Source organism: Oncorhynchus mykiss, chromosome 12 (genome assembly GCF_013265735.2).
Source record: "Oncorhynchus mykiss isolate Arlee chromosome 12, USDA_OmykA_1.1, whole genome shotgun sequence".
Lineage (NCBI taxonomy): Eukaryota > Metazoa > Chordata > Actinopteri > Salmoniformes > Salmonidae > Oncorhynchus > Oncorhynchus mykiss.
In genome coordinates this window covers 74,472,772-74,533,719 of record NC_048576.1, presented here as the reverse complement: position 1 = coordinate 74,533,719, position 60,948 = coordinate 74,472,772, and the positions used below count along the sequence as shown (strand labels likewise).

Below are 60,948 nucleotides of genomic sequence, written 5' to 3'. Positions count from 1 at the left end.
GAGAGTAGAAGGTTGGAGAGACAGAGTGAATAACCTAGTGAGGAGAGATAGGGGGATAGAGAGAGCAGAAGGTTGGAGAGACAGAGTGAATAACCTAGTGAGGAGAGATAGGGGGATAGAGAGAGCAGAAGGTTGGAGAGACAGAGTGAATAACCTAGTGAGGAGAGATAGGGGGATAGAGAGAGCAGAAGGTTGGAGAGACAGAGTGAATAACCTAGTGAGGAGAGATAGGGGGAAAGAGAGAGCTGAAGGTTGGTGAGACAGAGTGAATAACCTAGTGAGGAGAGATAGGGGGATAGAGAGAGCAGAAGGTTGGAGAGACAGAGTGAATAACCTAATGAGGAGAGATAGGGGGATAGAGAGAGCAGAAGGCGTGAGTCATTGAGTGACTCCAGTCTGCAGTGGACAAGCCCCCTTCTCTTCTCTGCTAGTCATTCCCAGTCATGGGCAGCAGAGAACTGGAAGGAAAGACGACCAAAGGAGGAATTGGCTTTGGGGGTGACCAGTGAGATGTACCTGCTGGAGCGCGTGCTACGAGTGGGTGCTGCTATGGTGACCAGTGAACTGAGATAAGGCTGGGCTTTACCTAGCGAAGACTTGTAGATAACCTGTAGCCAGTGGGTTTGGCGACGAGTATGAAGTGAGGGCCAACCAACGAGAGCGTACAGGTCGCAATGGTGGGTAGTGTATGGGGCTTTGGTGACAAAACGGATGGCACTGTGATAGACTGCATACAGTTTGTTGAGTAGAGTGTTGGGGGCTATTTTATAGATGACATCACCGAAGTCGAGGATTGGTAGGATGATCAGTTTTACGAGGGTATGTTTGGCAGCATGAGTGAAGGATGCTTTGTTGCGATATAGGAAGCCGATTCTAGATTGAATTTTGGATTGGAGATGCTTAATGTGAGTCTGGAAGGAGAGTTTACAGTCTAACCAGACACCCAGGTATTTGTAGTTGTCCACGTATTCTAAGTCAGAGCCGTCCAGAGTAGTGATGCTGGACGGGCGAGCAGGTGCGGGCAGTGATCGGTTGAATAGCATGCATTTAGTTTTACTTGCGTTTAAGAGCAGTTGGTGGCCACGGAAGGAGAGTTGTTTGGCATTGAAGCTCGTCTGGAGGTTAGTTAACACAGTGTCCAAGGAGGGGCCAGAAGTATACAGAATGGTGTCGTCTGCGTAGAGGTGGATCAGAGAATCACCAGCCGCAAGAGCAACATCATTGATATATACAGAGAAGAGAGTGTTTGTGTATAGACACAACAAAAGAGTACTGTTGAGACCTTCCTGATAAATCCTTAGTAAAAGACCCACGCCTCAGACCAGAAACCTTCCTTATGAACATTCATAACCACTTCTTAAACTATCAATGACTGTGCTCAACAAAGATGAGACTGAGATGAGACAAGTTAAGGACTGATGTTTGTGGGCCTCTAATCAAACCCGGTAACCTAGCCGTACGAACTAAGGGCTCAGTGTGTCTCAGACCAATCGGGACTCCTGCAACTGTTCCTCCAGCTTTTAGAGGATATTAGTGTGTTACTACTGTATTTTAACAGTGTAATGAAGGTTTACGGTAAGACTGGCAACACTTCAATAAAACGAGACAAAGCTTTTTTCCCTTCAATTTATTAGCTTTAAAATGTTTAAACTTCAGTGGCTTTCCAAATATTTTCATAACTTGAAAGGTAATATTTGAATGCAAAGTGTGAGAGGTTCTGAACTTATACCACAGGCCTTATCTTAATTTCAATGGCGTTTAAAGAGTATTTATAACCTTTCCAATACATCCAGTTGATACCAATACCATAGATTGAGTCGCCCCACAGATATACCCCGTTGGGATTGACACTGTGGCATTCTCCATATCACCATCCTCCTAGATGTGATTTAGCACCGTTTGAAGCGTGAGTGCCCTGGTCTTTGTCGAAGATGGAGAACTTCTGCCCATTGTGTTCATCCCATAGATTTTCCTGAAATGCAAGGGATTGTTCCACATTTCCATTTACAGTATAACTTTCTTCAGACTGTATCGACCAAGTAGTCCTTTCAGATTTGTAATACTGTTGTTTCACGGGAAAGGAGGAGAAATGTAAATGTTCTTTAGGCTCCATCTTTGAAGCCACTTAAATGCAGCTTGTATCCTTCATGCTCAGAGTGGACAGAGAAGGAGGAGTACTGCACGTGGGCTTTAGCCCCTTCAAAGTCCTCCGGATCCACCTTCAACTCATACTTCTTCCTCTGAGTGAGGAGATGGGTGTTTTCTAGGCCTGAGGGAGAGCACAAGGTGTTGGTGGAGAACATAACACAAGGTGAGTACTAAAGATAGTAATAATAGACATGAATAGACATTTAATGCATTTCGTATCTCAGCATAGACATTTCAAATGTGTCAAGTGAGTCATGCTCTTACCTAACCAGTACTCTCCAGATGACTGCCCAAACCCACTCCTGTATTGGTCCCATCCATGGTAAAAGTTCACTGTCCCATCCTTTCTCTCCTGGAACACCTGGAATAGATGGGCATTTTGAGATTTTCCACAGAAATATGAGATGTTCCACAGAAGGGGAATGTTTATCCATCTCTCCAGGTTGATAACATTCTCTACTTCAAAGGATAATTGAGCAAACAACAACATGGATTGAGCCCTGAGGTAGTGGTAGTGAAACACACTGTGATGAAGCTCAAAAGGCTATAAACAAAAGGTCTAGTCACTGTACACACTGTCTATTTCCCCCCCCTCAGGTTGGTCCTCACAGCTTGTTCCTGCAGGGTAGATGGTGTACACACTGTCTATTTCCCCCCCCTCAGGTTGGTCCTCACAGCTTGTTCCTGCAGGGTAGATGGTGTACACACTGTCCATTTCCCCCCCCCCCTCAGGTTGGTCCTCACAGCTTGTTCCTGCAGGGTAGATGGTGTACACACTGTCCATTTCCCCCCCCTCAGGTTGGTCCTCACAGCTTGTTCCTGCAGGGTAGATGGTGTACACACTGTCCATTTCCCCCCTCAGGTTGGTCCTCACAGCTTGTTCCTGCAGGGTAGATGGTGTACACACTGTCCATTTCCCCCCCTCAGGTTGGTCCTCACAGCTTGTTCCTGCAGGGTAGATGGTGTACACACCACTGTGTCCAAAGCCCCTTCTATACACATCAACACAATACACTGGCATGATATCATATGGTAGAGTATTGATTGCCACTGGGAGTAGTAGAATGAGCACATCCAAAGCCTGCAATAAATGTCAACTTTAACTTAAAGACATTATTATAGAATAATAAATCCCCACCCCCTATTCAAGGTAACCAATCTCACCTTCATTATTTCTCTGATAGGATAAAATGACCTTAGGGAAGTTGTCCAAAGTTGTGATCCTTCCTCGCTTCGAGATTAACGTTGAAATGGAGGATAATTATGAATAGCAAGGTCTTTGGAAGTTCAGGTTTATACCATTTAAAGAACAGGCCTGTCCCTCCTTGTAGACTCATTTACTTTTGTGCAATTGTGACAGAGTGGAAATTCCACCCGGCATGGGCACGAACTCACAACTCTCAGCGCCGTAACAACGTACTCAAGAGGTACTGTCAATACTACTGACCCAGAAATGCTAAGGCATTTCTAAACCCAGGGAGACAGTACTTCTAGGTCTCAGGAAGGCTGTAAAGGCGATGCCTTTAACCATCCACTAAAACGGCAATCAACATCATATTCTACATTTGAAACGATTTGCTCTATTCCCATGCGATACTTAATAATTAGTACATTATTATAAGTCAAATATAAATGTGTGAAAATACGATGAATGCAAAAAGATACACAGAAATGTAGTTCCCTACAGTTTTTATTAGAAGTGACTTATTTTACAACTTTTGTCTGTAGAAAGAAACATTGTGGAACAGTTTTTATGTACAATGATTTTTAAACTACTTTTAAACAAGTATAGGAATTAATAATAATGATAGAAAATATCTATGACTTCTAATAATACAAGACCAATAAAATATCAGTCACATCCTCAATTTTCACAATAATCCTAAAAGGAAGTACATTTTCTTTTTGTCCTTTTTAGTACATAATAATTTTTTAGAAACACAAGATGCATCTTAAACAAGTAGATCTACCCAGGACAAACATTATTTACAGACAGAAGTTGGGATATCTGAAATGTACAGACAGAGCATAGTAGTGTCGCCAGGAAAGGAAATCAAAGGACAACAAATAAACACTTCACTAAATGAACCCTGAACTGGAATCTGAACCTAGTATCAGTCCAACCCAGAAACCTCCCAGGTCTGACTGTACTGTAGTAGCTGGTTATAGTGAACAGGCTTGGACCAGTGAAGGAAACATAGTAATGAAATCGAACAGGGGAGGAGGATCTGATTGGCTTTCCCAGTAGTGAGTATCCTATCCAGGGAGCAGCAGTGGTCTTGTGAGGGTTAGTTGGATCCCTGGGGAGTGACATCCATAGTAAAGAGCTACAGTAGGGGGGTGCAGCACTACATAGTAGTGTTCTCTCTCCTTCCACGTCTTCTAACAAGTCATATGTAAATGTCCTCTCCGTGGCTAGTGGGGTGCAAGCTGCTAAAGATGCAGGGGAACGCTCCTCTGCATGCTGTAGTATAGCACCACCCTAAGGAGTGACAGAGCACTAACAGTCCCAACCCACCAGCCAGGCCCTCACACTGACCGACTGACTGACTACGACTGGAGCGCACCAGAGTTAGAATCAGTCCACAGACTTATTCGTAACTGAACCGCAGGAAAACATACCAACACCTCAATTACCAATGGAACCGCAAGAGAATGTGCTTCTATTGGCCAACGCGACAGCTAGCCTGAGTCCCAGATCTATGTGTGCGGTCTTACACGCATAACAATGACAGCAACGGAGTCGGCAAGAGAGCACACATAGATGTGGGACTCAGGCTACACAAAAACAGGACCAGTGGTCAAAGAACTAGAATAGAAGCAGTCAAAAACATGCGATCACACTGACAGGCAACATGCAGGAATGTTTGCAGGGGAGTGGTAAAGGAATAGCAGCTGATAAACATAGCTTAGTACACCGAGGAGATGTTCAAAAAAGTAACCATGGTGTCAACACATATACAGTATATAAAAAAACAAACACATAACTGAGTTAAAACCAAAACTAAAGGGCAGTGACAGGCTGATTTTAGAATTGACATAATAATGCCCTCATCTGAATGAATGTTCAGAATGAGTGAAAACAAGCTGCATGACTGAAGTAGTAATGGCAGACTGGGGGGGCAAGCCCTTTAGACCAGGACCAATGAGACTAATGACTAGGATGACTCGAGCCATGCCTGGGACTGACACGCAGACGACCTGGGACTGACACGCAGACGGCCTGGGACTGACACGCAGACGGCCTGGGACTGACACGCAGACGGCCTGGGACTGACACGCAGACGGCCTGGGACTGACACGCAGACGGCCTGGGGGAGAATGTGGCTTAAGTCAATGGGAAGTTGAAACTTGAACACGTCACTGTTTCTGTTTAGTTGTCTGTCTGACTGAACACTGGCCAATGTACGTACTGTAATGAATGTTTAAATGCCTTCCTGGCTGTTGTGTGTGGATAAGCAGAGTGCCTCATTGCAGTGTCAGAACCCCACCTCACGATCACCCTCCCTCCCAACACTTTGTCCCGTCAAGTGCTTCAGAGACGCCCATCATTCTACATTCTTACACATAATACTTCTACGGAATGTAGTCAGTCCTTTTTTTCTAGTTCATCAAATCAGAACATAATATCCCTAATGACAGCCAACTTAAAAGAGTACATATTTGTTCCCAAGCCAATCTGATCGTTTTACCTGTTGGCCTAAATAAATAACATCAGTCAAGAGAGGTGAGACCTCTTCCTCTTTCTATCTGAACCCCATGTTGATCTGCCTACAGAGTGTTAGACACCGGTGGTGGTGGTGGGCTGGGTGGAGAGAGACTGAATCACTAGTCGTTTTCCTTGTAACACCACTGGACCCAGGTGAGCCCAAGACATGTAACAGGTGAGTGTGAAACACTGTGTGAGAGGACAGGACAGAATGAGGCTGAGAAAACACCTGAAAAGGCAGTTCTGAGAAACACAAAAAAACAATAAATAAAAATAAAGGAATTCCCTTCAACATTGTTGCTTTTTTTCTTTCTTTTATCTACTTTTTAAGAGTTTGTTAGTTTTTCAGGAGAGCATCCCTAAGTCTTTGAAATGAAAGACTTCGTTTTCTTCATATACTTTTTATAATAATAAAAAAACAAGTCCATCTGTGACAGAATAAGTCTTACTTCATTAAATTGTCTGATCTTTTATATCCAGACAACACATTTCCCTTTACTCTTTCTCTGCAAACAACACTAGCAGACGGTCCTCGTGATAAAACACAGTCAATCCAAATCCAATGGAAATCTTGGAACCAGGCTGACGCATAAACTCCAGACACACAGGCCTTTACAGCCAGTCGTCTCCTCTCTCCTCTCCCCCAGGCAGGTCTCTGTTAACCAGGTGCCTTGGGGGTTCATGCAAACACCTGCATCTTGCCGTTGGACTCCTGGACATGTGGGATCTGGGTTTGGGCAGGACCGGCCACCGCCGGGCTGGGGGTGGAGTCTGACCAATCAGACACACAGTGGGGGGAGGGGCTGGACCAGGGCTCGGGCGACTCTGGGGAGGGGGTCAGGTAGGGATGCTCGCTGGACAGGCGGAGGTAATGCTTGGGAGTGGCATCCAGGGTGGAGGAGTAGCTGTGCTGGGAGGGCGGGGTGGGGTAGTCCTCCAAGCCTGCAGTGCTGCCACTGGCCTGGGGAGGAGGGGCCTGGGAGGCCTGTGGAGAGGTGGGCTGAGGGGCTGGCTGGGACTGAGGAGGCTGCTGCTGCTGCTGCTGGAAGAAGGCTGGAGGGGGCTGTGTCGTCTGGGGGGTGGATGGGGAGGAGGTGCCCATGCGGAGGCTCTGCTGGCTGGCCATGGAGTGGTTGTGGAGCTGCTGCTCTGCGATGGATGGCAGCTTGACGGGGCTGAGGGAGATGGGCGTGCTGGCAATGACAGGCGTGGGCTGCAGCATGGCCTGCTGGGCACTGCGGTACAGGTGCTGCTGATGCTGCTGGTGCTGCTGCATCATGAGGCTGTTCTGCTGCTGCTGCATGGGGCTCTGAGGGTGCATGCCCGCCTGGCTGCTGTGGACCAGATTCACCACCTGTCCCCCGCACTGGGAGGAGGAGGGCATGCGGCTGTGCCAGTCGAAGGGCACGCTGACAGGGCTCACCAGGCCCATGTTGAGCCCCAGCTGGCCGGCGTTGAGCACGTAGCCGTGGGGGCCCTGGTTGACCTGGCTGGCCATGGACACGCGGCCCTGCATGGACATGCCTCCATCTCCCAGGTCGTTGAGCTGGGCCAGAGACACAGCGAATGGACCAGAGCCGTCCATCATGCTGTTGTGCACCATGGGAGTGCTGGGCACCGACATGGAGGAGTGGAAGAGCCCCGAGGAGGGCATGGCGACCGGGGAGCAGGGGTTGGTGATGTAGCCGGCGTTGTTGGCCCCTCCGCGGGGGGAGTCCAGGGAGTCGACAGGGGACAGTGTGACAGAGCTCTCCAGCAGGGCGCTCTGCATGTCCAGGGTCAGCTTCTTGTTGCGGGCCTTAGCTGAATCCTTCAGGTTCTGGGCATGCTGCCCTCCCAGACCTGAACCCTTTGCCCCGGGGCGGCGACTCTTCTTCCCCTGGGGGGTGTTCTTCAGGCCGGGCATGAAGGCGCTGGGGGGGCACATGAGGGGGGACAGGGTGTGTCCCCCAGCCAGGTGGTGTGGGGCCCCTCCGTGGCCCTGGGGGCTCCTCACTGTGTTGTACTCATCCAGCAGCTGAACGATGTCATGGTGCATTCTCTCCTGGGCGATGTCCCGAGGCAGACGGTCCATATGGTCGGTTATCTCCCTGTTGGCGAAGTGGGCCAGGAGGACCTTGACCGCCTCACAACTACCCTCACGCGCCGCCAGGAAGAGAGGCGTCTCCTCCTAATATACAGAGAGAGAGAGAGAGATAGACATGTTGGCTCCTCAATATCTCTAAATATTCCAGACTGTATGACTGTGGGGAGCTGACAGTTGTAGATATAGGTGGAGGGCTGTGTGTACCTTGAGGTCCTGCATGTCTTTGTTGGCTCCGTTCTTCAGCAGGGCCATGGTGGCCTCCACGTTGTTGACAGCAGCTGCCCAGTGCAGAGCAGATTTACCTGGGATGGGAGGAACACACACGGTTGTTACTCATCCTACCGCTACCACGAAACACAGCATCACCATTCAACTGCATCAACTCTCTCTTCAACACACACACACTCACACACTAGTTTAGCCAATCACGTACCCAGTTCGTCGACAGCGTTGATGTCTGCGTGGCAGGTGATGAGTTCCTCCACCATGCCCTCTACGGCCAGGCGGGCAGCCAGGATCAGGGCGGTGGAGCCGTCGTACATACGAGAGTCCAGGTCTGTAGCCCGGGTTCGGATCAGAATCTAACCAGGACAGACAGGGAGAAATACCATGTCAGTCTGGCAGATGACACAACAGTCTACTCAGCAAGTGGGAAACCGTAAGCAGTAGCCAAGTCAAGTCTTACATGTGTAATGCTGCGTATAGAAAGACAGAGGAATACATTGAGTAAGTGTGAAGATATAACTTAAACATTAAGCATCTGAACAGTGTGTGTTTACCTGGAAGACCCCCTGGGCATCGGCGGCCACGGCGGCGTGTAGCGGCGTGCGCCCTGTGTTGTCCTGCGCGTTGGCGTCGGCCCCGGCGTCCAACAGCCGCTTAGCGGCGTCAGCGCGGGCATAGCGGGCAGCCAGGTGAAGGGCGGTCTCTCCAGTGCGGTCCGTCTGGGCGGCCAATGTGGCGCCCTGGTAGATGAGGTCAGAGATGATGTTGGCGGAACACTCCTCTGACTCCTCCTCCTCGGGGAGCTCGGGCTCCAGACCGCCTCCGCAGAACGACGCCAGCATCAGAGGGGTGAAACCGTCTGGAGGGGAGAAGGACGGGAGAGGTGAAGGGTCAGTCAATGTGTCAATCAAAACACAACGGACAGGAACAGATCAGAGATCAAACGTAGCAACTAACAATAAACACCGGGAATACGAATCAGGAGGAGCGTTTTTGAAAGGATATACTACAGCCTCAAGGATTCCAGTCCAGACACATACAACACTCCACATGACACAACAACGCTCCATGTGGTTCATTTCAATACTGACCAGGTCCTCGGACGTTGACGTCCATGCAGTCCTGGTCGAACTCTCCCTGGGGCGGGGTGAGGGCCATGGAGGGGGGCATGCGGATGTCTGCAGCCGCTAGGTGGTGCTGGGTCCACTGTCTACAGTCTACAGTGTCTTCACTGTCTGACAGGATACTGGGCTCCTCAACCTTCAGTCTCTTGGCCTCGGGGCAGTCTGTGTCGATCCACGAGTCACTGTGGTCGCCAAGCAGAGACTCCTCCACCGTCTTGGGCATGTATCTGGAGAGAGACCGGTAACACACAGTCACAATACCATAGTGGAGCAGATACATTGATTTGGAATCACCATAGGAGTTCTGTAAGTCAGGACACAACAGTGTGGTTACTCACTTCATGCCCAGTGCGTCCTGGCCTAAGGGTTCCCTGCGGTTCTTGTTGCTGCTGGGTTCCTTCTTGGGGAAGAAGCCCTCGGGGAACCACAGGGTGCTGTGTTCTCTCTTTCTGCGGCCGATCAGCACGCCCACCACCAGGATGACCAATAGGAACAGGGCTGCCACGCCCACCAGCATCAGCTTGCCCCACTCTGGCATGTCTACAGGGTCTGGGATCTTCTCACCTACATGTTATTACAAGGACTTTAGTGTACGAGCTGTGGTTACAGTATTTGATGGAGAAATGACATATATATATATATATATATATATATAAATGTTTGTAACGTTATTCTGTATCCTGGTATAGTGTCCGTGGGTTTCTACTCACCGCGGACTTCTTTGATGGGGTAGGGGAAGCGGAGCATCTCCACGGCTGACAGAGCTCCCAGGTAGTCTGCTGCACTGTCTGCCGATGGGAAACAGTCGTCAGACCGCTGGGAACACAGACGGTTGTCTATCTCCAGGTACACTATGGACCCAATGACCTCCTGGTGGGGCTGCAGCTCTCGTTTGAGGCGCGCCTCTCGGCGGGTGTAGGGTCGGATCATGGGCTCTCCGTTGTGGTCCAGGCGGAAGCGCAGGGTGGTTCTCAGGATGGCGCTGAGCTTCTGCAGGAAGGCAGGGGCCGTATTCACGAGTTCGTTCGGGGGTAGCAGGACCACCAGGACCAGCACCCCGTCAGCCAGGTTCTCTGGAACCTTCCCTGCACAGTCCAGACCGTCCCAGCCACACTCCTCTGAGTTACAGCCCTGGTCACAGCGGCCGTCAGCGTAGTGGTCGATGCAGTACGCCTCGTAGATGGGACTGGTGGAGACAGAGAGTTACAGAGATCAGCTTAGAGGGTCTCATATAGAGGGTAAAGTGAAAGAATGAGAGTCCAGAACAGAATGCTGGCGGTGGAGTACTTACTTGCAGATTTTCTCTTTGCTTTTGCAGTCAAAGTTGTCGTAGAGGCAGTCGGCGTTGTTGCACGACTCGTCACACTGGCTGTTGTTGAAAACACGCCAGCAGCGCGGGTCGGTGCAGCGAGCCCACGGGTTCACCGCCAGCGAGCAGTCGCCCCCGTCCCAGCGGCAGTGGAATGTGTTGCACTCCTTGTCACAGACACCGTCGTTGGCCTTGCCGTGGCAGTCGGCCAGGGGGCAGGCGGGCGGCAGAAGGGTCTCTATCAGCCTGGTGCTGCCCTGCTCGCAGCGCTTGCCCGTCCAGCCTTGGGCACACTGGCAGAGGAAGAAGGGGAAGCTGGTCTCCTCAGTGCAGATGCCTCCGTTGCGGCACGGCTGGGAGGAGCAGCCCTCGTTACTACGGTGCTGGCACTGGGGCCCGGCATAGCCTGTCAGGCAGGTACAGCGGGCGCCCCGCGTGGTCAGAGCACAACTACCTCCATTATAGCAAGACAACTCCCGACACGACATGCTCCTCTCACAGTTGTTCCCAGCATAGCCCTGAGGAGGGAGAACAATCACATACAACGTCAGTGTGGGTAAGAAACAGATGTGGTCAACTACAGGACGTTAGCATTGTAATAAATCCAGGGGGCTTTGACATATGGTTCTAGGTTATGCTCTGTGAGCAGGGAAGTTCAGGGAGACAGAGATGGTTGTAGAAATATCAGCTGTTTCCACAGGCGGACTAGACACGGGGTAAAAGTGTGCCACAGTGACATGTTGATACTTACCAGCTGACAGGTACAGGTGTATCCAAGTGCTGAGGTGCTGGAGACAGAACAGGCCCCTCCGTTCTGACAGGGCTGAGACTCACACACACTGAACCTGCTCTGGCACCGCCGACCTGCACACAATAACACACACACACGTTAGAGTGGCGCAAACAGATACAAACACACACATTTATTACACAGCAATACGACTATACACACACGCGCACCCTCCTTACCTGTGAAGCTGGATTTGCAGACACACTGGTAGTCGTTGGGGAGCTGGATGCAGTCCAGACTGTTGGCGGGGCTGCAGGGGTTGGAGTGACACTCGTTGATGTCCCCCTCACACCTTTCTCCAGTGAAGCCAGGGGGACAGTTACAGCGGTAGCCCCCCACTCTGTCCACACAGGTACCGTTGTTCAGACACTTAGGAGGAGTTCCGCGCAGCCGCAGAGGAGGAGCACAGTCATCCTCGTTGATCTCACACAGAACACCTGTAGGAGAGATGGACAGGTATCAACATTGTGTATGTTTACATGCACACTAGTAATGAAATATCAAACTGAGTATGGCATTAGTCATGTAAACACCTTACTCTTCTTATCTTAATCAGCGTAAGGTTATAATGGTAGTAAGCATACGCCGATTAAAACACCTGGTTGTCTGAGCAATCTTCTCAAATTATTAGGACATGTTAACGGCTTAATCTGACTTCCAGCAGTGTATTTGATCTGTACATGTACCAGGCAGCACCAGCAGTGTAATTGATCTGTACATGTACCAGGCAGCACCAGCAGTGTATTTGATCTGTACATGTACCAGGCAGCGCCAGCAGTGTATTTGATCTGTACATGTACCAGGCAGCACCAGCCGTGTATTTGATCTGTACATGTACCAGGCATCGCCAACAGTGTATTTGATCTGTACATGTACCAGGCAGCACCAGCCGTGTATTTGATCTCTACATGTACCAGGCAGCACCAGCAGTGCAATTGATCTGTACATGTACCAGGCAGCACCAGCAGTGTATTTGAATTGGAACATGTACCAGGCAGCACCAGCAGTGTAATTGATCTGTACATGTACCAGGCAGCACCAGCAGTGTAATTTATCTGTACATGTACCAGGCAGCACCAGCAGTGTATTTTATTTGTACATGTACCAGGCAGCACCAGCAGTGTAATTTATCTGTACATGTACCAGGCAGCACCAGCAGTGTATTTTATTTGTACATGTACCAGGCAGCACCAGCAGTATATTTGATCTCTACATGTACCAGGCAGCACCAGCAGTGTAATTGATCTGTACATGTACCAGGCAGCACCAGCAGTGTATTTGATCTGTACATGTACCAGGCAGCACCAGCAGTGTAATTGATCTGTACATGTACCAGGCAGCACCAGCAGTGTAATTTATCTGTACATGTACCAGGTAGCACCAGCAGTGTATTTTATTTGTACATGTACCAGGCAGCACCAGCAGTGTATTTGATCTGTACATGTACCAGGCAGCACCAGCCGTGTATTTGATCTGTACATGTACCAGGCAGCACCAGCAGTATATTTGATCTGTACATGTACCAGGCAGCACCAGCAGTATATTTGATCTGTACATGTACCAGGCAGCACCAGCCGTGTATTTGATCTGTACATGTACCAGGCCTCCCAAAATCAAATAGGCCTCTCAAAAATAACAGAAGAGGACATGGGTGAGTATTGAAGAGGACATGTTGTGAGTATGGAAGAGGACATGTTGTGAGTATGGAGGAGGACATGGGTGAGTACAGAGGACATACCCAAGGTGCCAGGTGGGCAGGAGCAGATGTAGTGTCCCACCAGGTCAATGCAGGTGCCACCGTTCTGACACGGGTGAGACTGGCACTCGTTGACCTCCATCTCACAGTTCTCTCCGGTGTAGCCTGGCATACACTGCAGGGCCATAGACACATAATATTAACATCATATCTAGAACCATATTACAACAACATTAAGACAATCACTTCAGAGTTATTAGACAAACTGTAGTTTATACAGAATTCTGACTTGACTAATCCGACTCACGTCACACTGGTATCCTCCCACGTAGCCCCTGCAGGTGGCGCCGTTGCGACAGTGTTTGTCCTCACAGTGGTCCACCTGGCTCTCACAGTAGCTGTCTGTGTAGTCTGTGGGACACTTACAGTAGTGGGTGTTGCCTGTGTTGACACAGTGACCTCCGTGATGACACAGCTCGTCTGTCTGGAGGCCTGGGAGCAGACAAGAGACCATGGTATAAATACAAACACATACTGCATACATGCCCTAAACCAGGGGTGTCAAACATAGGGCCTGTGGGTGGTTGAGTAAAACAAAATATATGTGTGATAGGTGAGAATTGAATGATTAGAATATTCCGCCCTGAAACATATAATTGTATGGAATTGATTAGTATGTCTAAAATCATAATCAATAAATGTGTAGTCCTAGTCAGAATTAGGGTAAAGACAATATGTCTTTATGGTATTATAAACACAGACTGTCTGAGCTTGGTGCCGACCTGACTAGAGATTTGGGAGAGAATGGGGAGTACGTCTCAAGGACAAGGTCGCTATCTCTGTCGGCTGGGTAGAGAGACAGACAGTGTGTGCGTAGCAGGACGTGTGTGTGTGTATGTTTGTGTGTATGCGCGTGCGTATGTTTGTGTGTATGTGTCTGTATGTCTGGGTTTGAGAAGTCAGTATAAAATGAATTGTTTTGTATTCTTGGCTTTAGAACGTTCTCTGAATAAACTGTACTAACCTTTTGTATAAGCTGAGTCTTTGACTAATTATTATTAAACCCATGGTCTTACAGATCTCGGGGATTGGTCAGAGCTATTGATTGATTGTTAATATCATTGGGATTGGAAATTCTCTTATCAATATGTACGAACTCAATATACTTTAAAATGACTAAAACCAAATGGAAACAGTGTAGTAATGATAATGGACCTACATTCATACAGTTTGTTGACTGTTTCCAGCTCTCTAATAATCACCAAAATGAAGCTAGACCGTCAGGGAGCATCAGAAAATCCCACAACTATGGATAGAGGACAATTCTTTGCTAACTGATGGAGAGGAAATATAAAGATTTTTGTGTGCGGCCCTCTGGACCTGGTTGAAGACCGAATGCGGCCCCCGGGGTAAAATGAGTTTAACACTGCTGCGCTAAACACTTACAGTAAGCACACACACACACACACACAAATAACAAGAACAGAGCATGCCTCCGTACCTCTCTTGAGTGCGGCAACCTCACAGGAAACCCCAGGGATGTCACAGTAGCGTCCAGACCAGCCTCCCAGACACTCACAGGAGAAGGAGGCGTCCTTCTGACGACAGCGCCCTCCGTTCTGACAGGGAGACGAGCGTCTGCACCAGTCCACTGGCATCTGGAGAGACAGAACCAGCTTAACACCACAGTATCTGAACATATCTTTGTGTTAATGCTTTCTGGATTGGTATAGAATAGAATAGTATAGAATATAATAGTATAGCATAAAAAATTATAGAATAGTATAGAATATAAAAGTATAGAATGTAATAGTATAGAATATAATAGAATAGAAAAGAATAGTATGAAATATAATAGTATTGTGTAGCAAAAAATAGTATAGAATATAATACTATTGTGTAGCAAAAAATAGTATAGAATCGTACAGAATATAATAGTATAGTATAGAACAGAATAGTATAAAATAGTATAGAAAATATTGTATAGAATATAATTGTATAGCCTATAATAGTATAGTGTTGTATATGATGTGTGTGTACCTGGCAGCGGTTGCCTGTGTATCCCTTGGGACAAGAACAGCGGAAGGACTCCAGAGCGTCCTGGCAGACCCCTCCGTTGAGGCAGGGCTGGGAGTCACACTCATTCACCTCATACTGGCAGTGGGAGCCTGTGAAGCCTGAGCGACAGGTACAGGAGTAGCCGTTGATCTTGTCTGTACAGGTACCTCCGTTGAAGCATGAGCTGTGGGTGTAGGGTAAAAGATAGTTCAATCATCACTGCTGATCCATTCTGCACACATCCGAACACGCACCGTTTCAAAGGTCACAAAAGGCACATGTGCACGCACACAAACACAGCGGACTATGAGACTCACCTTTCAGTGCAGTCTGGGATGTTGGTCTCACAGTTAATGCCAGTGAAGCCAGGTCTGCAGGTGCAGGTGTAGCTGTTGACGTAGTCTGTGCAGGTGCCTCCGTTCTTACAGGGGGCGCTCTGACACTCGTTGACCTCCACGGCACAGCGAGGCCCCGTGAAGCCTGGCAGACAGCTGCAGTGGAACGAGTTCACACCGTCCGTACAGGAACCCCCACTCAGACACGGGTCTGCAGGAAGACAGAGATAGAGCGAGAGAGAGAGAGAGAGGGGTTCTATGGATAGTTCTATGGATAATGTGATAAACTGGAGTTGGAGGAAGTAGAAGCAGATATGGAGGCCAGTATTGTACAGCAGCAGCAGAGACTGTGGTTCTATGGATAATGAAGTACAGTAATATAATATTGCTAGTCTCTCATTGGTCACTCACTAGGGGCACAGTCATTGATGTCCGTCTCACAGTTGGGCCCGGTGAAGCCGCCGCGGCAGGAGCACACGAACCCTCCCAGTGTGTTGGTGCAGGTACCACGGTTCTTACACGGGTTGGCGATGCACTCGTTCACGTCAATGTTGCACAGCTGACCTTGCCATCCTTGCTGGCAGTTGCACTGGTAGCTCAGGTAGTCAGGTGTGTTGGTGCACAGGGCATGGTTGGCGCAGGGGTTGGGGGAGCAGGGGGTGAGCACGTCGGCACAGGTGGGCCCGCTGTAGGGCAGCTCACACAGACAGGTGAAACTGGCCACGCCGTCCACACACGTGCCCTGGTTCAGACACGGACTGGACGAACACTCGTTGATGTTGACCTGGCACAGGTTACCTAGGCAATGCAGGACAGAGCGAACACAAGGGAGATGTGTTAGATTACGATACAGAGTAGAGTCATTGAGTAGGTTAATTTAACATGGGGACAAACCTTGTCTGTCAACCGCTGCAGTTATTTTAGATATACACTAGGGGGCGTTATGAGCCAATATATTAGATGGGACCCTTTATGGAGGATCTGGAAACCAAACAAGGCCTCTTGAGTTGTGTGAAGCATCAGTTGGCACTAGAACAACGTACAGAAGTTTACACGGTCTGTAGATGGTCAAGTGTTTTGGTGCATACATGCATCTCCAGGTTGGTGTTTATCTACCATGTGTTTGTTTGTATACTGTGAGAGCGTATACATCACAGGTGCCTGGTGTATGTTTGTGGTGCCTCTGTGTGTCTAGAGTCAGGGTTCGGGATAGAGATAGGGTTTGGGGTAGAGTCAGGGTTCAGGATAGAGATAGGTTTTGGGGTAGAGTCAGGGTTCTGGATAGAGATAGGGTTTGGGGTAGAGTCAGGCTTCGGGATAGAGATAGGTTTTGGGGTAGAGTCAGGGTTCAGGATAGAGATAGGGTTTGGGGTAGAGTCAGGGTTCTGGATAGAGATAGGGTTTGGGGTAGAGTCAGGCTTCGGGATAGAGATAGGGTTTGGGGTAGAGTCAGGCTTCGGGATAGAGATAGGGTTTGGGGTAGAGTCAGGGTTCGGGATAAAGATAGGGTTTGGGGTAGAGTCAGGGTTAGGGATAGAGATAGGGTTTGGGGTAGAGTCAGGGTTAGGGATAGAGATAGGGTTAGGGATAGACATAGGGTTGGAATAGAGATAGGGTTAGGGATAGGGTTAGGGATAGAGATAGGGTTAGGGATAGAGATAGGGTTAGGGATAGAGATAGGGTCAGGGTTGGGATAGAGATAGGGTTAGGGATACAGATAGAGATAGGGTTAGGGATAGAGATAGGGTCAGGGTTAGGGTTGGGATAGAGATAGGGTTAGGGATAGAGATAGGGTCAGGGTTAGGATAGAGATAGGGTTAGGGATAGGGTTAGAGATAGGGTCAGGGTTGGGATAGAGATAGGGTTAGGGATAGAGATAGGGTTAGGGTCAGGGTTAGGGTTGGGATAGAGATAGGGTTGGGATAGAGATAGGGTTAGGGATAGGGCCAGGGTTGGGATAGAGATAGGGTTAGGGTTGGGATAGAGATAGGGTTAGGGTTGGGATAGAGATAGGGTTAGGGATAGGGCCAGGGTTAGGGTTGGGATAGAGATAGGGTTAGGGTTGGGATAGAGATAGGGTTAGGGATAGAGATAGGGTTTGGGGTAGAGTCAGGGTCTGGGATAGAGATAGGGTTAGGGATAGGGCCAGAGTTAGGGTTGGGATAGAGATAGGGTTAGGGATAGAGATAGGGTTAGGGTCAGGGTTAGGGTTGGGATAGAGATAGGGTTAGGGTTGGGATAGAGATAGGGTTAGGGATAGGGTTAGGGTTGGGATAGAGATAGGGTTAGGGATAGAGATAGGGTTAGGGTCAGGGTTGGGATAGAGATAGGGTTAGGGATAGAGATAGGGTTAGGGTTAGGGTTGGGATAGAGATAGGGTTAGGGTTGGGATAGAGATAGGGTTAGGGATAGAGATAGGGTTCGGGGTAGAGTCAGGGTTAGGGATCTGGTCAGGGTTAGGGATAGAGATAGGGTTAGGGTTGGGATAGAGATAGGGTTAGGGTTGGGATTGAGATAGGGTTAGGGATAGAGATAGGGTTAGGGTTGGGATAGAGATAGGGTTAGGGATAGAGATAGGGTTAGGGATAGGGTTAGGGTTGGGATAGAGATAGGGTTAGGGTTGGGATAGAGATAGGGTTAGGGTTGGGATTGAGATAGGGTTAGGGATAGAGATAGGGTCAGGGTTAGGGATAGAGATAGGGTTGGGATAGAGATAGGGTTAGGGTTGGGATAGAGATAGGGTTAGGGTTGGGATAGGGTTAGGGTTAGGGTTGGGATAGAGATAGGGTTAGGGTTGGGATAGAGATAGGGTTAGGGTTAGGGTTGGGATAGAGATAGGGTTAGGGTTGGGATAGAGATAGGGTTAGGGTTAGGGTTGGGATAGAGATAGGGTTAGGGTTGGGATAGAGATAGGGTTAGGGTTAGGGTTGGGATAGAGATAGGGTTAGGGTTGGGATAGAGATAGGGTTAGGGTTGGGATAGAGATAGGGTTAGGGATAGGACAGCAGGCTCACCTCTGAAGCCCTGGCGACACTTGCAGGTGAATCCGTTCAGCTGATCGATGCAGGTGCCAGCGTTCTGACAGGGGCTGGGCAGACAGTCATTACGGTCTAGGTCACAGTTCTTCCCCACCCAGCCGGGCTCACAGTCACAGCGGTAGCCGTTGATGTCGTCTCTGCAGGCGCCGTGCACACAGGGGTTGCTGCCACACTCGTCCACCTGGGAGTAACAGTAGGGAGGCTGGAAGCCCTCGGGACACTGGCAGTGGAAGCCGTTCTCCTCGTCCACACACGTCCCCCCGTTCCTGCAGGGTCCGGACGAGCACTCGTCCATCTCCACGTTGCACAGAGGGCCGGTGAAGCCCGGTTTGCACACGCAGTCGTAGCGGTTGATGCCGTCCTTGCAGATGCCATAGTCACATGGTTTGCTGGCGCAGTCATCAAAGTTAATCTCACAGTTGGTACCTGTGTGTACAAGAGAGAGACCACCAATCAAACAGCAGTACTAAGACAGAGACCCCAGCAGACACTCTGTGTCCATAATCAGAATAAAGTAGAAGATATTTAGTGTTATGAATCTCTGTTGGTACTGCTCTCTCACCTGAGGTACCGTGCTGACACTGGCAGATGTACTTGTTGACCAGGTCCACACACTTGCCCCCATTCTGGCAGGGGTTACTGTGGCACTCGTTCAGCTGGTTCTCGCAGCGGTAACCCGTGTAGCCCGCCTCACAGTTACACGTGTAGCTGGCGATGCCGTCCACGCAGGTGCCGTGGTGGCACGGGTCGGGCTGGCAGTTGTTGGTGTTGCTCTCGCACAGTGTGCCCTCGTACCCTTGGGGAAGAGACAACAGGAATTAGAACAGGCCTCCTGGGGTTTCTTTGCGTCTCACTCTTCATCTTTTAGATAGTTATTTCTCTTTAAATCTGCCTGCCACCCAGCCACCTCTCCTCATCCAAACCCCTCCTACCATTTCCCCTCTCCCATTCACTTCTCTCCATCTCCACTTCCCTCTTTATCCCTCTCTATTTCCTCCCCCTATTTCCCACTCTTTCTCTCTCTATGAAAGCTTCTACAGTTTGGAGTTCTGGGCCCCATGGTTTCCATGCCGACGGTGGTGTGTGTGAGACTGAGCAGTGTTAGTTGGTTCGTTAGTGTGCAGCGCCGTGTGGTGTGGTGGTGCAGAGAGAGTTGAGTGCTGCTGTGCCGGGTGCTAGGTAGGCCCCGTCGTGCTGTGGGCCAGGGGACAGGGCCTTGCGGTGTAGAAGGAGTTGGGCCCTTGACAAGGCTCACAGGCCTGGCTTTGTTCCCACCGGGGACAATGGACCGCGCCACGTCTAACAGGGCCACTTCACTCAACAACGGGAGGAGGGGGGGGGGACAGGGAATACCAAGCAGCTGGTCACCGCTAAACAATGCAACAGACTCCCCCATACACACACATACACAGAGCCTCCGACAAACACACAAACACACACTAGACCTACTAACACAAACACACCTGCTCAAGAAACAGCAAAAAACACTGTAGCTGAGCTGTTCACAGTCGAACACATAGATGTTAATATGAATGGGAATGACCTTGAGTGAGCTAAGATATACCATAAGGCCAGTGCAGCGTGTTGGGGTGTGCGAGGGTATGTATTGTGGGGTACAGAGGAACAGATGTCGGAGGGGATGACCAGCCCTAACCCCCCGCCCTCCCAGCAGCTGCTGGCCCTGGGTGACCCTGTGTGTGATCCTGGGGTCCGAGGGACCGGCTGGGGAGAAGAGGGAATTTGGGGCCTCAGCCCAGTCTCAACCCCAGCCCAGTCTAAACCCAAGCCCAGTCTCAATCCCAGCCCAGTCTCAACCCCAGCCCAGTCTCAACCCCAGTCCAGTCTCAACCCCAGTCCAGTCTCAACCTCAGCCCAGTCTCAACCCCAGCCCAGTCTCAATCCAAGCCCAGTCTCAACTCCAGCCCAGTCTCAACCTCAGCCCAGTCTCAATCCTTGCCCAGCCTCAACCCCAGCCAAGTCTCAACCCCAGCCCAGTCTCAACCCTAGTCCAGTCTCAATCCAAGCCCAGTCTCAACCCCAGTCCAGTCTCAACCCCAGTCCAGTCTCAATCCAAGCCCAGTCTCAACCCCAGTCCAGTCTCAACCCCAGTCCAGTCTCAACCTCAGCCCAGTCTCAACCCCAGCCCAGTCTCAACCCCAGCCCAGTCTCAATCCAAGCCCAGTCTCAACTCCAGGCCAGTCTCAACCTCAGCCCAGTCTCAATCCTTGCCCAGCCTCAACCCCAGCCAAGTCTCAACCCCAGCCCAGTCTCAACCCCAGTCCAGTCTCAATCCAAGCCCAGTCTCAACCCCCCGTCCAGTCTCAACCCCAGTCCAGTCTCAATCCAAGCCCAGTCTTAACCCCAGCCCAGTCTCAACCCCAGCCCAGTCTCAATCCAAGCCCAGTCTCAACCCCAGCCCAGTCTCAACCCCAGCCCAGTCTCAACCCTAGTCCAGTCTCAATCCAAGCCCAGTCTCAACCCCAGTCCAGTCTCAACCCCAGTCCAGTCTCAATCCAAGCCCAGTCTCAACCCCAGTCCAGTCTCAACCCCAGTCCAGTCTCAACCTCAGCCCAGTCTCAACCCCAGCCCAGTCTCAACCCCAGCCCAGTCTCAACCCCAGCCCAGTCTCAATCCTAGCCCAGTCTAAACCCAAGCCCAGTCTCAACCCCAGCCCAGTCTCAATCCAAGCCCAGTCTCAACCCCAGTCCAGTCTCAACCCCAGTCCAGTCTCAACCCCAGCCCAGTCTCAACCCCAGTCCAGTCTCAACCCCAGTCCAGTCTCAACCCCAGCCCAGTCTCAATCCAAGCCCAGTCTCAACCCCAGCCCAGTCTCAACCCCAGCCCAGTCTCAATCCTAGCCCAGTCTAAACCCAAGCCCAGTCTCAACCCCAGCCCAGTCTCAATCCAAGCCCAGTCTCAACCCCAGTCCAGTCTCAACCCCAGCCCAGTCTCAACCCCAGCCCAGTCTCAACCCCAGTCCAGTCTCAACCCCAGCCCAGTCTCAACCCCAGCCCAGTCTCAACCCCAGTCCAGTCTCAACCCCAGCCCAGTCTCAACCCCAGCCCAGTCTCAACCCGAGTCCAGTCTCAACCCCAGCCCAGTCTCAACCCAAGCTCAGCCTCAGTCCATCTCCAGCAACAGTCTCCCAGGTCCAGTCCAACCAGCAGTCTGAGGCCGCAACAGACACACAACCAGGGAGTCTTCTGACCCGACTATCACTCACTCTCACATGAGACCATCACCATCTATAACCCCTATGAGGGGACAGACTTGTCTGCTGTAGGGGCTGACTGTCAGTCTAGGACCACTAATATATGTACACACTGGCACACACAAACACAGAACACACACATGGACATAAAGAAATTGACATTATTATTGCTCCTTACCTTCAGCACAGCGGCACTCGTATCCGTTGGGCCGGTCGTAACACTTGGCTCCGTTCTGGCAGGGCGTGCTGGCGCACTCATCAATGTCGATCTGACACATGGTGCCAGTAAACCCTGGGACAGGCAAATACAGAGGTGAAGGGTCAGAGAAAAGCTCCGGTAGACGGGTCCACAGTGAGGTCAGCCAGAGGTCTCCAGGCTAGGTTAGGTGTGGGACGTCCGTACAGAGGGATGGTAAGGCTCTAAAGTGTCTGGGTGATCCATGGACTTGAAATGTCTACTGTGATCCACAGTGTAGGACCTAAACATGGTTCTGGAGGGGGTTAGGCTCTGCAATGTCTGGAATCTGCAGTGTTCTGTTACGTCTGGACTATGATGCATTCTGGGATGTGTGGTGAATTTGAGAATGTCTGGACTCTTAAGGACTATGTTGTGTTCTGGAATGTCTGCTAATGTCAAGTCACGGTTCCAACTTCCAACACGTCTACCAATCGCTTAACCCAGCAACATTTTATCTCCCACATGCTTACCGTTTAAATGGATTTCTTGCCCCGACATTAATGTAAATGTCAAACCAGAATAGTGAATATGGATGATGCCTTGGTCAACTAGCTGAGCCATATCATCTGGTACATGTTCTTCTACAGTGTCTGAAACCGCTCGTTCTCAATTTGTTAAGATGGAAACACCAAAGTAGGCTTTAAATGAACTTGTATTCCATGTCTAAGAAAAAGCAACAGAAATCAATGGGGAAGGGGCCCATGGAGGAGTCAATTGGTGCGGTCGGTTTAGGAATACCTAGTGGTGATTAACAGTGTGAGGAGGATGGACCTGGTCTATGTGTCTGTGTTGCTGCTTGGGGCAGGAGGTTAGAGGGGGAGAGACAGTGGGATTGTTTTCTCTCTCAGGGACCCCCCCCCCCTGCCTGCATCAGCTACAGGCTCAATAGCTAGATGGGGGGTGAGGGGGGATGTCTGCCCCAGATGTAAATTGCCAACCTGAAAAGGAATCTCATTAGTAGGACTGCTGTCCCTTCCACATTCCACCATAGATGAGGAGAGGAAGGGGGAGGAGTTGTGTGGGGGGGGGGGGGGGGGGGGGGGTCACAATAGTGTCTTTGTTCAGTGGAAAGGATAGGCAGGCTGCCTCTGGGGCCTGCATGGCTTTTATGACTGGGCTTGGTTGCTCTAAACTCCCATCAGACAAAACCAGCAAGGAGGAGCACTGATTCACAGGGACATTTAACTCTCATTTATCTCACACCTGTTTGGTTCACACTGACCAACACCGGCACAGGTCAGCTATTTTCATTCATGAAAGGCCGGAGAGGTTCTTTGCTGTACCTCAACAGCTCAGAGAGACTCAGACATGATTCGGGTCTTACCTGGCTGGCAGGTGCATGTGAAGCCGTTGACCATGTCCCGGCAGATACCGTCGTTCACACAAGGGTTGCTCTCACACTCATCCACATCCACCTCACAGTAGGTCCCCATGTAGCCTGGAAAGTAAATACGCATATATATATATATATATATATATTGTAACATATATTTATTGGATTTTCAAACGGGACAATCAGCATAATTATTAAAGAACACCCCCCTGCATATACATTATTAAAACAAATATCAAAGATCATAGTTATTCATAAAATACAAAAATGTGAAGTGAAAAACGATTCATATGGGCCCTTCTATGTCCAGGAGACGTGACTATACAGTTTCCCTATCTATCGAGGGGACTTCTAGCAGTGGAAAGAGTTAACAGTCTCAGGGGGCCACAGAAGGTTTTCAATCAACACTGCTCTTGTCAGAGTCCCAAACCACAGGGGGAACGTTAGCTTTTACTCCCAGGATGGGAAACCATCACAAATACACCTAATTGAAGTGCTGTCTGGGCTAAGGCCTGTATCACCAAACCCCACCGTGGTTCCACACGGTATTACCACTCCCTGTCCCTGGGTCATCTTCCCCTTAACAACTGTCCTATATTCAGTGGAACCGTGCTATAGAGTGTTGCAGTGTCCCCTCCATTGAGGTGAAGCTGAGTGTGGAGTGGGCCACGGCGGCTCTGAAGAGACAGAGGCGGCGTGGAATCAGGAAGAATCGGCCACTCCACATGGCGCTCCACCAGGCTAGCCGATGATGAGGAGGGTGGAGAGAGAGGAAGGGGGCTGCCTGTGGAAAATGAACGGGGAGGTGGAGGGGAAGGGGGAGGTTAGAAGCTCTGGGAAAAAGCCTCTCTCCCTTCTCTTCTCTGTATGTGTATGAGGGGTGTAAAGCGGAGCACAGAGGGGCCCTATTGTCCTGCTCCATTCCCACCACTCCACCACTCATTATTATTCACAGCACACTCCTCCCCCTCGCCTCGCTTCTCTCTCTCCCTCTCTCTCATCATCCAGCCCTATAGACCACGACTCCCATCCCTAATTTGCATAGTCCCCCAAACCAAACCCCCAGCCAGCATGCATGAACTGAGGACGGTGCCGTGCGTGAGAGTTTCAATGTGTCTGTGAAGGAGGGTCGGGAGCCTTAACTCTGTACCATTCTAACTAACACACTGGCTGGCTGTCTTACTGGGACCACCGGTGTCAAGGTTATGAGCACCTCTCTAGCCCACCACCAGCAGCAGCAGTGAGAACGTGTTACATAATAAGATCTAGTGCTGAGGGTTGATGGAGGGTTAGAGCTGTGGGTACTGCTACTCTGGGAAAGTCAAGTGTAAAGCCATCATCGTGTCTGGGGCTCAGAGGGTCTATAGTAAACAAGAGGGATGGGAGAGCAGTGAGAGATGAGATGAGACAGGACTTGGCTGTAGTTCCCTGGCTGCAGTTCCCTGGCTGAAGTTCCATAACTGTAGTTCTCTGGCTGTAATTCCCTGGCTGTAGTTCCCTGGCTGAAGTTCCCTGGCTGAAGTTCCATAGCCGTAGTTCCCTGGCTGTAGTTCCCTGGCTGTAGTTCCCTGGCTGCAGTTCCCTGGCTGAAGTTCCATAGCCGTAGTTCCCTGACTGTAGTTCCCTGGCTGAAGTTCCCTGGCTGTAGTTCCCTGGCTAAAGTTCCATAGCAGTAGTTCCCTGGCTGTAGTTCCCTGGCTGAAGTTCCATAGCTGTAGTTCCCTGGCTGAAGTTCCATAGCTGTAGTTCCCTGGCTGTAGTTCCCTGGCTGAAGTTCCATAGCTGTAGTTCCCTGGCTGTAGTTCCATAGCTGTAATTCCCTGTAGTTCCCTAGCTACACTTCTCTGTAGTTCTCTGGCTGTAGTTCCGAAGCTGTAATTCACAGTATTTCTCTGTAGTTCAGTAGCCGTAGTTCCCTGTAGTTCCCTGGCTGTAGTTCTGTGCTGTGAGGTGTCTCCAGGTGGTTGGGTTGTGGTCCTACCTGGCATGCAGATGCAGGTGAACTCTCCGATGCGGTCCAGACAGGTGGCATCGTTCTGGCAGGGCATGGACAGACACTCGTTGATGTCGATCTCACAGCGGGGGCCGGCGTAGCCTCGGCCACACTGGCACTGGAAGGACCCCTCCGTGTTCACACACTTCCCAAAGTGTTCACAGGGGTTGGCACCTGTAGGCAGAGGGAACAGGGGTCAGTGCACCCGCTCACACACAGTACATATAGGGCGGGGCCAGGTGAGATAGGACCAACACAAAGCAGAGGGCGGCGCTAAATAATATGCCCTCTTACCAATGGAACACTCGTCCATGTCCTGGTTGCAGGCTCCGCCCACGAAGCCGGCGGGACAGGTGCAGATGGCGCGCCCGTTCAGGGGGTTGGTGTCACACACGGCGCCCTCGTTACACGGGTTGCTGACACACGCGTCGTCCAGGTGACAGAGCAGACCTGAGGGAGGGGACACAGGGACAAACAGAGCCATGTCAGGAACACTGTCCTCCTGTGAGTAAACAAACAAGACGCTAACTAACATACAGCTGACTGGTTTTCCAGACCGGGATTTCAGGAAAACCAGGAAATTTGGGGAAAGTTCCTGGAATTTCACAACCCTAACAGGGACACAGAGAAACAGTGGACCAGTGGACTCACCGGTTTTCCCCACGGGACATTCGCAGAAGAAGGAAGCCACGCGGTCGTGGCAGGTGGCGCCGTTGAAGCACACGGCGGTGGCACAGTCGTCGATGTTCTCGCTGCAGTCGTCTCCCGTCCAGCCGTTGACGCACACGCAGGTGTGCCCCCCGATGGTGTTGAAGCAGGTGCCTCCGTTATGGCAGGCGTTGGGCTGCATAAGGCACTCATTGACATCCTCTGCACAGTACTGACCTGTCCACTCAGGTGAGCACTGGCAATTATAGGTGTTGACTCCATCCACACACAGGCCTCCATTCATACACCTATGCCCTGGGCAGTCGTCCACGTTCGTCTCACAGTTGTGTCCCTCAAACCCTGACGGAGCATGAGCAGAGAGCAGGGAAAGAGAGAGAGAGAGAGAGAGAGAGAGAGAGAGAGAGAGAGAGAGAGAGAGAGAGAGAGAGAGAGGGGGAGAGAGAGAGAGAGAGAGAGCAGAGAGCAGGGAAAGAGAGAGAGAGAGAGAGAGAGAGAGAGCAGAGAGCAGGGAAAGAGAGAGAGAGAGAGAGAGAGAGAGAGAGAGAGAGAGCAGGGAAAGAGAGAGAGAGAGAGAGAGAGAGAGAGAGAGAGAGAGCAGGGAAAGAGAGAGAGAGAGAGAGAGAGAGAGCAGGGAAAGAGAGAGAGAGAGAGAGAGAGAGAGAGAGAGAGAGAGAGAGAGAGAGAGAGAGAGAGAGAGGTGAGCCAAGAAGCTAAGTCTCAGGGATAATAAGCACACGAATTTGAGTTAAGTGCTCACTAACACATCCAATGCCCCCCACTTCCATTCATATGGTCTTCCTAAACATTCCCCTCTGCTTCCCACAGCCGTGGAGGTGAAGGGCAGAGAGGGGCAGTAAAAGTGTTTACATGTTCTCATGGCGTGGTGTTTCCCACAGTAGGTAGCAGCAGCAGCAGAGCACCAGGGAGGCCCCTGACACCACCGGGCTGACACACAGCGCTGTGCTGCGCTACAGAGGTCCACTACTCCCTGCCATGTTTGCTTGTTTTATAATCTCTCACAGTTTCAATGACTTCCTCTCCGGCCCAGAGACATTTCCTGTCAGCTCCCAGGAGGGAAGCCAGAAGGGCCATGAAGTAAATTCCTCCTGAAGGGAGCAGTTTGGAGTAGAGCAGCGGCCCACTCTCCTCTCCCAACCCCCGTTTGTCCCCCCCATCCCATCAACAAACTATTAATAGAGAGTGAGAGAGAATAATAGAGAGAGAAAGGCATGGGAACCTGGGAAAGACAGGGGAGTAGATCCACATCCCACCAGACAGCACTAGCAGCTACGTCAGACAGCCTGCCTGGGGAACCTGGGAAAGACAGGGGAGTAGATCCACAACCCACCAGACAGCACTAGCAGCTACGTCAGACAGCCTGCCTGGGGAACCTGGGAAAGACAGGGGAGTAGATCCACATCCCACCAGACAGCACTAGCAGCTACGTCAGACAGCCTGCCTGGGGAACCCTGGGAAAGACAGGGGAGTAGATCCACATCCCACCAGACAGCACTAGCAGCTACGTCAGACAGCCTGCCTGGGGAACCTGGGAAAGACAGGGGAGTAGATCCACATCCCACCAGACAGCACTAGCAGCTACATCACACAGCCTGCCTGGGGAACCTGGGAAAGACAGGGGAGTAGATCCACATCCCACCAGACAGCACTAGCAGCTACATCACACAGCCTGCCTGGGGAACCTGGGAAAGACAGGGGAGTAGATCCACATCCCACCAGACAGCACTAGCAGCTACGTCAGACAGCCTGCCTGGGGAACCTGGGAAAGACAGGGGAGTAGATCCACATCCCACCAGACAGCACTAGCAGCTACGTCAGACAGCCTGCCTGGGGAACCTGGGAAAGACAGGGGAGTAGATCCACAACCCACCAGACAGCACTAGCAGCTACGTCAGACAGCCTGCCTGGGGAACCCTGAGAAAGACCTGGGGTTTATAGTGGCTGGCGGGGCTCTGGGGTCTGTGTTGAGGCAATGTGTGTGTGTGTGTGTGTGTGTGTGTGTGTGTGTGTGTGTGTGTGTGTGTGTGGTCCGGTTTATGAGCAGTTTACCTGGCAGGCAAGCACAGTCGTAGGTGTGATCTCCGGTCGGGCGGCAGGTGCCCCCGTTGATGCACTGGGAGGGGGCGCAGGGCAGGGAGGACACTTCGCAGGTGCGCCCGCTGTACCCAGGTGGGCACTGGCAGCGGAAGGAACCATGGGTGTTCATGCAGAGGCCTGCGTTGAGACAGGCGCCAGACTTGCGGCACTCGTCGATATCGTTGCGGCAGTTCTTCCCCTGGAACCCGGGCGGGCAGGAACAATTATAGTGGTTATTCCAACTGGCACAGCGGGCACCATTGGCACAGGGGCTGGTGGCACAGGCGTCTATGAGGGAGCAGTCTTGACCTGTAGATAGATAAGGGATGCAATGTCTCATTATGAACATTTTAGTTAACACCTAAACCTAATATATGCTTTATAGCTTGTTATAAGCATGCATGAGCCTTCAACTGCCTTGTACTTACATACTTACATAAACGTGCACAGATCAGCTCTTTCCCACACCACTCTCTCAGGAAACACTGATCCACACGGACAGACAGACAGACGTACCTCTGAACCCTCTCTGGCACACACAGGTGAATTGTGGCATTCCGTTGGCCACCTGGCTCTTGCAGGCGGCTCCGTTGAGGCATGGCGACCGGTGACAGGGGTCCAGGCTTTGGCACAGAGGCCCGATGTACCCCGGCCGACATCTGGACAGAAATACGGAACACAGCATGTTACACCCTAGGTTAGACTGACCGACAGTCTGACAGCAGAGCAGCAGGCCTCAGAGCTGAGCAAGTTGGGAGAGAAGTGAAACTAACTAGAACTACATAAGTGTGATTTTCCAGCCAAAAGCCAGGCAGGCAACCCCGTTCCCAGCTCCCTCCCTGTTCCTGCTGCACCCCCTGACAGACACCTTGGCAGGCGCCCCTGACTCTGACTCAGACCCTGGAAGGAGTCAGTCCCCTTGGCCCTGGACTGGGTGGGTTCCATTCAGTCTGAATATTTATACTGCAAGCACACACACACACATACACATTACACACACTATTTCTAATTCGGAAACAGATGTAAGCTATCAGTCATTGTCTTTCTCTCTTGTCTGTAAAAGACAAGACACGCACTCTTCTCCGTTTCCCTCTCCCTCTGTTGTTCCCAGCTGGAAAGCATCACTCTCTCCATGCCAGTTCACATTCTTCCACCATTACTCCTTTTCCGCACTTCAGCTCTCACTTTTCCCCTCGTACGTTGAAACAAGCACGCCCAAAACCAGCAGCTTAGACCACCTGTTACATAGCTGACCTATGAGAGATGCAGACATTAGGAAACAGGACTCCACTAACACAACATTTCACTGACTGAGAGCTGCTTTGGAACGATTGTAAAGTCTAGGTGAGAAATAAATGTCTCTGCTTCCTGGGCCTCTTCCTAGCTGTTGTTTTCCAGTAACGCATCACACCATCTTGATGGATGACCAAAGCCTGAACTAAAAGTGGGCAGGTAGGGTGAGATAAACAACAGGTTCCCTGTGGCCTACTCCAGGGGCCCCAGGGGAGGGAGAGCTCGGTGAAGCAGTACCTATTGGGGTCTGTTTGAGAGGGAGGCCAGTGTGATAGGTAGATAACCCTACATCCACCCAGGGACAGGGAGCCCTGGTCCGGCGAAAGGGAATTGGCTCCACTTCAAACAGGTCGTTAAGCTGATAAGCTGATGACATGGAAGTGATGGCTGGGACCTGGCCCTCCCTCCGGGCCCGCTCTCCTATTTCACTGTAATATAACCCCCAGGCAGAAAACAACAATGGCTTTTCCTCTTCTTGTTTGCAGGAGGGGGTAGATCATCTCTGTTACTTTTTGTGCATCTTTTGTGACCTACTCTCTCTCTCCTCCTGCAATCTGCTTTTCTGACTCTGCTCTCTGACTGGGGGCCTGAGGCTAGTGCAGGGGGAGGAGGAGCTGTTCCTGACCCGTAGGGGCCACTCTTCTTGTGGGTTACCAGGCCCTGTGTGCTGAATACTGAGCCGGCCTGCTCTCTGTCTCTCTAATACACTGTGTTCCACTGGCTGCTCTGCTCCACTTCCTAAAAACAAGACTGCTCAGTGTTCTGTGGCCTTTCTTTCTACCTGCCATGACAATGGCGAGACCGAGAAGCCACAGGGCTCAGCATGGAGAGGCAGGCACACCCACATGAATGTGCAGCCGTAGAGACACACACACACCGGACCTAAAATCCAGAGAAACCCAGGAAAGTCCCCTCTACACTTTCAATGACATGCTGAGAAGAATTACCAGATTATTCAAGTACGCCGCTCTGATTAATTAGACAACCGGTCATTTTGAACAAAACTGCCATTACAGCAAAAACATAATGGTTCTTTGCAGTTGGGACAGTGTTGGGGCCTGGGAGAGTTATGCTCCTCTACATGGAAGAAGAGCAGCAATATGGAGAGAGAGAGGAGAGAGAGAGAGAGAGAGAGAGAGAGAGAGAGATAGAGAAAGAGGGGGGAGAGGTCCCTCTGGCTCGCTTAGTTTCCACGGCTACTCCTCCGTGTCCCAAAGCTCCTGCAGCATAGGCCTGGTTTTCCCTATGAACCCACTCACACGCTGGGAGGTCAGATGTCAAAGGTCACCAGTCTGATTGTAATGATAATGTCAGTCAGGCTGTGGAAAGGAGGGGGCGGAGCTGGCTGGGGGATGTGGGTGGTTGTGGGAAGGGAAGGCGGGGGTTGGGGGGATTCTGTTGGAGAGAGAATGTCTTTGGGAGGGTATGGGTGGGGTATAGAGGGGGGTCTGGTCCAGAGTGAATGTCTTTGGGAGGGTATGGGTGGGGTATAGAGGGGGGTCTGGTCCAGAGAGAAAGTCATGTCATATTTCCTGTAATCCCTCGTCCCCTGCTCTGAAAACACTCTCTCTGAATCCCATATCCCTGTTGCCCTGGCAACCTCACAGACCAACGAGCAAGCCTCACCTCCCACCTTCCCCCCCTCCCTCCCAAGCCTTCGTCCCCTTTGCTATTTGTCATGGCTTGGCTGAGTTTATTTAGAAGCAAATGAACTATGTCTGGAATCTAGGGTGTCACCGAGGAAGAAAATGAAACGCGGACAGCGCTGCGTCGGCACAAAGAGAGGTTTGGACGGACTGAGGAGGGGAAGGGGAACCGCTTGGAGGTTTTAAAACTAACAACACAGACTGACACTCAAACTCTTCTGTGGCCATTCTGTGCTGTGGCCATTTAAAACACTGAAGAAAGAATGGCTGAACAGCCATCTTTTACGGCCTGTTGTTCTGTTCTAAAGGCCTTCACAGCTCTCCTGGACAGACAGACAGACAGGGAATAACTTACAGCTACTTCTAGAAACTAGCGGATGTGAGACTGTATGTGTGTGTGTTATTTGAGGCACAGTGAATGAGACCCGGGCAGTCACACTCAAATCTTTTTGACTTCTATTCTGTGTATACGGCAGTTAAAAGTTTAAGGGAGAGAGGAGAATCTCAACCGACGACTGTGGAGAGAGCTCCATAATGTGTGGATAATACTGACTGAGAGATGTTACAATTCAGGAAGTAAGGGTGAAAGAGTCTGACTGGATTGTGAGAATAAATTAGGTGTGTGTGTGTCTGTGATTGAGCAGCAGCAGCAGTAGAGCAGGAGGGAATGCAGGGGAGAGATTGTTTGCTTTCCTTTAAAAACACACAGAGTCCAGCAGCCAAAACACACATTCTTTTGTCTAGGGCCTTGGCCATTGTCAACATGCTACTCCCGGAACACATAACTAAACCAGGTTTCTGTCAGTCTCGTTGCTGTGGAGGACGCTATTTTGTCCTGCACCTGTGGTTCAGTCATGCAGCCTTATCAGAATCTGGGAGTTCAGTTCAGACTTTTACAGCCATCTGGATTCCACCACTGTTGTGAAAGTGCTTGTCCACTGAGACTGCTGTAGTGTAGCCTAGCAGAGCAGTAGCTGTTGGACCTTCGACCAGAGTGTTAAGTGTTTAGTGGTGGGTGGAGAGAGCAGGTGTGTGTGGGGGGGGGGGGGGGGGGTGTTGCGCAACCTCTGTCAAGATTTACTGAGGGCTGACTCCTGACCTTTGAGGAAGAGAGTGCGCCAGAGCCAGACGAGGGGGAGGTCTGTGGGGTGCAGCGGGGCCCGGGGCCAGAAAAGCCAGGGTAATCTCCTCACGTCACAACAGACCTGAGGGTTAACGCCAGCTGCAGCCCCACTCAGCCCCAGCCAGCACCATGCATCTGTCCACATCTGTCAGAGAGACTCAGGCTGTCTGGTGTTGGTCCACTCTGCCAGGGCTATACTTTACTCTTGCTAGAACAATGGAGCTATTCTGCCTGGCTGGTAGACGAGGCACGAACACCAACACACACACACACACGACATTACTTCACAAACACTCACATGCAATGGAGGTACTTTTTACACCTTCAACCAAAAGGGCACCAACGACAACAAAAACAATGTAAATATTCACATGGTATAATGTGCACACACATGCAAAGAAACACCACAGTACACATCCAAACACAAGCAGGAACTTACAACCACTATAGCTGCTGGAAGAGGAGGGAGGCAGTATGGTGAGCCCATCACAGGGCTGGGGATCCACTGGGAAATGACAAAACAGGTGACAATGACATTGAGCTACTCCAACGTTCTACACTTTATGGGGGAGACTTCTGAACAACATCAAGGGACCGGGACAGACCTACCGCAAAGACCCATTAGTAACTCCTATGTTTAACATGTTGAAAAGCAGACGTTTGGTGATTTCCCCTGTGTTCAGGCTGAGCATGTGTTCTTCTCCAGATAAAGGAGATGTGATTTATGTGAGTAAATCAGGACACCTCCGTTCAGCCCGTGTGAGTGACAGTAACCCAGAGACACTTTTTCTGCTCTGTGGGTCATTGTGCAAGGTAACCTGAGCCCACCCTCTCAGACACAATACATCACCCAGCCTGACACAGGGGTCGCAGGCCAGCTCACCTGTGGACGTCACACAGTAATCTGTGACACGGTTCGACACACCACGGTCACGGCTTACAGAGCAACAAGTATGGATGGTATTGTGAACCAACCAAAAGCCCGTACAAGACAGATGGACAATAACAATAACAGGATAGAAAGCACAGCAGGGCCACCATCTTGTCATCCCCTTCAGCAGGAAGGAAGTAATCTCCAACCTCTACACTTTTGAGAACTGTCATGGAAGTTTTTTCCTTCCCTTGTTTGCGAGCTTTGGGAGGAATTTATGAAGGTATGGGAATTTGGTAACCTCCACCAAAAGTCCCTCTTAGGCAGTGTTCTGCCCACAGCAAAGCACAGCCCCCGTCAGGCAAACTCCCACCACCACCACCACCACCACCACCGTCACCACCAACATCATCACCACTGTCACCACCAACATCATCACCCCCATCACCACTGGCACCACCACCATCACCACCACCACCACCGTCACCACCACCATCATCACCACCACCACCGTCACCACCACCACCATCACCACCATCACCACCACCACCATCACCACCACCATCCCCATCACTACCACCACCACCACCACAACCATCATCACCACCACCATCATCAACACCACCACCATCACCACCACCACCACCAGGAACCAGCAGCTCCATTTCTTATTTCCTTGTGAGAGTCCATACTGACACCACACTGCCAACAAGAAGAGATCCTCTTCCCCCAACACCCCCTCTCCTCTCTCTCTCCCTGCTCTCCTCTTTCTCAGAGAGGAGCCAACAGGTTGGGGGTAGGGGAGAGTCCTGTGGGCCAAATAAAAGAGCTAAAGTAGTCAGAACTCCATTGTGTGAGGAGGGGGGGGGGGGGGGGGGGGGGGGGGGGGGCTGGAGCGGAGTGGAGGGAGGAGGGGCAGTGACCCAAACAGACAGTCTTTCAGGCCTGAGCTTACGGACCAACAGATCTCAGCTGTAGCCTGGCAACAGTAACCCATGGTTGGGGAGAGGGTGAGAGGTGAGGGGGGCATTTGGGAGAGACACAGGGTTCTGTGAAGACAGTTTGTAAAGTTCTGGAGAACATACAGTATGTACAGGTAACTTAGAGTTCAGTTAGTGACCAGATCAAACAGAATGACCATGATCAACTATAAAAGGATGTGTGTACCAGAGTTTCCCAGTTTAAAGTCCAACGTTTTATTGAACAATGGTGCTTGGCGACAGACAATGGAGGTATTGAAACGAGCAGAGGGAGGTTTGAGGAGCACCCCCATGGCATGAATATTAACCATGTGAACATTAAGACAATTAACCTCCTCTTAGAGAAAAGCAAATATGAATCTGAGCAGAAAAAAGCTGTCACTAAACGCTCTTAACCCTCGAGAGGACAAGAACACATGGGCCTATCAGTATATTTCAAACTCCTGTGGCTTTGCTCGTCTCAATGCTCTTTGTAACTCCTTGTTGTCTCTGGTCAGAAGACAACATGGTGCATTTTTGTACCTTGGCGTGACACATGTCTGCAATTGTGTAAATAAGGGCTCAGTAATGCAGTAAACACACACATTTACCTCACATTAAACTGAAATGAAGACACCAATTCTTTAGAAGACAATGCAACACTAAAGTCGATATCTTAAGAAATACCTCAAATGTCAACACCTTTTCTTCTGGAAAAAAAACTCCCTGAAATAGTTTGAATAGCAAAGCAGACATCCATAACCGCATCACATGCATCCCAGGGTCGAGGTCTTCCAAAGCATTCTTCTCAACGTGCTCCACCACAGAACCCCACCCCACCACCTAAACTGAACCAGACTGCTGCAAAGCCTGAGAAAATAAAAGGGAATTTTTCCAGCACAAAAGGCAACTTCAAAAATCAACTTCCTCACAGAGTTTCTCAACAAATGATTCCACATCATGAAATGACAGAACTTCCCTTTCAATATCTTGCCTGTTTCTCACTGTGCTGGTTCCAAGTTCATTCAGGAATAATGTATAGCCAGGCCTAAATGTGACTAATGATGATGAGACAGCATTTGTTCCAATCCAAAGACCAAGTTCATTTATCATAGTTGGCTATTCTACTCCTCGGTGAACATTTATATCACAACGACTTTGGGAGAGAGCAATGAATGGCTTCCAATATATTCAAACAAAAGCTTTTATGAAGACAGGTTGATGGATTAGAATGTGGAGTCCAAACCAAACAGAACAGCACAGAGCAGACCGTTTTACAGGAGAACCGCAGTGTGAGAATCAGAGTCATTGGAGGTATGTTTACAAGACAGGGACTATCTTCCACCGTGATAAGAAACCTGGGGGAGAACGCTAGGAAAAGGGCCAAAGAATGTCCGTTATCTCAAGCACTCTCACCAACAAACCGCTGGAGAACGTTAAGATGAAGGGTGAGGTCCTCACTTCTATCTCCTCCAACATCTCATAAACACCAAAACAAACACTCGACAACGTGGGATTCGACTTGTATCTTTCTGTAACCGTGTCTGGTTTCTATCTACTTTAAAGATGGACGATGCAGAAATCGCTCCACCATTTCCTGGTTACTAAAATTCGAATAGTTTGCCAACAATTCAGTTTATGTGACAAAACAAGCAAATATAGTGTAGAGAATCATTGTACCATCTAAACCACTGTGAAATATCCTTTCTATAACCAGAAATATTGTATTTTCAGCTGTTTGAAGCTGGTGTGCAAAATCGAAAGTAAAACTAGATTTAAGAGTAGGAAGCATAGAAAGAGCACACATAGAACAGATCTACTGCGTCTTTGACTTGCTTTCAACGAGAATGACAGATCTATAACTGATCGCCCAGATTGCCCAAAAAGTTCGATATTGCAGCTTTAATGCACCCTGCTGCTCGGCGGGTATATTAACACATTTCTGTGTTGTGGAAAGTGTGCTTGCCTTTCCTCTGGTTGTCTGAGGGAAGAACCCATCCCTTCCTCTCCTCAGCTAGTCTGGGTCTGAGAGGAGAGGGAGGGGAACACGGGGAGGAATCTCAATCGGCTGGGCTCAACCTCAGCTATTCCAATTACATGTCTCTTTAGAAGCCGTAGTCTCCCAGCAGAAAGAGAAACAAGCAGGGGATGAGACATCAGAGGAAGGCCTGTCCCTATCTAAGCACCAGATTTAGACATATAGGAACTGAAGCATAATGTAGTAATAATATAGGACTTCATTGCATATTTTCTTCCTCTTTGGGCAACACAATAATGGACAGTCTGACAATGATTATCTCAGTTGAGTGTCTGTGTCTCTGTGTCTGTCTCTGTGTCCCTGTGTCTGAGTGCTGTGTGCATGTGAGTCAGTGTTTGTTCTTTCCAAATTCCAAATACAAAACATGAAGGGTTCACATGAGAAAAACAAGCAGGCAAGTTGTACCACAATCCCTGATGATGAGTTGTGGCAGTAACATGATTGCGTAGGGAACGTTGTTGGTGGTATTGTGGTTAGTGTGGATGGAGGGGTCAAGGAGGAGGAGGGCAGAGAGCAGTGAGGAAGCTGCTTTAAGCTGCACAGACAGACAGGATGTGTGTATGAGAGCGGGTCAGAAGGCACCACTTCCTCTGATAGGGCCTGGGAACCACAGCCCCCAGTTCTCCTCCAGCCCCCATGACCCAGAAGCAGTGGGGACAAACCCCCTTCTACCCACTACCTCCTCTCTCTGCTCAGACCCAACCACCACTGTCACAGATAAATACAGGTAATCTCCCCTTAGATATACAACCACCTCGAATCTTATCTACAGGTCCAACAAGCTGAATCCACAGGTTCCTTGGGAGTGAATCTCAATTGTGTTTACTTGACTCCATGGATCCTCTCTCATGGATGCGTTTTGAGGAGGTGAGGGAAGAGGATGCAAGGAATCAAGAAATACAATTGAGATTCACCCATGGAGTCAGTGGTCTCCTCCCGACATGACGGACTGGGGATGGCTCAATCTGCCTGTCAACCAGACAGGAGTGATCTGTGGTTCCCTCCCGCTGCATGTTGGCGTGAGAGAACCTAATTGTCTGTCTATCCCACCAGTCATTCCAAACATGGCATTTTAAATGAGAGCCTGCGGTCATGGTTTTTGTAGCATTCCTGAGATGAGTGCAGGGGTGAACGGGCTGGAGGTGAGCAGGACAATACACTGAGATGAGTGCAGGGGTGAACGGGCTGGAGGTGAGCAGGACAATACACTGAGATGAGTGCAGGGGTGAACGGGCTGGAGGTGAGCAGGACAATACACTGAGATGAGTGCAGGGGTGAACGGGCTGGAGGTGAGCAGGACAATACACTGAGAGGGGGGGGGGGGGGCTGGAGCGGAGTGGAGGGAGGAGGGGCAGTGACCCAAACAGACAGTCTTTCAGGCCTGAGCTTACGGACCAACAGATCTCAGCTGTAGCCTGGCAACAGTAACCCATGGTTGGGGAGAGGGTGAGAGGTGAGGGGGGCATTTGGGAGAGACACAGGGTTCTGTGAAGACAGTTTGTAAAGTTCTGGAGAACATACAGTATGTACAGGTAACTTAGAGTTCAGTTAGTGACCAGATCAAACAGAATGACCATGATCAACTATAAAAGGATGTGTGTACCAGAGTTTCCCAGTTTAAAGTCCAACGTTTTATTGAACAATGGTGCTTGGCGACAGACAATGGAGGTATTGAAACGAGCAGAGGGAGGTTTGAGGAGCACCCCCATGGCATGAATATTAACCATGTGAACATTAAGACAATTAACCTCCTCTTAGAGAAAAGCAAATATGAATCTGAGCAGAAAAAAGCTGTCACTAAACGCTCTTAACCCTCGAGAGGACAAGAACACATGGGCCTATCAGTATATTTCAAACTCCTGTGGCTTTGCTCGTCTCAATGCTCTTTGTAACTCCTTGTTGTCTCTGGTCAGAAGACAACATGGTGCATTTTTGTACCTTGGCGTGACACATGTCTGCAATTGTGTAAATAAGGGCTCAGTAATGCAGTAAACACACACATTTACCTCACATTAAACTGAAATGAAGACACCAATTCTTTAGAAGACAATGCAACACTAAAGTCGATATCTTAAGAAATACCTCAAATGTCAACACCTTTTCTTCTGGAAAAAAAACTCCCTGAAATAGTTTGAATAGCAAAGCAGACATCCATAACCGCATCACATGCATCCCAGGGTCGAGGTCTTCCAAAGCATTCTTCTCAACGTGCTCCACCACAGAACCCCACCCCACCACCTAAACTGAACCAGACTGCTGCAAAGCCTGAGAAAATAAAAGGGAATTTTTCCAGCACAAAAGGCAACTTCAAAAATCAACTTCCTCACAGAGTTTCTCAACAAATGATTCCACATCATGAAATGACAGAACTTCCCTTTCAATATCTTGCCTGTTTCTCACTGTGCTGGTTCCAAGTTCATTCAGGAATAATGTATAGCCAGGCCTAAATGTGACTAATGATGATGAGACAGCATTTGTTCCAATCCAAAGACCAAGTTCATTTATCATAGTTGGCTATTCTACTCCTCGGTGAACATTTATATCACAACGACTTTGGGAGAGAGCAATGAATGGCTTCCAATATATTCAAACAAAAGCTTTTATGAAGACAGGTTGATGGATTAGAATGTGGAGTCCAAACCAAACAGAACAGCACAGAGCAGACCGTTTTACAGGAGAACCGCAGTGTGAGAATCAGAGTCATTGGAGGTATGTTTACAAGACAGGGACTATCTTCCACCGTGATAAGAAACCTGGGGGAGAACGCTAGGAAAAGGGCCAAAGAATGTCCGTTATCTCAAGCACTCTCACCAACAAACCGCTGGAGAACGTTAAGATGAAGGGTGAGGTCCTCACTTCTATCTCCTCCAACATCTCATAAACACCAAAACAAACACTCGACAACGTGGGATTCGACTTGTATCTTTCTGTAACCGTGTCTGGTTTCTATCTACTTTAAAGATGGACGATGCAGAAATCGCTCCACCATTTCCTGGTTACTAAAATTCGAATAGTTTGCCAACAATTCAGTTTATGTGACAAAACAAGCAAATATAGTGTAGAGAATCATTGTACCATCTAAACCACTGTGAAATATCCTTTCTATAACCAGAAATATTGTATTTTCAGCTGTTTGAAGCTGGTGTGCAAAATCGAAAGTAAAACTAGATTTAAGAGTAGGAAGCATAGAAAGAGCACACATAGAACAGATCTACTGCGTCTTTGACTTGCTTTCAACGAGAATGACAGATCTATAACTGATCGCCCAGATTGCCCAAAAAGTTCGATATTGCAGCTTTAATGCACCCTGCTGCTCGGCGGGTATATTAACACATTTCTGTGTTGTGGAAAGTGTGCTTGCCTTTCCTCTGGTTGTCTGAGGGAAGAACCCATCCCTTCCTCTCCTCAGCTAGTCTGGGTCTGAGAGGAGAGGGAGGGGAACACGGGGAGGAATCTCAATCGGCTGGGCTCAACCTCAGCTATTCCAATTACATGTCTCTTTAGAAGCCGTAGTCTCCCAGCAGAAAGAGAAACAAGCAGGGGATGAGACATCAGAGGAAGGCCTGTCCCTATCTAAGCACCAGATTTAGACATATAGGAACTGAAGCATAATGTAGTAATAATATAGGACTTCATTGCATATTTTCTTCCTCTTTGGGCAACACAATAATGGACAGTCTGACAATGATTATCTCAGTTGAGTGTCTGTGTCTCTGTGTCTGTCTCTGTGTCCCTGTGTCTGAGTGCTGTGTGCATGTGAGTCAGTGTTTGTTCTTTCCAAATTCCAAATACAAAACATGAAGGGTTCACATGAGAAAAACAAGCAGGCAAGTTGTACCACAATCCCTGATGATGAGTTGTGGCAGTAACATGATTGCGTAGGGAACGTTGTTGGTGGTATTGTGGTTAGTGTGGATGGAGGGGTCAAGGAGGAGGAGGGCAGAGAGCAGTGAGGAAGCTGCTTTAAGCTGCACAGACAGACAGGATGTGTGTATGAGAGCGGGTCAGAAGGCACCACTTCCTCTGATAGGGCCTGGGAACCACAGCCCCCAGTTCTCCTCCAGCCCCCATGACCCAGAAGCAGTGGGGACAAACCCCCTTCTACCCACTACCTCCTCTCTCTGCTCAGACCCAACCACCACTGTCACAGATAAATACAGGTAATCTCCCCTTAGATATACAACCACCTCGAATCTTATCTACAGGTCCAACAAGCTGAATCCACAGGTTCCTTGGGAGTGAATCTCAATTGTGTTTACTTGACTCCATGGATCCTCTCTCATGGATGCGTTTTGAGGAGGTGAGGGAAGAGGATGCAAGGAATCAAGAAATACAATTGAGATTCACCCATGGAGTCAGTGGTCTCCTCCCGACATGACGGACTGGGGATGGCTCAATCTGCCTGTCAACCAGACAGGAGTGATCTGTGGTTCCCTCCCGCTGCATGTTGGCGTGAGAGAACCTAATTGTCTGTCTATCCCACCAGTCATTCCAAACATGGCATTTTAAATGAGAGCCTGCGGTCATGGTTTTTGTAGCATTCCTGAGATGAGTGCAGGGGTGAACGGGCTGGAGGTGAGCAGGACAATACACTGAGATGAGTGCAGGGGTGAACGGGCTGGAGGTGAGCAGGACAATACACTGAGATGAGTGCAGGGGTGAACGGGCTGGAGGTGAGCAGGACAATACACTGAGATGAGTGCAGGGGTGAACGGGCTGGAGGTGAGCAGGACAATACACTGAGATGAGTGCAGGGGTGAACGGGCTGGAGGTGAGCAGGACAATACACTGAGAGGACTGCAGGGGTGAACGGGCAGGAGGTGAGCAGGACAATACACTGAGATGACTGCAGGGGTGAACGGGCTGGAGGTGAGCAGGACAATACACTGAGATGACTGCAGGGGTGAACGGGCTGGAGGTGAGCAGGACAATACACTGAGAGGACTGCAGGGGTGAACGGGCAGGAGGTGAGCAGGACAATACACTGAGATGAGTGCAGGGGTGAACGGGCTGGAGGTGAGCAGGACAATACACTGAGATGACTGCAGGGGTGAACGGGCTGGAGGTGAGCAGGACAATACACTGAGATGAGTGCAGGGGTGAACGGGCTGGAGGTGAGCAGGACAATACACTGAGAGGACTGCAGGGGTGAACGGGCAGGAGGTGAGCAGGACAATACACTGAGATGACTGCAGGGGTGAACGGGCTGGAAGTGAGCAGGACAATACACTGAGATGACTGCAGGGGTGAACGGGCTGGAGGTGAGCAGGACAATACACTGAGATGAGTGCAGGGGTGAACGGGCAGGAGGTGAGCAGGACAATACACTGAGATGACTGCAGGGGTGAACGGGCTGTAGGTGAGCAGGACAATACACTGAGAGGACTGCAGGGGTGAACGGGCTGGAGGTGAGCAGGACAATACACTGAGATGACTGCAGGGGTGAACGGGCTGGAGGTGAGCAGGACAATACACTGAGATGAGTGCAGGGGTGAACGGGCTGGAGGTGAGCAGGACAATACATTGAGATGACTGCAGGGGTGAACGGGCTGGAGGTGAGCAGGACAATACACTGAGAGGAGCAGCGGAGAGGAAAGGAGGAATCTCACTAAAGCATTCCTCTCTAATCCAGCGTGAAGACGCCAGAGAAAACACTACCAGCCCCAAGGTGTTCCAGGCAAAGCCAACAGTAATAACTAACTAACTGTGTTGTCTGCCTGCTTCGCTCTGCCTGTCACCGTGTGACTGCCCACTGGGGTTTTTGTTGTTGTTGTTGAATCAACATTGTTTCCACGTCATTGCAACAAAACAAAATCAGTGTGATGACGTTTAATCAACGTGGAAAACTGATTGGATTTGCCAAAAGTCATCATTTTAAGGGAATTTAGTGTTTTTTTGTACCTAAATCCAATGACATGGTGATTTTTTTTGTTGATTTCATTTTGAATTCATGTTAGTTGACAACTCAACCAAATGTACATCAAAACTGTTGTTGAAATGACATCTGTGCGCAGTGAGTGGGGAATGTGTGTACATCTCTCTTTCAAGGTGAACTGGCTCTGTTCAGGGGTACTGTACAGGATTACATGTCAGGGATGGGCAACTTCAATGGGGGCGGGGGTCACAAAACGCTGAACTCGTCATGGGAAGGGGGGGGGGTCTGCATACCTGCATCCATACCCACACATGCAACCTTTTGGGGGCCCTAAGCGAAATTTGAAGTTTTAGAGTTCATTTCCTGCAATTCTACTCATTTTGCCATGGGGCGGAGAGAAATGTTTGCAGTTTTTAATATGATATCTGACTGAGATTGACTAACAAAATCAATTGGGGCCGCCCGGTCGGTAATTCCACCGTGATTACTACAAGTTTAGATAGCTGGCCGCAAGACTAACTTACAATCTAAAATATGTTTGCTGACCAGGGCTAATTGAGTGACCGCCAGTTACCCATCCAAATCAAATCCCTGGTCTATCTGGTTTGGATCCAAATGACAATAATCACATTCAACAGAACCTGATGCATTTTTCATGAGAATACTCTGAATTCTGCTCAGGTTTTTCTTTCCTCATGGCAACTGAAAATAAAGCAAACATTAACACATAACACCCTACTACACAGAGACCCTACTACACAGAGACCCTAGGACACAGAGACCCTACTACACAGAGACCCTACTACACAGAGACCCTACTACACAGAGACTCTAGGACACAGAGACCCTACTACACAGAGACCATACTACACAGAGACTCTACTACACAGATCTCCTAGGACACAGAGACCATACTACACAAAGACCCTCGGACACAGAGACTCTACTACACAGAGCTCCTAGGATACAGAGACCCAACTACACAGAGACTATACACACACACACACACACACACAGGCTGAAGTGGCTGTTCCCTATGAAACTGAACAACTGTCCTTCGTTCATCATGTTCTAAGAGTCCGGGAGCTTCCATGGAGGTCATTAAAACACAACACTTACAATTTATAGACGTCACTCTGCTACTGAGGTCACATCACAGCTATTAATAACACACAGAGCCACTGTTTCCATCCCTCTATCCGCCTGGCCTCACAGACAGAGGGGAGAGAGAGAGAGAGAGAGAGAGAAGAACATATCTTTCAGATCCATCCCTCCCTGCCAGAGGATCTGAAGCCATTGTGCAATCTGCGGTGGGGTCCACCACTGTGGGCTTTGAGAGACACAACACACAGAGGATAGATAAACCATTGGAGGAGCTGGGGAAAAACACACAGAGACAAAGAGCGTTCATCCCCAATAGCAGTGAGAGAGAAAGGGAGCATGTTCAGAGAAGAGGAGGCCTGTGGGCTGGTCCGCCGGCCGGCTCCATTCCTCCACGCACGAGCCCGTCTCTCCCAGCATGCGGCCAGCAGGCCGCTCAATGGCAGCACCTGGCCCTTCGCTTCTCCCCCTTTGTCAAAGATCTGACTTCACTGGATTACCATCACAACATCCACCAGCTGTCTCCCCCCCACCCAATTCTTCCAGCTGGATCCACTCTGAATGTCACCCTCTCAATCTACCTAATTATCTCTGACACTCCAGCGTTGCACATTCCATCTACACACAGACATACAGGGGCAGGGCGGAGCAGAGGGGACCCGTGGCCCTTCAACTGACTGCTCACCTAGAGGGCCACTCTCCCTGTGATAGCCAACCTCTTCACCATCAAGTGCACCACACGTCTGTCTGTCTGTCTCTGGGCTTTGTGCTCCCTTGGTCTTGTGTTCAATTATGGGATTCAGAGACAGAATGAGGGACAGACAGAACAACAACATTCTGTCCAATGATGTGTGTATGTTTTGTACTTTCCCCAACCATCCAGGATGCTGATGTAAGCAGGTGCATCAAGAGAAGAGAAAAGATTAGCTAAGACTCAAACTATGACTCAACAGGGAGTATCATTCCCTGAAGCCAATGTACTGGATCCAATAGACAGACAGGGCCACAGCAGTGAACCATGAGGGGGGCACACAGACAGGGCCACAGCAGTGAACCATGAGGGGGCCACACAGACAGGGCCACAGCAGTGAACCATGAGGGGGCCACACAGACAGGGCCACAGCAGTGAACCATGAGGGGGCCAAACAGACAGGGCCACAGCAGTGAACCATGAGGGGGCCAGACAGACAGGGCCACAGCAGTGAACCATGAGAGGGCCACACAGACAGGGCCACAGCAGTGAACCATGAGAGGGCCACACAGACAGGGCGACAGCAGTGAACCGTGAGAGGGCCACACAGACAGGGCCACAGCAATGAACCATGAGAGGGCCACACAGACAGGGCCACAGCAGTGAACCATGAGAGGGCCACACAGACAGGGCTACAGCAGTGAACCATGAGGGGGCCAGACAGACAGGGCCACAGCAGTGAACCATGAGAGGGCCACACAGACAGTGCCACAGCAGTGAACCATGAGAGGGCCAGACAGACAGGGCCACAGCAGTGAACCATGAGAGGGCCACACAGACAGGGCCACAACAGTGAACCATGAGAGGGCCACACAGACAGTGCCACAGCAGTGAACCATGAGGGGGCCACACAGACAGTGCCACAGCAGTGAACCATGAGGGGGCCACACAGACAGGGCCACAGCAGTGAACCAAGAGGGGGCCAGACAGACAGGGCCACAGCAGTGAACCATGAGGGGGCCACACAGACAGGGCCACAGCAGTGAACCATGAGGGGGCCAGACAGACAGGGCTAACAGGGAGGGAGCAAAGCTTCATGGTTCTGGCATGCTTAGAGGAGAGTTTAGTATCATGTCTTTATGTTTGCCAACCAGACAGAGGATACATTGGTATCTGGGACAGTAACAATGACAATAAAAAAATATATAGAATATTACTGTCACCTGAGAACAGAGGAAAATAATACCCATGCTGCACAACTTCAGAGAAGGACCTGATCAACAGCTTCTGCTCTGAAACATCAGGTTGGAAAATCCACAGGTTGATTTCAAACAGAGAGCTAATGGCTAGTTTGCCCTCTGTGATTTTCAGGTAAAATCTCACGTGTCTCACCAGCGCTCTACAATTTCTTCCTAAAGCTACCACTTTTATCTCTATCTTCTATTTCTCTCTCTCTCTCTCCATTCCTCACTCTCCTGTGCCCTTTCCATTTCTCACCCTCTCCCCAGCTCTCAGCTCTCCTGATGGTGTACGGTTGCAGTCGTGTATCTGGGGGAAGAAAGGATCTTTTCTGCTGTTGTGGTTCTCCAGTTACACTGGGATCCCAGGGGATGGGGTGAGGTGGGTCCTCCAGTCGCCTCTGTCTAGGACTGGTTTGACCACTCCGCTCCCCCGTTGGCCGGGCTGAGGCGTCGCTGCCTGTCCCGGTCATGGCCCTGCTGTGGGCGTGTTACCATTTTGTGTGGTACGGCATTTAGATTTCCTATTGGGAATCTCTTCTATGTCTCGCTGTTGACACTGACCCAGAGGGGTGATTACGCATGAATGGATAGCCCTCCACGCCCCATACATATAGACACAGAGCGCCAAAAAAAGCTGAGGAACACAAATCATGAACACACTACACACTCTCTGAGAAGTGAACACTAACCCAGAGACGTCACGCCATTAGAGTTGGGAGACGAATGAACACGCTCGGTCCAAGTGTTTAACTATGTACAATGATACAGTCATGACCCGTGGAAGGTTGAAGCATAGGCTAGTTGGTAGCAGAGTTATGTGAAGACACACAAGTCTTTAGCTCCAGAAAGTCTAAGCAGTTTGAAAACAGAAGAGAGCTCCTCTCACAAAGAACAGCTTGAGGAGCTATTAACACAATTACACATATACCCACCGCTTCCACTGCTTTAGGTAATGATTTGAGAACTATATTGTAATTTGTTGGTGACTGGCTTCACGTGCGTTTACACAGACACTACCTGACACTTTTATACCTTTATGCGCTGTCTGTGACTGATCTTTTAAAATGGCCATGTTTTCAGACAGGTCAGAACTGGGATGTAAGTAATGAGATGGCAGTGTGGAATGTTCCAGGCAAGCAGCAACTATAGTATTGACTACTGTGGTGGAATCAGTGGTCAATCACTAGCCTACATGGGGAGCTACTATATAGCCTGGTTGAGAAACTCTACTGAGCATCAGAATGATGCTTGGTGATGTCAAATAGCCTTTGGCTCAACTGTAGCATGAAGGTGAGGGTCTTGTCACCAACCAAGTCCTAAAAACGACTGTAGTGGAGGGAAGCTGCCTGTCAGCCAATCTCATCGGACAAAAGTAAAAACCAAAGGAACCAAGTATTATTGTTCCATCCAATTCTCAGCTCTGGTCCAACTTCAAACACTAATGCATTATAGGCTTTGGTTTTCCCAATGGTGAAAAGCCTAATGGCTCCCTCACCATCATCACACTGTATTTATCCTAACTACTGAGATTGTTTCCCACGTAGCCCCCTCATCTATTGGAAAAACAAAGAGCCCTAATCACTGTGAATGAGTGTGAGAGCTCACACAGAACATGTCCAAATCAGGCGGGAAAGTAAAAACAGCAGCCCCGGGCTCTCTCATGATAACAATCGTGTTGCTTCACCGATATAGAAACCGTGGGAAACTCTCAAAATGAATTCTGCTGGTTACGAAACAATCCATGGAATTGCTTATAAGGAACACCTTAGTCATGCTATGACCAGTTTAATACTGTAGTTTATGGTCCACAAAGCTCTTCATCTTCAACAGGTGCAACTCCAAGTGAACGTGTGTCACAAGCCAAACAAGTCCAGGCTGGAACACTCCATTCAACCTGTCTGTATGTATCCATGTGTTGTTCATTACACACATTACACCCCAAGTAGTGGTTCGACTGCAGACTGAAACAGTAAGCATGTCAAATGTTCACCTTAAACACGTGCCATTGTCCACATAGTATCGATAACCACCAAGCACTTGGCTGAGTTCCAGCCCATTGTGAGCGCTGTGCAGCTCAAGTTGTATGCAATGCAATGATTTACTAACCAACGCTAAATAACACAAGTTCTGCATACTGATACAAATGACTAAACTATGCCTACTTGAACCGTTTCTACCCCATAAATGCTCAACTAATCCTGAGAGCCTACTCATATGCCTGGGCCTATTCTGTTTTCAGAGTTCCTCCTCATCATGTCACAATTTAGATCAATGTAGGCCTGCAGTGATTTCGTACATGTGTGATCCATAAAACATGATGTTGCACTTACATGCATCGCGAGGGTGAGTCTATGCACGTTCCTCCATTGTCACATGGTCTGTATTTATCCACGCAGCGGAATCCTGTGGAGAGGAAGGAGAGATGAAGGGAGTCCGACCCATGGTGATCAGGCCCTTTTCTCAGGGCAGGTTTGAAATATTAATTTAATCCAGACATTTGATGGAGCAGCCTAAATTATTTGTGGGAGGAGAAGTGGCCATCTAAAAAAAATATGTATATATATAATCAAATTACATTTCTCCTCCGTTCAGAATCAATCATTCCAACATACCGGTGAGCCATGTGCTGGATTTCAAACATGTTGCTCTTGGCTAGACAGTTCCATTTTCCCACTCGTTAAAATGACACTTTATGGACACACCCGCTTACATGGGTACGCTTATGTTTACTTTCTTGGCAAGAGCTGATAGCGTTATCTGCGACTGAATGCAGATGCATGCTGAGATGGATGTAGACAGAGAAACGAGATAGGATTCCATTTCTTTTTCATAGATTCAAAATCTTTTTTAGTAATAATAGGTTTGATTTGGTAATTATTGACTATGTGGGATAACTATACGAGTATCTGCCAACCCGTTTAGTTGAGGGTAGGCATAGCATATAAGCCAATGAATGGTTTCCATAATTTGTTTAATTACAGTGTAATGTAGCCGACTCAAGTTGATTAATGTTCAGGGTTATTGCAAGATAATTAATTTATTCAGAGTTCAACTATGAGCTTCCATGTATACAACCAATCAAATTTTGCTACCATAAACTTTTATTTTACAGGATGTCAACATAATAGACCTATAGGTTACTTTCTCAACAGTAGGCCTAGTTCAAAGGATTTTCGCGCACAAACAGATATGAAACTCACAACCCCATCAAACATCCATCCAAAAGGTTTGTGAGCCATATGTGGATGCTTATTACACAGCATAGACAGATGCATGACCTTTTTTTAATCATGTTAAATGATATTCTAGCACTCATCCCATCCCCCACAACAACAAAGTTCAATTGTTAAAAGCTCTTTGTTCAGATAAGGGGGGGGGGGGGGGGGTTGCCTCATCACCCCCCTTCACTCACAAACAAATCTCACCCTATACCCCCACGAACGAGGATAATAGACTTGAATGAAATAGGGAAAATACTTATCTCCTACAAGACATACATATGGAATTCCGTTTTTATGTGAGTGAACCGTGCTTCTAGCCTACAACTTGTGGACGAATGCACGAAGTAACTTTCTTTCAATTATTCCATTCCGCGTTCCGTTCTTGCGGGCTTGCTTGCACAGCGCTGCCAGCGGCACTCCATACTATCGCTTGTAATTAAGTTCTCACCGTGGCGATCAGCCTCGCAAAGTTACCCACAGAGACGCATACCAATCCCGCAGAGAGAAGCGGATTCTTTGCTGTTATCGGATGCAATCTGTAAACAAAAATCTCACCCACACAATAGAACATGCAACATTTGTATCAACCTCCACAAAACACCTCCCAACTTCCTTCCATTGAACACATTGGGCTTTGTTACTCAAACACTGCTAGAAGTTAGAATAACTTCAGGGGGCAAATATTCCAGGATAGAATCCTCCTTGTTCACTACCAGTCTGCAAAGAACATTATGCAAATACAAAGTTTCGTAGCCTATTACTGTAGGCTATACAACAACGAATGTTGGTTCTCCAGTTATTAACCCGTTATAATAGCCTTCGTATGTGTTAGAAATCGAACTTTGAACGGCACTAACAACCAACTATGCTTTTGTAAATGAAATGCTTAAAATAAATATTTGTAGCCAAGACTAGAGATCAGCTAGCATGTTGTCTGGCATGTGCTTCAATCTGATGCCATTTAAATTGCGCAGCGCACAGGTGACCAAATGTAATGTTAACAATTTGTGAAGGGGGGAAAACAGAAAAAGCTAGAATATGTCCAGACTTGTCTGCTAGCCAAATTTAGAAAAAAGCTCACATACACATTAATTGAAATTTATGTGACTGTCAAATAAATTAATTGTCCTTACCTTCGCAATTATGGACCAAGAATAACATTGCTAAAAATATCCAAACTTTATAATTCCCCCCCATCTCGGTGGAAATTTGTCCCAACTCTTCTCTTTGAAGTGTTAACTTAGCAGTAATACATCCTTTGAGTTCACCGAGAGATAAAAGTTCCAAGAGGCAGTGTCTGGGATCTTCAAAAAGTTCATTAATCAATTAAAAGTAAAAACGGTGTATAAATCGTACAGGTCCTATCCCGTATTAGCATTCGCAGCTCGGACGCGGCTGCTGTGCGTCTCCTCCTGGAACTTTTGAAAAACTATTTTTTCTTCTCAGCTTGAAGTCTGCGCTGGGAAACAACTTGGTATTACTCCGCCCTCCTTTCCTCCCCTTTCCACTTGCAGTAAGGGGTTACACTCCGCTCAAGACAAATAGTCCGCAAGCCACCCCTCAATGGACCGGGTAAAGTGTTTTTTATATGTCATTAGCAACATTTAGGGAGAGACCAGTCTTGTTGCCTTTCAAGAGTATCACATATAACGGTACCATTGAGGTATCTCTCACTTTAAAATAATTTCAAAGAAACAGTAAATTATCTAATTAATATGACAGCACGTTAAGACATAAATGTAGACAGTCAGTTTATACTGGCACTTTATATTGAGTTTTTTCAGCATTGTAATGGATCTGTAATAGCCAATCTAGAGTAGACTTACATTAAAAAGTTGTGAGCTCAATGCAACAAATCCATGAATTAATGTTGACCCACTGTTAGCTATCTAATTTCGGAATTATGTAATTTTTTTAGTAGCCTACATTTTCCATGGGTCATGTTGTGTGTCAATCAAGTCCACTTTGAAATATCAAAGGCATATATAGAAATGTCAACTTCTACCATAGAAAATCTTTGCCATTACTACTTGATATGATCTGTTATTATCAACTTGATAATAACAGATAACAATCTTTGTAGAATCGCAACATGTTTACAGTTTAGTGTGATGGACTACTGTTTTCCTGACAATGCACCTCTTGTTATCCTGACAGGAGTGTGTCTGGGTGCTACTTGTTTGTTTGTTTGTGTGTTTACACTTGATGCTTTGCAGATAAGACTGTGAATCATGTTTACATGATGGAAATGAGAGCAGACATCCTTGTTATCACCCTTTATACTGCTACTGTCAGGGCTACAGGCCTCTCTTTCTCTCAGCCTGCCTCTCCAGAGTCCACAGCCCTACGTCAGTGGACTCATTTTATGCAGTCGCTGTATAGGGCCTCGGTTGTTCTGTGTGCTCAGAACGGAGCCGGTCGCTTACAGAGACAATAAGCGTGATTTGAATGAGAAAAGGAGTCCGCCATTATGACACAGTTTCTCTCCGCGGGGGACTGAGGTGAAGGGGGGCAGTAGCACACTGACATTCTGCTCCTGGCCTTGAATAAATTATCAAGCGCTAGATAGGGGGTGTGAATGTAGCAGAGATCGTTTGGAGTGGAGTTCGTTACAGCCAGTGACGTCACTCTATAGGGGTAATTGAAAAGAGCTTGTTAGGGCCCACCAGACACCTGCCTCTTTTGGCACCGACCCTCTAAAACGTGTGTTCTGCTGTATCCATCCCAGTCAATAGCCGGATTCAGCAGCGAATACAATGGTTGATGATGTACACATGGTGGGTGGATGAGTTCATTTCTTCACCAGCACCACCTAATCATTTTGATGTTGTCACACAGATATAGTCACGGGGTGCAAACTGACTCTCAACCCAGACTCTCTGACTATGTGTGAGTGTCTCCATATGTTTGCGAAAGACAGATGTAGAGAAGAAGAGAGGTTGCAAGTGTGTGTGATCGGGTGAGTTTGTGTGTCTCACCTGGCTGGCTACAGTTTTGTCTTGCTGCCGCAGGGCTTGTGGTGTAACCTCTCCATATGGGTCATGGCAGGCTCCCATCTGTGTTGAGAGTCCTTTCCAGCTGGAGGACTTCCCAGAGAGGGTTTTCTCCCTGTGTGCTGTAAGACAGAGAGTCTGTTAGGAGAGTCTATAATCACCCAGGAACTCCATGTCTGACTGTGGCCGCCTTATCATCCCTCATCCTTCCCTGATGACCTTCACAATAGAGGTCAAAATGGGCAGTTGACCAATCCCTGCTGCAACCTTGTCATATGCTCATTTATCTCAGTAGAGATTTCTGTTGAAGATGTTATATTTGGGGGTAATGGACCACTGAGAGGGGCATTCCCCAGTACCACAAAGTAGTTTGGGGACACTTTTGTTTGTGTGTGTGTTCTGGTATTTCCAATTTATGTACGGCACGGGTCCGGCACGCCCTGCACCTATATCTCTGTCATATCACTGAGTGAAAAAGTGTGTGAATGTGTGTGTGTGTGTGTGTGTGTTTCCCTGTGCTTACAGCTAGCAGGCTGTTTGGCTCTGTTCCATAGAGGTTGTTCTACTCTGACAGTGCTTTGACAACAGAGGTGTTACCGATCAGTCACATCACTAAATGTGACAGAGTAATGGTGGCACAGGATTGGAAACCTGTAAACTCGCACTATTCATTGTTTTACTGCTGTAAAATACAGTGTAACAATACAGTGTAACAATTTACAATATTCTTGTAACACTGTACTTACTGTAAAACAATAATTACACTGTTATAACAGCCCTTGGGTTGTGCCGTGGCGGAGATCTTTGCGGGCTATACTCAGCCTTGTCTCAGGATGGTAAGTTGGTGGTTGAAGATATCCCTCTAGTGGTGTGGGGGCTGTGCTTTGACAAAGTGGGTGGGGTTATATCCTTCCTGTTTGGCCCTGTCCGGGGGTGTCCTCGGATGGGGCCACAGTGTCTCCTGACCCCTCCTGTCTCAGCCTCCAGTATTTATGCTGCAGTAGTTTATGTGTCGGGGGGCTAGGGTCAGTTTGTTATATCTCGAGTACTTCTCCTGTCCTATTCGGTGTCCTGTGTGAATTTAAGTGTGCTCTCTCTAATTCTCTCTTTCTCTCTTTCTTTCTCTCTCTCGGAGGACCTGAGCCCTAGGACCATGCCTCAGGACTACCTGACATGATGAATCCTTGCTGTCCCCAGTCCACCTTGCCGTGCTGCTGCTCCAGTTTCAACTGTTCTGCCTTATTATTATTGGACCATGCTGGTAATTTATGAACATTTGAACATCTTGGCCATGTTCTGTTATAATCTCCACCCGGCACAGCCAGAAGAGGACTGGCCACCCCACATAGCCTGGTTCCTCTCTAGGTTTCATCCTAGGTTTTGGCCTTTCTAGGGAGTTTTTCCTAGCCACCGTGCTTCTACACCTGCATTGCTTGCTGTTTGGGGTTTTAGGCTGGGTTTCTGTACAGCACTTTGAGATATCAGCTGATGTACGAAGGGCTATATAAATACATTTGATTTGATTTGATTTGATTATGACAACACCGCATTTAAGTGTTACAGTGTGTAAGTGTGTAACGGAATCCAAAAAGCATCACAGACACAGACTTGCTAGTGTAGAGCCTTGACACTATTTGAGGTGTAACATTTGTTGGCCTATTAAAGCTGCACTATGTAACTTTTTGGGTGACCTGACCAAATTCACATAGAAAAGCGTGTTGTAGATCTGTCATTCTTACTGAAAGCAAGTGTAAGAAGCAGTAGATCTGTTCTATGTGCACTATTTATATGCTTCCAGTTCTTAACTTTCGGTTTTGTACATCAGCTTCAAACAGCTGAAAATACAATATATTTGGTTATGGAAAATATATTTCACAGTGGTTTAGATGGTACAATGATTCTCTACACTATATTTGCTTGTTTGGTCACATAAAATGAAATTAGGAGAACTATTAGATTTAGCAACCAGGAAATGGTGGAGTGATATCTGCATGTTGCATCTTTATGGATAATGGATCACAGCCCAGTTAGTTGGATTTTGGAGCACACAGTGGGACCAGAGTGGGAGAGCAGACGGAGTAGCGTGATCAAAAGGATAGTTATTTAGAGTGTTTTAGGCCTACAATGCAAAAGTGATGTTGAGGATATTTACAAATGTACAGTCCATTCTTTTTTTTTAAAAAGGATTGTCGTAGTAGGTTTTAAGATGACAAAAAAAAGATAGGTTAAAAGGATCCGAAGAAGGCTAGGCCTACTTACTGCAACAAACAAACACTGTAACAACAGCACGTTGTCTATACACCACCAACATCAGGTGAAAAAGCACAAATGGCTTAAGTAGCCTGAAAGCGTAAATGGTCATAGTTTGACCTAATGACAGGTGGATCCACTTATGATTTGTAAAAATAAATAAACACCTCAACGAGATTCAATAAACATGTATTTTACATCAAGACATACAGTGGTCATTGGAAATAGTATAAGCCATTTTAATTAGCTCAACATTTTATATTATGTCACTGACAATTCAGAATGGATTATCCCAAACAATGTGTGTGCACTTTACACAGGTAAAGTAGTGCATGAGAAGGGAATGCACGCTCTCTAGAACTCCCAACATGAAGACAGATATTGGCAGGAACGGAGTGGGGAAATGGTGGCGAGTAGTGTGGTCAAAATGGAAGAACTGGAAAGAAGGTTGGAGAAGCAACAGCTGTGCTGGAATGTGAATAATATGGGTGACCCGTTCTGATAACATGGAGCGGGAGGATGAGGGTCAAGGATCTGAATGGTCTGTAGTGGAAAGACATAGGAAAAAGAGAGCTCAAAGGATCACGATCGCCATAGCCGATGTATGTAAGACCTTAAAACAGGTCAATATTCACAAGGCCGCAGGGCCAGACGGTTTACCAGAACGGGTACTCCGAGCATGCGCTGACCAGCTGGCAAATGTCTTCACTGACTCTGTAATATCTGGCAAATGTCTTGACTGACTCTGTGATATCTACATGCTTCAAGCAGACTACCATACCTCTGACCCATAGCACTCACATCTGTATGCATACGGTGCTCTGAAAGGCTGGTCATGGCTCACATCAACACCATCATCCCAGAAACCCTGGAACCACTCCAATTTGCATACCACCCCAAACAGATCCACAGATGACGCAATCTCTTCTGCACTCAACACTGCCCTTTCCCACCTGGACAAAAGGAACACCTACGTGTGAATGCTGTTCATTGACTACAGCTCAGCGTTCAACACCATAGTGCCCTCAAATCTCATCACTAAGCTAAGGACCCTGGGACTAAACATCTCCCTCTGCAACTGGATCCTGGACTTCCTGACGACCGCCCCCAGGTGGTTAGGTTAGGCAACATCACATCTGCTACGCTGATCCTCAACATGGGGGCCCCTCAGGGGTGCATGCTTAGTCCCCTCCTGTACTCCCTTTTCACCCATGCCTGCATGGCCAAGCACGACTCCAACACCATCATTAAGTTTGCCAATGACACAACGGTAGTAGGCCTGATCACTGACAACGATGAGACAGCCTATAGGGAGGAGGTCAGAGACCTGGAAGTGTGGTGACAAGACAACAGCCTCTCTCTCAACGTGACCAAGACAAATGAGATGATTGTGCACTACAGGAAAAGGAAGGCCGAGCACCTCCCCCATTCTCATCGACGGGGCTGTAGTGGAGCAGGTTGAGAGCTTCAAGTTCCTTGGTGTCCACATCCCCAACAAACTATCATGGTCCAAACACACCTAGACAGTCGTGAAGAGGGCACGACAACACCTATTCCCCCCCAGGAGATTTGGCATGGTTCCTCAGATCCTCAAAAAATTATTTAGCTGCACCATCGAGAACTGGTTGCATCACCGCTTGGTATGGCAACTACTTGGCCTCCGACCGCAAGGCGCTAAGGCGCTATAGAGGGTAGTGCGTACGGCCGAGTACATCACTGGGGCCAAGCTTCCTGCCATCCAGGACCTCTATACCAGGTGGTGTCAGAGGGAGGCCCTAAAATTGCCAAAGACTCCAGCCACCCTAGTCATAGACTGCTCTCTCTGCTACCGCACGGCAAGTGGTACCGGAGCGCCAAGTCTAGGTCCTAAAGTCTTCTTAACAGCTTCTACCCCCAAGCCATAAGACTGCTGAACATCTAATAAAATGTCTACCCAGACTATTTGCACCCCCCCCCCCCCCCCCCACACACAGCAAGGGAAGATTCTGCAAATGGAAAAGCTTAATGGGAAGAAGATTAAAAGCCATGTGCTTTATGCTAGGTTAAGGGGAGTCACCACTAGGGTCCCAATAGCTATGTCCACAGATAATGCTATTAGTGTAAAGGAAAGAAAATATGTGGTAAGTGTGGAGGGGAACATGATTACATTGAATGTGGAAGCAATGTGGAGGTTAAGTGTTGTAATTGTGGGGGAGGACACAGTGCAGCATTTAGTGGATGCCAGGTGCAGAGAGAGGCTCAGAGAGGCTGAGAGATATACAGTAGGATCAGTCATGATATGCAGAGGCTGTAAGACAGATTGGTAGAACTATAGTGCGGACTGATGGAGTTTACATGGATGTACCTGTAGTAAGTGGACCTGCTGTCAGACTGATGGAGTTTACATGGATGTACCTGTAGTAAGTGGACCTGCTGTCAGACTGATGGATCTTACATGGATGTACCTGTAGTAAGTGGACCTACTGTCAGACTGATGGAGTTTACATGGATGTACCTGTAGTAAGTGGACCTGCTGTCAGACTGATGGAGTTTACATGGATGTACCTGTAGTAAGTGGACCTACTGTCAGACTGATGGATCTTACATGGATGTACCTGTAGTAAGTGGACCTACTGTCAGACTGATGGATCTTACATGGATGTACCTGTAGTAAGTGGACCTACTGTCAGACTTATGGAGTTTACATGGATGTACCTGTAGTAAGTGGACCTACTGTCAGACTGATGGATCTTACATGGATGTACCTGTAGTAAGTGGACCTACTGTCAGACTGATGGATCTGACATGGATGTACCTGTAGTAAGTGGACCTATTGTCAGACTGATGGAGTTTACATGGATGTACCTGTAGTAAGTGGACCTATTGTCAGACTGATGGAGTTTACATGGATGTACCTGTAGTAAGTGGACAACTGTCAGACTGATGGATCTTACATGGATGTACCTGTAGTAAGTGGACCTATTGTCAGACTGATGGAGTTTACATGGATGTACCTGTAGTAAGTGGACAACTGTCAGACTGATGGATCTTACATGGATGTACCTGTAGTAAGTGGACCTACTGTCAGACTGATGGATCTGACATGGATGTACCTGTAGTAAGTGGACCTACTGTCAGACTGATGGAGTTTACATGGATGTACCTGTAGTAAGTGGACCTATTGTCAGACTGATGGATCTTACATGGATGTACCTGTAGTAAGTGGACAACTGTCAGACTGATGGAGTTTACATGGATGTACCTGTAGTAAGTGGACCTAATGTCAGACTGATGGATCTTACATGGATGTACCTGTAGTAAGTGGACCTACTGTCAGACTGATGGATCTGACATGGATGTACCTGTAGTAAGTGGACCTGCTGTCAGACTGATGGAGTTTACATGGATGTACCTGTAGTAAGTGGACCTATTGTCAGACTGATGGAGTTTACATGGATGTACCTGTAGTAAGTGGACCTACTGTCAGACTGATGGATCTGACATGGATGTACCTGTAGTAAGTGGACCTGCTGTCAGACTGATGGAGTTTACATGGATGTACCTGTAGTAAGTGGACAACTGTCAGACTGATGGATCTGACATGGATGTACCTGTAGTAAGTGGACCTGCTGTCAGACTGATGGAGTTTACATGGATGTACCTGTAGTAAGTGGACCTATTGTCAGACTGATGGAGTTTACATGGATGTACCTGTAGTAAGTGGACCTACTGTCAGACTGAGGGATCTGACATGGATGTACCTGTAGTAAGTGGACCTACTGTCGGCTGATGTTTCTGATGGTCCTGACAGGGTTTCGAGGCCTGTTCGGAAAAGTTGTGCTCATGAATGTGTAGTGTCAAAGGACACTTTGATAATGAATAAAGTAGACTTCATAGCTTTTATTGGTAAGGTTATCAATGCTACTCAGGTTGTGGAAAGCAGAAATGGCAGGTTAAAGGCTATTGTGACGGCAAAAGAGATATTTGGAGAACAGATGTTACTGTTGAAATTGTTGTTGACATGCTGAACAATCCTAAGGGTGGAGTGTTTCAGCATGATATAGATCAAGTTTAATGGTGTAGGGGGTTGGGGAGTTTTTTGGGTGGAGGGGGTGGTAGAAGTTAGTAGGGATTAGTAGGGTGGTACAGAATTGGGCAGATCATGATTGATCGTACATTCCAGCACAGTAGGCGGCGGCATGCACTTAAACGTTTGTTTGCGGACCGCCATGATGTAATAGAAGAAGACTTCCCAACGTGATTTTCACGCAAGCAGGTGAGTTGCGGTAGAAATGTTACTATCTAAACAGTGTCTTTTTAGGCAAAATAAGCAACATAATGACTTGGCCTAAGCTTGACTGTAAAGAAACACTAACACATACCAATGTGAGTGTTCATTTGAAAATGACAGGCCTAAATAGGCAACTGTAATCACACGTGACAGCGCAAGATACAAATAGGTCTAGGGCCTACTCTGAATAAGCGTTATTACGCGAGCCCGTATCGTCACAGAGATGCAAAAAAATAGGCTAATATTTCCTATTCATTGAGTGAGTTGCCAGGTATTGCAGCAGTGATATGTTTTGCTGTTAGAAGGAATCCTACATCTCCCATGGGCCATGTAGTGTTGAGTTGGCCGTGACTGTTTCAGGTTGGGTTTGACCTGCCCCAGCATCTGTGCGTTCGAGATGTCGACGATGAGTATGACGTGTCTCCTCCTCTTCTTTTTCTTCTTTTGAGTTATAAGGCGGTTGGCATTCAATATGTTGCATTACCACCCCCAAATGGACTATAATATTAATCCATTATACAAAGGGGAAAAATAAAAAAAAGAAACACCCTTCCAACTCATTAAATACCTGTCACGACTTCCGCCAAAGTCGGTCCCTCTCCTTGTTTGGGCGACGTTCGGTGGTCGATGTCACCGGCCTTCTAGCCATAGCCAATCCACTTTTCATTTTCCATTTGTTTTGTCTTTGTTTTAAACCTGGTTTCAATCCCCCAATTACTTGTTCATTATTTAACTCTCTGTTCCCCCATGGTTTTTGTGAGTGATTGTTTGTATGTATTCGGTCCGTTATTGTGGGCTAAGTTTATTGTGTTGATTATATTTGAATTCTTGAGTAAAGTACGCTCATTACTCATATCTGCTGTCCTGTGCCTGACTCTTCCACACCAGCTACAAACAGGGCGATTACAGAATCACTCACCTGAAGAATGGAGTCAGCAGGAGCAGACGCCCTCCCGGTTGTAGTGGAGGAGCGCGTTCAGCAGCACGCGACCATGTTGCAACGTCTGGGCACTGCCATGGATCGCGTGCTGCAGACGATGGATCGTTTGGAGAGAGAAGCAGGTTTCCCAGCGTCTCCACCAGCCCCACTACAGCAGGTCCCACTGTCCACCCCTCCCAGTGGGATTCGACTCGTGCTCCCGAGGGAGTTTGATGGGACGGCTTCCGGATGCCAGGGGTTTCCACTACAGCTGGAGCTATGCCTGGTGACCGTCCACCCGGCTCCTTCGGGGCATGAGAGTGTTTCTGCCCTCGTCTCCTGCCTTTCAGGCAAAGCCCTGGAATGGGCCAACGCCGTATGGTGTGAAGGAGCTTTGGACCATTATGCAGAGTTCGCTTTCGGGCAGTGTTCGACCACCCGGCTGAGGGACGAGCGGCAGGTGAACGTCTGTTCCATCTGAAGCAGGGGACGAGGAGTGAGCAGGATTTCACCTTGGACTTCCGGACCCTGGCCGCCAGCGCGGGGATGGAGTGACAGGGCCCTGATCGATCACTACCGCAGTCTGAGCGAGGACGTTCGTCGGGAGTTGGCCTGCCGAGACACCACCCTCACATTGGACCAACTGGTGGACCTGTCCATCCTTGCTGGACAACCTGCTGACTTCCCGCGGACGTCCGGATTGGGGCCTGTCAGTTCCATTCCCCAGCACCTCCGCTCCGACGCCCATGGAGCTAGGAGTTGCTGCACTTAGGGCCATTGGAGGAGGGGCCATTCCCTGCACCATCTGTGGCCGCAGAGCGCACACTGCTGGTCGGTGCTGGTGGTTTCCTCAGGGAGTCGAAGCAGCAGGCAGGGCACTATTGTGTCACCCCAGGTGAGTCAGCACCAGGCTCACCCAGAGCCCCCTGTTGCTCACATGTACGTATTTCTCCCCGCATTCCCAGCATAAGGCGCTAGTAGATTCAGGTGCAGCTGGGAATTTTATAGACCGTTCATTTGCCCATAGTTTAGGGATCCCCATTGTTCCTGTGGATATGCCCTTCCCTGTGCAAGCTCTATATAGTCGACCATTAGGGTCAGGGCTGATTAGGGAGGCCACCGCTCCTCTGGGCATGGTAACGCAGGGGGGTCACAAGGAGATAATCAGTCTCTTCCTCATTGACTCTCCTGTATTTCCCGTGGTGCTAGGCTTACCCTGGTTAGCTTGTCATGACCCCACTGTTTCTTGGCAATGGAGGGCTCTCACGGGGTGGTCGAGAGAGTGCTCGGGGAGGTGTTTAGGCGTTTCCGTTGGTGCTACTACGGTGGAAAGTCCAGACCAGGTCTCCCCCGTGCGCATTCCCCCTGAATATGCCGATTTGGCTCTCGCCTAAATCAGATCACGGTGAGGTACAGTTACCCCGCTACCTCTTATCGCCAGTGCGATTGAATCAATGTACGGGGTGCGCTTCTTCACCAAACTAGATCTCAGGAGTGCTTACAACCTGGTGTGTATCCCAGAGGGAGACGCGTGGAAGACGGCGTGCAGTACGACCTCAGGGCATTATGAGTACCTCGTCATGCCGTACGGGTGGATGAATGCTCCATCAGTCTTCCAAGCCTTTGTGGATGAGATTTTCAGGGACCTGCACGGGCAGGGTGTAGTGGTGTATAGTGATGGCATTCTGATATACTCCGCTACTCCGCTGGTGTGCAGGGTGCTTGGTCGAGAAATGCCTGTTCTTCCAGCAGTCCGTCTCCTTCCTAGGGTACCGCATTTCCACCTCGGGGGTGGAGATGGAGTGTGACCGCATTTCAGCCATGCGTAATTGGCCGACTTCCACCACGGTAAAGGAAGTGCAGCGGTTCCTAGGGTTTGCCAATTACTACCGGAGGTTTATCTGGGGTTTTGGTCAGGTAGCGGCTCTCATTACCTCACTGCTGAAGGGGGGACCGGTGCCGCTGCAGTGGTCGGCTGGGGCGGACAGGTCTTTTGGTCAGCTGAAGGCTCTGTTTACCTCAGCACCCATGCTGGCTCATCCGGATCCCTCATTGGCGTTCATAGTGGAAGTGGACGCGTCCGAGGCTGGGATAGGAGCCGTGCTCTCTCAGCGCTCTCTCCACTTTTCATTGTCCATTTGTTTTGTCTTGTTTTTCCACACACCTGGTTTCAATTCCCTCATTTGGTTGTTGTGTATTTAGCCCTCTGTTCCCCCCATGTCTTTGTGTGGGATTGTTTATTGTAGTGCTTGTGCACATTCCCCGGGAGCGCACGACTGGTTATTTTTGTGCCCATTCATCTTGTTGTTCTGGATGCCATTGGTTTTGCTTAATACATCTCTGGTTATTACCCAGTTCTGCTCTCCTGCGCCTGACTTCTCTGCCGCCAATTACGCACCCC

The 60,948-nt window shown here is 48.9% G+C and overlaps 2 protein-coding genes across 2 annotated transcripts; both read right to left on the bottom strand.

Moving 5' to 3' along the window:
- Nucleotides 1-1,175: 1,175 nt before the first annotated feature.
- On the bottom strand, nt 1,176-3,688 carry LOC118937740 (microfibril-associated glycoprotein 4-like). Its single transcript, XM_036938402.1, has 3 exons — nt 3,313-3,688; nt 2,413-2,509; nt 1,176-2,269 (listed from the first exon to the last, which is right to left on the bottom strand). Exons 1-3 carry the CDS (start codon nt 3,316-3,318, stop codon nt 2,103-2,105), a joined length of 270 nt encoding a protein of 89 aa, XP_036794297.1. The 5' UTR covers nt 3,319-3,688; the 3' UTR covers nt 1,176-2,102.
- A 208-nt stretch (nt 3,689-3,896) lies between these two features.
- Nucleotides 3,897-49,562, bottom strand: LOC110538410 (notch receptor 3). The gene is made up of 27 exons (XM_036938401.1): nt 49,249-49,562; nt 47,225-47,297; nt 28,573-28,715; nt 28,030-28,365; nt 25,945-26,301; nt 25,588-25,743; nt 25,282-25,467; nt 23,292-23,405; nt 21,908-22,021; nt 19,081-19,314; nt 18,495-18,944; nt 15,892-16,278; nt 15,463-15,691; nt 15,128-15,329; nt 14,589-14,745; nt 13,395-13,579; nt 13,130-13,262; nt 11,571-11,828; nt 11,353-11,465; nt 10,584-11,119; nt 10,003-10,478; nt 9,631-9,856; nt 9,260-9,519; nt 8,723-9,027; nt 8,377-8,524; nt 8,148-8,245; nt 3,897-8,027 (listed from the first exon to the last, which is right to left on the bottom strand). Exons 1-27 carry the CDS (start codon nt 49,310-49,312, stop codon nt 6,537-6,539), a joined length of 7,431 nt encoding a protein of 2,476 aa, XP_036794296.1. The 5' UTR covers nt 49,313-49,562; the 3' UTR covers nt 3,897-6,536.
- Nucleotides 49,563-60,948: the final 11,386 nt, after the last annotated feature.

What these genes read in the sequence shown, in the direction of transcription:
- LOC118937740 (XM_036938402.1), bottom strand. An exon ending in ATCTGGAGAGTACTGGTTAG is followed by an intron (nt 2,270 to 2,412) that starts GTAAGAGCATGA and finishes GCTCTCCCTCAG; the next exon opens with GCCTAGAAAACACCCATCTC.
- LOC110538410 (XM_036938401.1), bottom strand. Translation starts at nt 49,312, where the DNA reads ATGGGGGGGAATTATAAAGTTTGGATATTTTTAGCAATGTTATTCTTG. An exon ending in CTGCAAATCCAGCTTCACAG is followed by an intron (nt 11,466 to 11,570) that starts GTAAGGAGGGTG and finishes TATTGTGTGCAG; the next exon opens with GTCGGCGGTGCCAGAGCAGG. An exon ending in CAGGACGCACTGGGCATGAA is followed by an intron (nt 9,520 to 9,630) that starts GTGAGTAACCAC and finishes GTCTCTCTCCAG; the next exon opens with ATACATGCCCAAGACGGTGG.